Source organism: Anguilla rostrata, chromosome 6 (genome assembly GCF_018555375.3).
Source record: "Anguilla rostrata isolate EN2019 chromosome 6, ASM1855537v3, whole genome shotgun sequence".
Taxonomy (NCBI): Eukaryota; Metazoa; Chordata; class Actinopteri; order Anguilliformes; family Anguillidae; genus Anguilla; species Anguilla rostrata.
Window position 1 is genome coordinate 1596593 of NC_057938.1, and position 70003 is coordinate 1666595.

The following is a 70003-nucleotide window of genomic DNA, read 5'->3' on the forward strand; positions in this document are numbered from 1 at the left end:
ATAATTAGCTATTCACATGACAAGGAAGTAAATTCCAGCATATCTGCTTACCTTGGCCTTTATGGTAAATCATGTGTTTAGCAGGAACATGACACTACCTGTTATAGATATGCAGATTAGAGGAAGAGAAAGAGTGAGGAATTTTTTTTGGAAAGAAATGTCAATAATGCTGAAACATTATGTTGCCTTGTTTATAAGCATCAGTTTGCAGTTTTTGGGCAATGTGACTTTAGCCATTAGATCAGAGCCTCCTTCCCAAACATTTTCAGAAGCTCTTCCAACACTTTCTTCTCCTCCACTGTTTGAGTCCTCACTGGCAATGCTATAACTTAAAGCTTGATCCAGGCACTGAAGCTGGAAAGACTTTCTGAAGATAACCCTGAGGATGAGGGGAACAATCAGATGTTACATACGTGAATGATGTGCCTCCCGATGACTCCAGTCATGAGACCCACAGTGACTCAGAGGAAGAGCCTGTTTCTACCCGAGAAGAAAACAGAACACATCTGAGACATTAATCAGTCTCAAACTCAGCCTCAAAACAGAACAAATCTGAGACATGAATCAGTCTCAAACTCAGCCTCAAAACAGAACAAATCTGAGACATGAATCAGTCTCAAACTCAGCCTCAAAACAGAACAAATCTGAGACATGAATCAGTCTCAAACTCAGCCTCAAAACAGAACAAATCTGAGACATGAATCAGTCTCAAACTCAGCCTCAAAACAGAACAAATCTGAGACATGAATCAGTCTCAAAAAGAAAGGGGAAAACAGTCATCAGACCATTAGAGGGGGAGGATGTCGCGCTATAGAAAATTAATTGGTTTGTTACTATAATAATTTGTTAGCAGCTATGTTTAGTATAACGCATATGCTCAGTGATATGTAAAGGCTTAACTTTATCTACTATTTAACTTTCCTGAATACCATTGTGTGGAGCTGCAGTCTATCTTATAATGGGCCTCATTCACAAACCTTTTCAGAAATTATTCTTACATTTGTTCTTTAAAATGTTCCTAAGAAAAACCAATGTGGGATTCATGATATGTGCAGACCTTCATTTTAGTGCATATTCCAGGTGTATGACATAATCAGTGCTGACTGTTTGTAAATTTGTGCGCAATCTTGTTCGTGTGATTAGCATAAGCAAACAGCCATGAACCAATACCTGTTAGAAGAAAAAATGATGAATGCTGAACTGTTCCTGGAAACGTTCTTCTACACAGTTTACAAACAAACATGTCCATACACTGTCACACAACAGTGCAACGCCCCTGGGAGGGGATGCAGCAGTTCTGGGAAACAACTGAGTTCCGCACACCTCCCACCCCAGAATGCAACCAAAGGCTAATTCAGCTTACATCGAAACCGCTCCCTCCCGGTTTTTGGCACCAAAACTGTCACATTCCAGCGTGACACACCGGGGAGGGAGACACAGCAATTCCAGGAAACACGTTGGTTGCCGCATGGAGAGAAAGAGAGCGCACCCACACAGACACAAACATCTGCACCCTTCCCTCTCACGGGTTCAGGGCAAAAACAATAAACTAAAACAACAAACGAAAATAATAAAGAAAAAAGAAAGTAAAACAGAGCGACCATTTTTTGTCAGACAGAAAACATGCAGGAGAACCAGGTGTTCTGGCTGTAAAACAAGCTCTGCCACATTCAGACAAAGAAATACGAATGTTGTTGGATGTGTATGCCTGTAAATTATTTCATCCAAGAGCCACTCTTGACATTAATGCTTGAACAGAAGGTCTGATCAGAACTTTTCATTTTCAAGTTCTTCAGCTCTCAAGACAATTCCAGAAAAGTATAATGCCAGGTAAGTAATTCAGCAGCATTTTTGCCAACTTTGTTTTGTATTTTAGAGGAAAACTGATTTCTAGATAGTTATTAGAGTGCAGATAAAATATAACAATGACCCTATTTTTAAATGAAAGTCTAACAAAGACATAAAGATTATCTAAAGCTGGTTGCGAGCTGTGTAGCATAAAGGTGTAGTTCTGATTTCAGAAATTTGGGGGGTTTTCTGTCAGTGTGAAAGCCTTCTTTAAATTGGGCAGTATCAGACGTGGTGACCACCTGATTATACAGATATAATTCAGTGCTTCTGGTGTAAGTGCACCCGAGTATTTTATAAATATGACATTTCTTTTTCTATTTTTCTATTTAAATTCTATATAAATTTATATTTGTCAAAGGGTCAGTTGAACTGAGGATTGTCCTGTTGGGAAAGACAGGAGCGGGGAAGAGCAGCACAGGCAACACCATTCTGGGAGAGAACAAGTTCAAGACTTCGTGTCGTGCAGAATCTGATACGTCTACATGTGAGGCTAAAACAGCGACTGTTGATGGGAGGAAAATCACTGTGATCGACACACCAGGGTTGTGTTCAACTGACTGCACTGATGAAGCACTAAAACCTAAAATAGTCAAGTGCATCACAAAGTGTGCTCCTGGACCTCACGCCTTTGTCATAGTGTTGTCTGTGGGGAGGCAGACAGCAGAGGAGAATAAAGCAGTAGATGATATTCTGAAAATTTTTGGGGAGAAGGCTCTGAAGCACGCTGTTGTCCTGTTTACCAACGGAGACCAGCTTGACAACGACGTGACCATCCAGCAGTTTGTGGATGAAAATGACCGTCTGAAAAAAATTGTCCAAAAGTGTGGAAACCGGTTTCATGTCATCGATAACAAATACTGGAATAACCACACTGAAGGCGACGGTGAAGTCAGAAGCAACGCCGTTCAAATCAAAGAGCTGCTGAACACGATTGATCAGATGGTGGAACGGAACGGAGGGAAGTGCTACACCAACGAGATGCTCCAAGCTGTGGAACAAGCCATAAAAGAGGAAATGGCAAACGGAGAAACAAGAGAAGAGGCCACACAGAGCATATGGCAACGGTTGTTAAACCTGCTAGTAGGCGCAACAGTAGGGGCTCTGTGTGGTGCATTGCTGGGTCTTGTAAGACATGTAGCTCATATTCTGCAACTTATTACAGCACAAAAAATTGAACAACCTTTCACTGTAGCAACCAACATGCTGACCCAAGCAGCAGTAGAAGCAAGAGTAGAAACCACAGTACAGGCTGTAACAGCATCAATGGTAGCGGTGGGACCGGTAGGTGTAGCTGGAGCAGCAGCCCTTTTTGGTGTGGTTGTGGGGTTGGCAATTAGGGCATGAGCTGCGATGGAAGCGGAGACCATGAGTGAAGCCACCAAGAGAGCGGCAGCTGCTGTTAAAGACAGAGCAGGAGCTACAGCAAAATCTATTTGGAAATAAAATAGCCGATGCAAAAAAGCTCACATAAATTGACCAATTCTTATTTCAAATTTTGCAGTACTGTTTATTACAGGAAATGGCCAGGATTCAATCAACATTTGTTCTTAACTAACTGTTTAAAAATTAAAGCATGAATCACCCCCTCGCCCGTTCACAAACACACTTTCTCCAGCTCAGCTAAAACTAGCTAAATGTCAATTATGTATCAACATCGCTGAGATTTCTTTCTTAAAATGAAAGCCGTGTACTAGGGGTGTCCAGAGACACAATACTATGAGTTTCTGTTCAACCAACAAAATTAACTGTATGCGTGTAATCTTTCACATGATTGTGCTCCTTGATATGGTCTAATTGTATTTGATTCTCTAAAAGCCTATTTTCTTTTGCTGAACTAAAAGAATAAATAAGACATAATTTAAATGGTGATTAAAATTATAAGGTTGTCTGTGTATTGTGATTTTCGGAAATTCTGTGGAATGCTGTGACTGTTCTTGTAATGATTTAGTGTTAATCAGTTTAACCTTCAGGGTCCAAGTTGAACTATGCGGTTGTTCCCTGAACTTGGACCGGTACTTCTCTCTAGGGTTTTCGTCATACTTGTTCCTGGTTATGGTTATACACTTTGTTGTACGTCGCTCTGGATAAGAGCGTCTGCCAAATGCCTGTAATGTAATGTAATGATTTATTAGTAATCGATTTGTTAGTCTCTGTCATGTTTCTGTAGAGTGGTGAATTCCCTAGCCATCACCTCTTTTCTTCTGATACAAAATATATAATGGTATAATAAAATACTCCTGCTATTTTCATAATTGAGTGGGACCTTCTCCGCACATTTTTTTAACTATGCAAAAATGTATCTCTTAATGTGTTGGGAAATTAAAAAATAAAATAAAACAATGTTTTATTGTGCACAACAAATTACTGTTGGTTTATTGTCCCTTTCATACCCCTTTTCTACTTGCCACTTACTTAATCATCCAAAGATCTTTGGTGAACATCATACCTATTGGGTTGCGCCAAGTTACGCCTTGGCGGGGGCATGCCCCATACCTATACAGCACCGAGAGTTTGGCACTTTTCAGGGTTCTCCACAGAAATAACCACAACAGCCACAGACACTCAGCCCTTAAAAACATTAAATTCTGTACATTCTGACCCAATTTCAACAGACAGATTGCATAAACAACTTCACATGTCCACACAATAAATCCCCAAACTAAGGGGATTTTGCGTTTTCTCCTTCTTCTTCTTCTCTTTCTTCTTCTTCTTCTTCTCATTCTTATTGTTCCTGCCGTCTATCCCGCTAACAACATGTCTCCCCGTTGGACATTTTACCGACACCAGCCAAATCACCTACACGACCCAATCAAAAACTCACATACACACGCATTCTGCTAAAAACATAATGTTTCAACTACGCAATTTCATCATTTCTCCTAATCCTAATTTATCTCACACTGTTGTTATTTTCTCATATGCAAAGCCTGCTGGGACATATGCGTCTGCTCCTATTCTCCACTATCAAGTTTTCCGGTTCTAGTTTAGCAAAACAGCGAAGAGGATTCCTACCTGCAGATAAGCCTATCAAAATGCCTTATAAACCTTACAAACACCAAAAGTGCATGTGCACAAAATAACAGACAACGGAGCAGGACAGAAGGGTTCACAAGTTGCGACCTAGGGAGCTCTAATTCTACGTTCTTGCTGATTCCTTTGTCAATCAAGGCTCTTTGGATGGCCGTCAAATCTGTAAGTACATACACTGGCCAAATTTCACCTTTTCTGATGCTGCTTTACTTAACGCCACCGCACCCTTTGTCACTGCCACTGTTTTACATACATAGCAAACCAAAACTGCTAAACGGTACATGCTCATCAGACTGTACGAATTCACACAAGGATAGCCACACCCGTTTCTTGCAGGGTCACTTCGCATTTCTCACTCTCATAATAAAACGCTTTGTAAAAAGAAATGATATCTCATAAAAAAACACGTTTTCAACGTACAAAAATGCCAAGTTACTCAAACATACAAGACATACACCATCTATAACTCATTCATTCAGACTGCCAAAATCCAGGCCTGCCATTAAAAGTATTGATATCAAAATGACGCCAAGTTACGGTACTACAAACAATATAGGCTATCTTGCCTCACCGAAATTAAATAAAATGTGAGCAATGCTACCCAATATTTCCTCAGTTCTTTCAAATCACTTGGCCCTGTGTGTATAAGCATGCAGTACATGAACAGGCCAAACATATGTGTGGATGGCTTTCTCAGAGTCAAGACTGATTGAATAGGCGTCTATATGTCCAATTTGTATTGGTATGTATGTATTTCGGTGCCCAGCCTGTCTGTTGCGTGAATGATTGTATGTTTATTGGTATAAATGACTTTTCGTAAATGTGAATGTAACATACTGCGAGGGAAATGTCCCCATGGGGATAAAGAAGTTATCTATGTATGTATGTACAATATGTATTTTACGTGCAGCATTTATTGTACATAGCAAATATACAATCACTTGTACATTTACTCAAATTGAGTTCAGAAGCAAGTATAAACATATGTTCTCTGAAGAAATATGTCTCCTGTAGTTACTGACCAGCAGTTTTCTACATCAATTTCAATGTGTTCCATGAGGCAATTCGAAATATTTGACACTTTGATCTGACACAAAGTTTGCATGACATTATAAAATGGTAAGATTACAAAACACAGGGCCAAGTGACTTTCGTGTTTTTTATGAGATACCATATACAGTGCCCTCCAGCATTACTAGCAGCCACAGTTAGCATGAACAAAAAATTCTGGATAAAATGAAATTAGTTTATGGTAAATGGACTGCATTTATATAGCGCTTTTATCCAAAGCGCTTTACAATTGATACCTCTCATTCGTCAGAGCAGTTAGGGGTTAGGTGTCTTGCTCAAGGACACTTCGACATGCCCAGGGCGGGGTTTGAACCGACAACCCTCCGACTGCCAGATAATCGGTCTTACCTCCTGAGCTATATCGCCCCTAGTTTATGAATAGCATTGTAAGCACTGCTATGGAATGGAATGCAGAAGGAAGCGAATCGCGTGATTTCTTTCGTTAAACATGTACAAACAAGGGGCTATTTAAAGCGCAAGAACGTGTGCGATGAACAGAATTTGGGCGCCGTCTCATTCCTTTCGGTCGTCCGTGGGGGGTTGGGGGGGGGGCGGGGATTTTGGTGCGGGAAGACACGACAGCGAATCATTGAATTGCTAGCGTCCTGGTGTTGGCGGCTGCGCTGTGTGTGTGGCAGACCTTGCCTTCATTCTCTCCGCTGGCGAGAGTCGACAGAAAATAATTCAGGGATTTTTTTTCACCGTCTGTCTCACATTTACAGAGAAACAGATAAACGCAATGGCCCTGGTTCAGTTTTTTCTTTCATCGTGATTTTTTGCCCGGGGGTGTTGGGAGGGTGGGTGTTTTCAGAAAATTTTCGATCAACCTGCCTGATACTATTCACAGCAGTTTGGGTTGAGATCACTACATTTACTTTTGTCAGTTGCTTAATGAATAAATGCCTTATTTGTTTCATTTTTGAATTCCTTGAGGACTAATATGCACTTTAATCTTTCTGCCTTGTTTTTTTTCCCATGAATGTCAATGATTGAAAGTGCAATGAGACAAAGGAATGGTTTTTAGGTATCTGCATTTATGGAGAGATAAGTTTGCAGTATAATCAAATTATTAACTATAAACTGTGATTGGCTGTCTAAGGAGGCAAAAATAAGCGATTGGACTGCACCTGTCGACAACGCGCTGACAACGTGAGATTCCAGACGTCGAGTTCATGTATTTTTGATAGGTTTGGCCTTCCATACTAAGAAAGGCAGCAAGGAAAAGAAGCAAGAACGGATGAAAGGAGTGATTGGAACGCACCCCTGGTAGAGCTTAATGCTTAAGCACAGAATCTTTAAATTAAAAAAGTAAAAAATGGTCATCTCTGTCCTCTCTGCAGCTCACAAACTTGTCTTTAATAAACCCAAACCGGGTTTGTAGCAGGTGAGGCAGGAGCCCCATTGCTGTCTCACTCCACACATCTGGTAGAGCCAGGGCTTCATCCAACATCTCAGCACAGCTTCAGTCGCCCTCTGGTGGACAGAGTGAGTATGACCACAGACATTTCCTTTACTCTCAGTTCACAGCTCCACCTGGGGGCAGTGGGCTTATCCACTTCTCTCACTTGATCTGCTGAATTCAGTTTGAACTGAACCCAAACCCAGCGTATGAGGGGAATATTTGTCTCTGTCTGTGTTCACACTGCACTGGGGAGAGAGACTTACCTCATCACACACCTGGGAGACACACTGGTGACGGGTCAGGAAAAGAGCAGCACGCTGGAGTGATTCCACTGGTGCATTTATTACAATTCAACTTATTACACACAAACCAATTCCAATATTGACATCATGAGGTTACAAAGGGACATTCACCATGAACTGCTGCAAACATGGATCTTTATTTTTTAAATAATTAAAGAAAACATCGTAATAGATATTTTTATCTTATTAATCACAGTGAAAGAAGCAGTCTGTTCACCTGATCCTTGCCCACAAACCACAGCACTATTCCACTCTTACAGACACCTTCAGTGGACAGATCTGCAGAGAACAAGGCCAGAAGAATGGAAACACTCTCTCAGTGAAGGAGTGTTTAAAAGTGTAGAGAGGAGTGTTGGTACTGGGGTCAGAGAATGACACCTCCCCCCTGTTCCAGTCCAGCTGCACTCTGACCCTCTGGGGTTTCCTCCGCACAGTGAGGAGTGTAGGTGGGGAGGTCCAGGCTGCGTATTCCCCACTGAGCTGCTCTGTACTCCACACTCCTCCTGCTGGGCGCAGATCCCCTGTCCCTTTCCTGCTGATGGACTCTGTAGCCACACCCACCGTAAAGTAAGGTCCCTGATGTAACTGAAGCTTCCACCTGTAAGAAATTGCACTTCCCTCTTCCTGTTAGACACACCTGATCATCAGAGACAGCACTTCCTGCAGGGGGCAGCATTGTACTACTGAGGTTTGATTGGCTGATCTGCCAGCAGTTTTACACTAGCCCGGTTCTTACTGGTTCAGTCAGCTCTCTGTCTGGTTAATCCAAATGGAATCTAATTCTCCAGCTAATGGCAAGCACACGCCCTCCCTTATAAACATGATTCAAACAAAGATCCAGAGTTTGTGTACACAGTCCATTCCTCTTTATAAATCCTGACTCAAAGCAAAGAGAGAGTTGTGCTGTAGAACAGGTGATCTAGAGCACTGATGAAAGCATGTGACTGAAACGTTTGCTGCTGCGCTGGACAGGCGACGCCTCTTGTACTTTTGTATCATTGGCTGAGCAAATCCCAGACAAATCATACAAAGAAGAAAATACTAACTTTTCCAGAAACAATACACAGAAAGCCATTCCTTAAAGCAGCTCACTTGTCAATGTAAATTTCAGCATTGGGGTGGAAAAAGATACATCCTAACTGGTTTAAATCGAAGACAAATCACGCCTTCCTCGCACGATGGCACGATTGGGTTGAAGTGGTTTTTGCTATTTCTTGCACCCCAGCAAATGGGCACTGCTGATTTCTTTCACAAACCTTGGCAGTTTTGCAGCAGAAGTTTGGTATAGCAAGTACCACAATGGAAATAAGTCTTGTGACTTTTTGCGTTATCCTTGATACTCTTTTAATTGTGCATGTACATCGGTGTTTGCAACCATGTAATTGTCCTTTTAAAGTGAATCGTCAAATAAATAAACTAAACTAAAAAAAAGAAAAACTCTCTCACTGCACCTGGTAGAGCAAGGGGTTCATCTAACACCTCAGCACAGCCTCAGGCGCCCACTAGTGGACAGAGTGAGTATGACCACAGACATTTCCCTCACTCTCAGGCTAGAGCTTGTAACGGGCCCAAAAACTTCAGCCTGACCCTACATGAGCCCGCATTTTATTCAGCCTGAGTCTGACCAGAGCCCGCGTGTTGCAGTGTTTTGGGACCTGAACCTGGTTTGACCCTGACTTTTAATAAGTGCATCAGTGCAGTAGACACGCCGTGGTTTGGGGTATCGCTGATGTTCTGTTCAGAACAGGGGTGATTGATGTCTGGATCAGATCAGTTGATGGAGCACAGCGGCAGGCTTGTGCATTATACTGTCATAACGCTGATGCTCCTGTTTCACGGCTCCCATACTTAAGCAGGGCATCACAGAATTCACATTTTACGAACCCCACGCTTTCGTCTGCAGCTCGATCAAAAACCGTGTAAAAGTTCATCCAGACCTGGGATTCTCCATTCGATGGCTGCTGCCTCACTTAATTCTCCCCTGACTATAACTTCTTTCTCCCCGGCTCTGAGGCGTCCATTCTGTCACTCACAGAGCTCAGCTTAGACTCTCTGGCCTACAACTGCCATCCAGCTCAGACAGCGCTCTGTGATCAAAATATAAAGGCCCAGCTACAAAGAGTAAAACCCCACCCAGACCAATAGAAACAGGCAGAATTAGGACCCGAACCATCCCAAACCCTCGGGTACTGGTCAACCCAAACTCACTCTCCGAGCTCATAGCACTAGCAGGGTAGTTAGCTAAGCAGTATATCAGATCAGGTCATGTGAGTTTGAACTGAACCCAAACCCAGCGTATGAGTGGCGTGTTTGCCTCTGCCTGTGTTCATACTGCCCTAGAGGAGGAGACTTACCTCATCACACAGCTGGGAGACACACTGGTGACGGGTCAGGAAAAGAGCAGCACTCTGGAGTGATTCCACTGGTGTATTTATTACAATTAAACTGATTACACACAAACCCACACACTTACACCACCACCGTATAGCAAATATTTTAATTAATCCTGCTCAGATGTGATGGAATGCAGTTCTTTCAACCTGATTTTTACTGCATCATGAGATTTCAAAGATACATTCATCATGAACTGCTGCAGAAATGGATCTATATTTTGAAAATGATTCAATAAAATATTGTAAAAGATATTATCCGCAAATATGCTCATTAATCTTGTCAAAGCGAATCCTTGCCCACAAACCACAGCACTATTCCACTCTTAGAGACAACTTCAGTGGACAGATCCGCAGAGAATCAGGCCAGAAGTATGGAAACACTCTCTCAGTGAAGGAGTGTTTAAAAGTGTAGAGAGGAGTGTTGTCACTGGGGTCAGAGAATGACACCTCCCCCCTGTCCCAGTCCAGCTGCACTCTGATCCTCTGGGGTTTCCTCTGCACAGTGAGGGCTGTACGTGGGGAGGTCAGGGCTGTGTATGCCCCACTGCGCTGCAGTATACTCCACACTCCTCCTGCTCGGCTCCAATTCACAACCCCTTTCCTTCTGATGGACTCTTCAACCACACCCACCACCCAGTCATCATCCCCCACTTCTACATCCCAGCAGTGTCTCCCTGAGCTGAATCCCTCAGAGCCCAGCACACACCACAGCCCCCTATCAAATCTCTCTGGGTTATCAGGAACCTGCTGTCTCTCATCACTGCGTCTCACACTGGTCAGATCCTCAGACAGTGAGAGGTCGGGATGTGCTGTGTTTGGGTCCAGAGTCACAGGAGCTGAAGGGACAGAGAATGAGACGTCAGCACTGATCTGCACAAAGAGAAACCATCAGACACAATGGGCTCCTAATAATATAAACTGAGTTTCACAAAATCATTATACAGAATCATTATAGCCACTTAAATACTGTACAGGCCAAAAGTGTTAGGCCACCTGTACTTTTTTTTAAAACTAGGTAGCAAATAATGCATTTAATATATGCACATTTAATGAATAACAAACTATAGTAGTTTTCTTTTTCAATTTCTACCTACAATAACTCAAAAAGTTGACTTACTTAAAAATAATCTTAGACACGACTTTCCTCGAAACAGCCTCCTTTGGCTTTAACTACAATTAAATTAATAATTGGCAGTCTGTCCATTCAGTTTGCTGAAGGGAGGAGAGTTCTCTCTAGCATAACTATAAGTCTGTGCAACACTAAATTCCCAGGTCTTGCAGCAGGGCCCCCTCCGTCTCCAGGCACCAAACCTCCCAAGGATAAGAATAAGTTAGAAATATTTCATGTACGTTTGTCTGTGTGTGTGTATGTGCGTGCATTACATTACATTACAGGCATTTAGCAGACGCTCGTATCCAGAGCGACTTACACAACTTTTTTACATAGCACTTTACATTGTATCCATTTATACAGCTGGATATATACTGAAGCAATGCAGGTTAAGTACCTTGCTCAAGGGTACAACGGCAGTGTCCTTACCCGGGAATCGAACCTGCGACCTTTCGGTTACAAGCCCAGTTCCTTACCCACTGTGCCACACTCCGTCCTAACTCTGTGTGCGTGTGCGTGTGTGTGTCTTCTTTCTCTGTCGCTTATGCATTTCTAGAAGTCCAAACAGGTGAGCTTGGCCTTCCTCCTTATCCTCTCCCTGCTGTCCTGCCAGGGAGGAACCGGCTATGACACCATGCTGCCCAGGACCCTGAATGTAACTGATAGATTAAAGACTAAACTATTATTTCTGACTTGTTTAAGACTAAGTGGTCACCGTGTGCATATTCAGGAATCATGCTATATGACTAGACATAGCCAATCATTTACTTTGTTAAATCGTACTTTACGATTATGTATTAACCGCATACCAATTAGACACAGAATTATGTATGTTATCGTTAGAACACTTTTTTCTATGAAAAGTAGGGACCGTCCCTGTTTTCTTCAGTTCTGGCTTATCCATCTTGTTCTGTGTAGGTATCGGACTCTTTCTGTAGAAATAAATCCCATTTCTTATACGGATATACTTCATCATGCTGGTTATTCTAAGGGGAGAATTTACTCTGCTGAACATTGGGAAGCAGGTGGAGGGGTGGGAGAGCCTAACACCCTTAGCCTGTGGTGCCAGTAAGCCTAACTCCTTTGCCATATTTCTTGCAGCTTTACTGTTTATTTTACTTACACTCCAGCCCAATGGTTTTAGACTATCAGCGGTTTTAAAAAAGATAGATAAGATTTTGGCAGCACGTTGGTGCAGTGGGTAGCATTGTCGCCTCCGGGTACTCCGGTTTCCTCCCACAGTTCAAAGACATGCAGATAGGCCGATAAGAGACCCTAAATTGCCCATAGGTACGAGTGTGTGAGTGAATGGTGTGTGTGCCCTGTGATAGATTGGTGGCCTCTCCAGGGTGTATTCCTGCCTCTCACCCAATGCACGCTGGGATAGGCTCCAGCACCCCCCGCGACCCTGCTCAGGATAAGCAGGTATAGATAATGGGTGGATAGATAAGATTTCACTCAAATGAATTACCCAATGAGATTAAGGACTGGTGCTCAGTCTCATCACTCCAGGGCTCTTACATAGACAGAACCAATATGGAAAGGATGCTGAAGATTCCCCCTGTACAGTGACAATGTGGAGCTCCCTGTCCCCAGTACTCACTGTATTGAACAGTCCCCAGCATCTTCTTCCACACTCTGCACTTCAGATTGCCCAGGTGCTTGGCCACATCAATCAGCGCTCCTGAGACCTTCTCTGGATCCGCCAGTGTGCACTGGGCTCTGCAATAATATTCAGGAGTCACTTGTGCTGTGGGCGTGGCTTCATTACCATAGAAGATTATCAGCAGCAACATCAGATCATCATTCTATAAGAAAATGGCTCCATCCCTCCCAGCGTTCTGCCACACAGCCCCACTGGCTGCCAGATATGAAGCAGCCCGACCCCACTGAGGGACACACTCACAGGAGGGGGGCAATTTGTATTCTATCATTGATTACCTATTATCGTATGATGATTATAATGATGTTATAATTATTATTATGATTTTAATCATTGTTATTAATATAATAATTATATTATTAATATAATATAAATGTAATCATCATCTCATAACACATTTAGGCATGAATGTAACATTCTATTTTTTATTTTTTCCATCTGGTCCCATTTTACTCATCTTTGCTGAAATGCTGCAGTACTTGTAAACTACCCCCCACATTTAAACTGAAGAGAGAAAGGAAGAGGAGATTAAAAGATTGAATAGAGAGAAAGGCTGGAGTTTACATACCGTTTCTCCACATCTTCGTAGCTCTGAAATAAGTGAATAAGAGTTGATTTTAATCACTATAACCAATATTCAGACTATTAAAACTGCATCAATATAATATATTCCCATTTGAGTATTGATAAACATGATTTATGTGTGATTATGACACATGACTTACCTGCAGGAATGAGATGTCTTCAGCTCCCAGCTCCTGTTCTATGGCTCTGATTTGTTCTGAAAGGGATGATATCTCTTCTGTCATCTTCTCAATCTTCTCCTTCATCATCTGACTCTTCTGCTCCTCTTCCTCCCTCAGTGCAGTGATCCTGGCTGCCTCTTCATCTTTTAGGAACTGCTGAAGTTTCTCAAACTCCATCTTTATCTGTCTCTCTGTGTGCTGGGCCTGGCTCTGGAATAAACATTATTCACCATCATTTCAGCACAATCACAAGCTGAATTTTCAACACTGTGATTTAAAGGCCTCAGTACAATACCTTGATGTGCTCTGCTGTTTGGTCACAGACTAGTTTCATTGCATTAAAGGCATTTAGCTTCTCCTGCAGTGGAGCCAGTGCAGTCCTGAGTTTCTCCTGGAAAGAAATGACAGAGTCCACACTTTACTGAAAACACAGACTGACAGTAAACTTCACTGCCCACACAGACAGCACAAGAGCGCCTCATCAGACAGAGAGGAGCCAGAATGGAGACTTAGGGCACAGCTTGTGTAAAATCAATGTGTTCACTGAGACACGTATCAGTGCGTTGACAATTCTCTGTGACACGATATGCCAGGTAAACAGGTATTACTAGGATATTATAGTTACAAACTATTAATTTGCCTTATTGTCAGTCAGTTCATAAACATTATATTGTGTTCTTCCAAAAGTAAATTATTATCATTTAATTACTTATAGACCTGTCAGACATGTAATTCACCATTTGGCCATTCTCAGCCATAGGAAGCTTCAAAGTGTTCAGCCAGCATAACCTGGAGATAAGACAGAGCAGGACCTGGGGGGTTACTATCTGAGGTGTGGATCTGTGAGTCCATGCCCCTGCCCCCTCCTCTTTCTCACTGCTTAGAAATATTCTGGCTTTCTTTGAGTTAAGTCAGTTAGGATTGGGAAACTTGGAAGGAAGTAGTTGGTAACAGTTGGAAGTGGGCATCTAAGTCCTGCATCTAGGTCTGCCATTCTAAATTTAATCTCTGGTTCCTTTGGACTATTCTGATGTCTTTTGGTTTCAGCATTTTGGATTACTTTTGGACAAAAGCTGTGGTTTGGTATCTTCTCTCATTCATTTCTTATGTGATATCCATGTCTGTAGCCTTTGTTAATTGTTTTAAGGTAGTTGAACTTCATCTATAGATTGGGACGTGAATATTTGTTGTAATTTAATACATTTCTTAATTTTCATCTGGGTGTAAGTTGTACATTTTGATAAAGGTTAATCCAAACAGTTTGCTTTGCCTATCAATGAATTCAGAAATTTGATCATTATTTTCTTTGATAATAATTACCAAATTGAATCAAATGAATGTATTTTACATGTTGGGTAAGTGAGGTGTTTTAGCTGTTGATGCACTGTGTTCGGTATTCAGAAAGCCAGACGTCAAACAAGTATGTTAACGGTGAAAACTGCTGGGTTCAGAAAATTAAAAATATTACAATTAATCCTCACCTTGCTGACAAATAATTTGCTTTTAAATTTTAGGTTGTCAGTTAATTATTAGTGAATATATTGTTCTGTACTTTGCAGTTTTTAAAAAGAGAAGGATTTACTTACCTTATATTTCAGAGCAGCCTCCTCTATTGGACAGAAGTTGTGATTTCTGTGTTTTTCTCTTAAACAGTCAACACAAATGGGGTCATCATCATCCAAACAGAAGAGTCCGAGTTTCTCACTGTGCAGACTGCAGAGCACTTTAGATCCTGCTTTAGCTCTCTGACTTCTCTCCTTTAAGAAAGCCTCACAGGCATTTCTCAGAGACAGGTTACAGGGAGGTATATACTTAGAAGATCTTCTGCACACTGGGCACTCCCGAGATCCCTTCTGTGCCCAGTACTGCTGCAGACAGGCCTTACAGAAGCTGTGACTGCAACTCAGGACAACAGGATCCCTGAAGATTTCAGAGCACACAGGACAGGAGAGCTCCTCTTCCAGGGGAGAAGATCCAGACGCCATTCTGTCTTGGTCTGTTCAGAGCTCAGTAATGATTTCTGCTAAATCTGTAGTTTAGTTTCACTTTTACTTACTGCTGTCACAACAAACTGCAGCTAAGGACTATCTTTAAAATTAGACTCAAATCTCTCTTCTTCTTGGTATTTTTTCTTTGTTATCAGAAAATCCTGTATTTCTGAAAAATATAGATTGAAATCGTCTTAAAAGGTCCCTGATATAACTAAAGCATCTACCTGTGAGAAACAGCTCTTCCTGTTAGACACACCTTATTATCAGGGACAGAACTTCCTGCAGGGGCTGGCATCGTACCACTTAGGTTTGAGTGGCTGATCTGCCGGCAGTTCTACACCAGCCCTGTTCTTCAGGTTCTGTCAGTTCTCTCTCATGTGTGTTAATCCAAATGGAATCTCATTCCTCAGCTAATCTCAAACACACACCCTCCCTTAGGAACACGATTAAAGCTCAGATTCAGAGTTTAACTCCACAGTCCATTCCTCTTTATAATATCCTCACTGATCCAAGTAATGGAGAGGGCAGTGATTTAGAGTAGTTCATTATAGCACTGACGAAAACGTGACTGAAACGTTTGCTGCTACACTGGACAGAGGGTGAATGCCTCTTGAACTTTTTGAAACATTTTTTAAACAAGAAAAAAAACTTTTTCAGACACAATGTGTAGCCGTTTCTTAAAAACAGTTCACTTCTCAAGGTCAAAGTTCAGTTTTTTTTACATTGCATTACAGGCATTTAGCAGACGCTCTTATCCAGAGCGACTTACATTGTATCCATTTATACAGCTGGATATACACTAGAGCAATGCAGGTTAAGTACCTTGCTCAAGGGTACAATGACAGTTTCCTAGCGGGGAATCGAACCTGCGACCTTTAGGTTACAAGACCAACTCCTTACCCATACTACACTTTTGCGGGGAGTACGATGTGATATGTGATCATTAACCTTGATTACCATGTAATGGAGAGACCTGTGGTTTAGAATAGGTTCAGAATGTGTGTGCCATGCAGACCGAAGGGTCTGCAGCACTTCCGTAAATGACAGACCTCTTATTTAGGAACGCAGCACAGTGCTCGGAGTGTGACTGGAGAACTGCTCATGCAGCGCTTACTCTACAGAAACACAGACACAGGCACCAAAAGTCAGAGGTTATGCACACTTTATTGTTACTCACAGAGAAGAGGAGAAAAAGAAAATTCCAATGCAGGGCAGCTCCTAATAAAACTGCCAACCATTCCTCTCTGAGGACAACAGCCAGCCATAAATAAAGGACAAACGGACAGACAGACGGCCGGACGCCGGCGCTCCCTCTCACTTGCGGTACCAGATCTTCATTCTCTTCTCCCGCTTGATCTTCTTCTGCAGCTGCAGGGTGCCGTAGAGCAGGGCCTCTGCTGTGGGCGGGCAGCCTGCAGGAGCCACAGCCAGGGGTCAGGGGTCAGAGGTCACGGCAGAGCCAACACATACCAGCTCACAGCCAGTGATCAAAGGTCAGAGGTCACAGCAGAGCCAAAGCACATTGGCTCACAGTGAGGGGTCAGAGGTCACGGCACAGCCAAACCACATCAGCTCACAGTGAGGGGTCAAAGGTCACGAAGAGCCAAAGCCACACCAGACAAAGTACTTCACATGAACTGCCTCAGCAAATATTCCATGGCAAAAAATAACGTGTGGGATAAATTTTTACCATTATTAACAGGCAATCAGAATAATATATATTTGTAACAGTTACATTATAAACAAAAAATGTAATTAAACATAATGCTATAAAATGTATGGCTATTTTAACCATCTGATAATTAACCTTCTATATCCTGGGCTCAAGAGATTACTCACACTGCCACCCACGGGCAGAATGTAAACAGTGTTTCGCATTTCAGCCAATCGGCAGCGCAGCCGTTTCGTGGACTCCCAATCAGAAACAAACTTGCTGTGAGTGTCCATTACAGAACCGACACGTAGCGTCAGAACCATAGATGTGCATATTTAACCAGACAGGCGGAAATGAAAGCTGGCCTTTTGTTTGTTTGTTTAATTAGCGATACTTATGATGAGCAGAGAATGAGCGCGGTGTTACCTGGAACGTATATGTCCACCGGAACGATGCGGTCACAGCCTCGCACCACAGAATAAGAGTAGTGGTAATATCCCCCTCCGTTAGCGCAGCTGAGGGAAGCAGTACATCACATGACCACCAGGGGGCGAACAGGCAACACTCACACACGCAGTAAACCAGTGCGTTCTCAGCCCTGTACCTGGAGATCTGAACTGCCAATTAGTGCAATCAGGAGCGCCAAATTAGGGTTGAAATGAACACCTACAGGACGGCAGATCTCCAGGAACAGGGGCAGAGAGCCACTCCGGTAAACCAGCAAAGCCAGTTTCCAATCAGATCAATTCAACATGGAAAGGAAATTAACTGCAGAAATAAATAACGGAAATAAAAGGATTTATGAAACAAAATAGTGACAAGACCGATCTGAAAACACCCACACGGATCAAAACGTTACTCAGTAAAAACTTTGTTTTGATCCTCCAGATCATAATTATAACAAATTGGATTATTTATATTAAAAAGCCATTTTGAAAAGAATGAAGACCTGAGACATACCTCCCCATTGAAATGACGTATCTGGGCTCTGGCATCTGGTCATACACCTAGAAACAAAGAAGAAGAACGGAAAAAGCAGGTCATACATCTGAACACCAAGGCCAGGTCACACACCTGAACACAAAGAGCAGGTCACACACCTGAACACAAAGACCAGGTCACACACCTGAACACAAAGACCAGGTCACACCCTGAACACAGAATGAAAGAATGGAATAAGCAGGTTGCTGTGAAAGCGGCCAGATAGCACAGCTAATCTGCATCCATCACAATACCAGTCTGTTCCTCATATACACCTGTCTCTCAACCGAAAAAATGGCATACAGAGGAAATATCTGGACCCACATTGTAAATGCATTGAGAACGCGAAAACTGATAACATAAAAAATGCGACCACTTGCGCTTCAAAATGTAACATGTCTGTTTGTTTGTTCGATTGTTTTGCCGGAAATAAACAACAAGTAACGTTATGGCTTTGGGCCTACATCAAGTGTGTTACTATGGCAACGGAACGTAAACAATTCATTCACAAGAGTTGAGTTCCACTGTGTGTGAAAGGTAAAGACGGCTCGAATACCAAATTACAAATTCTGTGGGAAAGGGAACCTGTTACCATATCAGAGGCGGCTCAGATGCGGTGTTAGCTGTGTGAAAGGCGCTATAGGTACTGAGATGGAGGTAAAGCGGGACGGGGGGCGGGGGGGGGAGGTTCCGTGGGGCGGGGGGGGGGGGGGGTAAAGCCCTCGGCTGAGCAGCAGAGGAACGCTGGGACAGGGAGACGCTACCTTTCGGAGGGCGGGGGCCATCTTGTTGGTGAGGGTCCCGGCGACGATCATGACGTCCGCCTGGCGGGGGCTGGCGCGGAACACCACGCCGAAGCGGTCCATGTCGTAGCGCGGAGCCGCCATGTGCATCATCTCCACCGCGCAGCACGCCAGGCCGAACGTCATGGGCCACAGAGAGCTCTGCGGGTTAAACACGCACACGCGTGAACACACACACGCCAATACACTCACACACACATACACACACGCCAATATACACACGCATGCACAAACACACACACACACACACGCAAATACACATGCACGCACACACACACACACACACACAAGCAATCACACAAAAAACCACAGATATAGGAACATGAACAAACACCGTTAAGAGGCAAACAGAAACTGGAGGAGTTTCTGATAAACATGCTACTGGTTCCATGTTCACAGCATGCAGTTCTGTTCTTAAGCATCTCTTTTACAGAGACGCTGTCACAAAGACATTTCCTTCGAAAACAGGAAATAGGGGAAATGCTGATATAACCGCCTGACAGCCGGTGAGATATATTTTTCCGCATGGCTGAATTGCCCTGGTGGTATTCTGCGCTGCTGGTGCTAAGGTCTTACCCGGCGGGCCCAGTTGACCAGGTCGTCCAGTTTGGTGATCACATATTCCCCCTTATTGCTCGGAACGGCGGAAGCCTTGGCAGCAACAGCGGTGCTCTTCTCCCGAAGCGGAACCACACTACAACGACAGGAAACAGAGTTACTATCTCAGGCACGCGCCCATAGAGACACAGCGTTACGGAGCGGTCCGGTCTAATCAGACACGCAAGTGAACAGGACAGAGTCCTCACCTGCTGGAATTCGCATTTGTTGCGCTCTGATGAAGACCCTGCGTCTGCAAGCAGTACGCAGACGTAGGTCTGCGTGGAAAGAAGCAAGGGACAAGTCAATTAATTATTTTATCTTTTAAGTGAAGCTCTCAACAATATATTAAAACAGAAGATTTACATATTAGATGACTCTTTAGTGGGAAAACAGCTGGTTCGCCCATAATGCATTATAAACATCGGAACGACTGTGCAACGGTATTGCGTCGGGGGCCACATTAAAGTATTATTATTATTATTATTTAAGTAAGCCTTGTTTCCCGTCATCAAATATCTCAGCAAGTCACTAACTGTACGACGTGCCAGACTATTCTCCAATTAAAGCATCGTGGCACAGTTCCAATTTAGATACTGTGAAAAGTAGCTCCCTGTTTCAGAAGCTTAACAACACACATACAGCCCGGGCTGTAGTGACTCACCCCCTTCAGTCTTCAATAAAACGATTTACTAACGGAATGATGCTGCGTCGTGTGCAGACGAGGCGTTTTATAAGGAGCGTAAACATTTCATAACGTTAACTCACCTCAAAGAAAACGACCCAAAACGGATTAGGCGAGGAGCTGTGTGAAATAAACAAAACAAGGAAAATATATGCTAAACCGTTTAATTCCATAGTAAAACGTGATTTCCCCAAGACTGCCAACTAACCAACAAAAAGCTAGCGGGCAAGCGTCCAGTCTCACACTGGGCGCTAGCAACGCAATACACAAGGTCACCAGCGTCGATCCAAGCCCTAGACAACTATGAATAATAAGCTTAAGGTTCGTAAGTTAACCCCAAAAACACGGCTTAATGTTTTTACTCAATTTACTTATAGCCTGACTAGTTTAAACACCGGCAATTTAAAACGATTATAAAACAACATTTCAGTGAACATTACGTACCGACCACCGCCGCCATCTTGAAAAATACTTAAAAACTTCCGACAGGCGCTCGGAATTCACCTTTGTTCTTCCGGGTTATTCGAGACTAGCCCGAGAGCTGATCCATCTTCTTCTTCCGTGTTTGTTTAACGGCAGCTTGCATCCTTGAAAGTTGCATTACTGCCACCTTTCGGAGTAAGTTAACTCCTACAGCTTATTGCCTGTCACACTTTTATTATCAGTCCCGTTCCCCGAAGGTAGTTGATAAAACATCTCCTCCCCTGCCCACTAGCACCACACTCCAGTACATCCCTCAATCCTGCTCCTGTTATCCCCAATCTTCCCATTTCCTCCATCATATCCTTCCTTTCCGACCTATATTTACTGCAGTTAATGATAATGTGTTCTGAGGTTTCTGGTACCCGACAGATTTCACAAAGACCGGTTGGATGTTTACCTATAAGATGAAGCGTGCTGCGTAAATTGCTGTGTCCTATTCTTAATCTTGATATTACAACCTCCTCTCTTCTGTTTCCTCCCCTCTTTCTTACACTGCCTACTCTATTTTGTATCCGATGTAAATGTCTCCCCCTTCTCTCCTGATCCCAGTGCTGCTGCCATTCTTTATTGATATTTCCCCACACAATGCCCTTTCCCTCTGACTTTGATAACTTAATATTAATTTCAACACTTCCCTTTTTGACTGCTTCTTTTGCCAACATATCTGCTCTCTCGTTTCCCGGGATATCTGAATGTGCTGGGACCCACATGAATGTAACATTTTTCCCTTGCCTAACCACTCTTGAATTGGCGAACAAGATTTCATACAGCAGATCCTGGTGATTTCTGGCTGTACCCGTCTTAATACTCGCAATGGCCGACACAGAATCACTACATATTACTATTTTGTTAACCCTACCCCGTTCAGCCCATTCTAATGCCATCAATATGGCAAACAATTCAACAGCATACACACTTAAACAATCCGATGTTCTCTTGCTAATTCCCACTTGACAACTAGGCACAGCAACTGCAGCCCTGTCGCATCTGTCTGCGGATCCTTTGATCCATCTGTAAAAATCTGAACACTGCCTTTATACTTACAGTCCCTATAGTTATAATATTCACTAACTAAGTCAGCATTCTTATTACTATGCTTAATCTTAAGTAATTCTAGATCTACCCCCACACTTTCTAATTCCCAGACAGGTCTAACAGGCCACACCACAGTTTCGCCAAATTCTTTATCATATACTCCCATATCTCTTGCCACTTGATCTCCTGCCCATCCAAAACTTGATTTTCCATCCTGTCCTTCTCCCAGCTTGTCTGCAGTACCCTTTTTGTTGGATGACTATCTCCATGCCCCCTTAAATTAATCCAGTAGTTAGCCATCAGCTGCTTCCGACGCAACCACAGTGGCATTTCACCTGCTTCCACTTGGAGTGCACACACTGGGGAAGTTTTAACCGCTCCTAAACACACTCGTAAGGCCCGAGCTTGTATAACATCTAGGTCCGCCAGCACAGATTTTGCTGCTGATCCATATACAATACTTCCATAGTCTAATCTTGATCTAATTAAGGCTACATAAATATATTTCAGAGATGCTATATCAGCTCCCCACTCCAATCCTGCAAGACACCTCATGACATTTATCACTTTCTTACATCTACTAACAACATATCTAATATGCTCCCTCCATGTTAACCTCATATCAAAATATACTCCCAAAAAACGAAAACTCACAACTTTCTCTAAATTATTCCCATACAATTTCAAATTGCATTCCCTGAGTTTCTTTCTTGTAAAGAGCATAGATTTTGTTTTTTCAACCGAAAATTTAACTCCCCACTTTGTTCCCCACTTTTCAACTTGATTAATTCCATCTTGCACTTTCTTCACTATGTGTTCAACATTTCTCCCTCTTTTCCACAAAGCCCCATCATCTGCAAACAATGACTTCCCCATATCCATAGGGATATTCATAAATATGTCGTTTATCATGATGGAAAATAAAGTTGGACTTACTACACTTCCCTGAGGTGTCCCGTTTTCCACAACATATTTGGTTGATAAATCTGACCCTATCTTCACCTGAATAGTCCTTCCATCTAAAAAGTCCATTACCCAATTAAACATTTTCCCTCCGACTCCCATTACGTGCAGTTTGATTAGAAGTCCCTCTCTCCATAGCATATCATACGCTTTCTCAACATCAAAAAACACTGCAGCCACTGTCTCTTTATTTACTTGCGCTTTCCTTATTTCATTCTCCAGACACAACATTGGATCCATAGTATTCCTTCCTCTCCTGAATCCACTTTGATAGGACGCCACCATACCTCCTTTTTCCAAAAAATACATTAACCTCTCATTTATCATACGTTCCATTAACTTACAAATGTGAGATGTCAAGGCAATTGGTCTATAGTTTCCAGGCCTGCTGGCATCTTTTCCAGGTTTCCTTATTGGAATAATTATCGCCTCCTTCCAGCTCCTTGGCATTCTCCCCTCTTCCCACACTTTATTATACAGAGAGAGCTGATCCAGGATCAGTTTAGACCACATAACTCAGCTTTACACGCACCTGAACTAAACACGTCGGTAGCTCAACTGCGGGTTTTGGTACAACTAAACGCAGGTTAATCGTGAACACGGGAGTTTAAATATCCACGACCAGGTTTAGCGGTGAGTTCGGAGACAACTCAAGGATTCTGAAATGCGCTATTTAAGACAGACGTTTAGATATTTATGCAATGACACGTACAATTCTAGTTAACAGTAATCAGTCAGATCCAAACATAACCCGAGTGCTACAAAATGACTGCTTGAAAATAGGTCGTACACAATGAATTTAATGATATGCAAACTATTATTTTACAATCCAAAGCTTTCACATTTGGTTAAATAACATTTAATGGTGCCAATGGTTCCACATGCACTACGCACTCAAATAATACAAACTGGCTTGGGAAAGTTTTTCATTCACTCTCCTCCACCAATAAAAGACAAAAATGCTTCATTACAAAAACGTATTTCATACGGGTTTATTTTAGCGTTAAAACCGGCAGCAATAACACAAATACACATAGATCAAGAAAAATATCAAATTAATAAATTAGGGAAAACAATGAAAAACGGGACGAAAGCTTCCAACATTTTCCAGCAGGGCACGACTTGAGCTATTGATTTCCTGCTGTAGTTTGCTCCAATTTCCTGCTTACAGAAAACAGGCGTTTTGGAACTTTTCGCACATTTTTTTAATCAAGTCTTTTCTTAAAAAACAACAACAAAAATTCAAGCTCAAAGGCTTTCAACTGGTTCAACTGGTGTGAAATCCGTTCTGAAATATAGCGCACAAGGGCTGCACTTTCTCCTGCGAGCAGCAGGTGTCGCCATTCCACATCGGATTGTTACAGGGAGCCTCTCACGGCGTCTCGAGCCGGAGCGTATCGCTGGCAGAGGCCGCGCCTCCACACCTCAGTCTTCAGAGAGCAGCCGGTGCAAATGATCTGTCCTTCTCTTCAGCACCTGCCGGAAATCCTCCTGAAGAGACACGAGATGGTTAAACGCCTTTCCCTCACAATGAACATCGGTCGGTCTCGGTGGAACATTGCCGGGGTCCGGGGCTATTTTGGTGCCACCAAGGTCGCACATTAGCAGGTTACACGGAGCGTTTCAACGCGACCTAGATTTGACATTGCCTGACAGTTAACGGGACCAGAGGCGTTTGTGCTGGTAAGCACACAGAAATTATATTTTACTTATCCCTTCTTTCTCACTTTATAATTCCTAATCACCATTGTAGAAATCAGTCACGTTATTATTTGAACTTGGGAGTTACATATCTGTCAAACAATAAGATTTGACCATATAAAATACTTTTTTGAATACATTTTTTAGCTGCAGTGTGTATTTTGGTAATAATCTAGCCCAATACAATTATTGGGTGAAAACGAACTTGCCATAAGTATTTTAAACAAAATTTTCATTGATTTTATTTGCACAAATAATTTTTTTTATTTTTAATCAGTGAAAGCATGCACATGGTGTATTATTCCTGTTAAGAACAGCCTCTCTGAATAATTACAGGAGTGTTTAGGTGCATTGGGCTATCCTGCCTAAACTGCAGGGGAAACCCTTCTGTGTATTCAATATCCATAAGATTTATGATGTATTATAAGAGTCAGGGAGCTCTGAAATGAGGGCGTGTCCTACAGGTGTGGCAGACACGGACTTCCAGAATGTTCCAGTCTGGCAGTTTTTGGCACGCGTGCGTCGGACGGCCAGCTCACCGCTTCAGACAGCTTCTCCAGGTACGGAATGAGCTTCAGCAGCTCCCTGTCGCTCTTATCCCCCACCCAGCTGGGAATGGGGAGCGTGTTCATCACCTGAAACAGAAACCAGCACCCATTACACCTTTACCTGCCTCCCAGCACACGTCTACACCTTTACCTGCCTCCCAGCACACGTCTACACCTTTACCTGCCTCCCTGCACCTTTTACACCTTTACCTGCCTCCCAGCACCTTTTACACCTTTACCTGCCTCCCAGCACCTTTTACACCTTTACCTGCCTCCCAGCACCTTATTACCTTTCCTGCCTCCAGCACCTCCCTTACCGCTCCTGGAAATGACCGCAGAGCCGATCAAGACTCACGTGATAAGGGAAGGCGTGGGGGGCGTCGTCCAGCACCACGGTTTTGGCCAGGTCCCTCTGCAGCAGGCCCAGGTCCTTAACGTAGTGGCCCAGGACGCAGAAACAGTCGTCCTGGTACAGGCGGTGTCTGCGGAGGGAAAGGAAGGGCGTTGGAGCTCCACAGGTGAGCACACCTTTGAGCCTGAGCACAGACGGGCCGGGGCAAAGCCACGCCCTGCTCTCGATGCAAACTTTCACTCTGCTCTTTTTCTGCTGCGTTTCTGGATCTGGTCTACTGCGTTTTAATTACATTTAGACCTGACCTGGGTCAAAGGTCAAATATGCATTTAAAATCTTCAGATGCTGGTGAAAATGACCACTGGACAACCTCCTGTGGATTCCATTCGATTCGCAAAAAAAAATCATTACTACCAAAAACAAGCAGTCCTGTGAAAGACCATTTTTTTTCTGAAAATTGTAAAATGGATACATCTTTTAGAATAGCCTGTAATCTACAGAGACTTTACTGGCGTCAAGGGTTAAATAACTCTAGTTCAGACCAGCAAGGGCAGTTTTCCTAGACTGAGATGGTCTCAGTCTTGGAGCTAGTCTCCATCGCTGGTGTTTGTAATCGAAGCGGATACTGAGACCGTCTTACCGGAATAGCTTTTTCTGTGGGTCCAGGACATCCAGAATCTTTTCCGCATACTGTCTTTTCGCTGACGTGTAGACAAACATCTGTTAAAGAAAACACACACAGTTGAGCCACAATGAAAACATGGCTCTTGTAGAAAGATGGAAATCTGTAAAAAAAAAAAAAAAGTTTTAATTTTAAAAGACAAAGATGATTAACGGCAAGTCATGAGGGTGGGCTGTGGGGTGTAGGGTGTGGGATGTGGGGTATGGGGGGGAATTGTCCCAGATGGATCACAGGAAGAACGTGCACACAGCACATGCAGGGCTTACCTCAAATATCTTTGACATTTTCTGCAGAAACTTCTGGACGTGGGGTCTTAGGATGACGTACACCTGTGAGAGGAACCGTGTGTGAGTGAAATCAGGCAGGAAAAAAAGCATTCCAAAGAACCAACTCTTCAAGTACCTCCCTGAGAGTGCATACCCCTGAGCACACAGTGGGCTACGCACAGTGCACAAAGTGATGACAGAATGCACTGACACCCAGTGGATGTAGTGCATCAGTTTTTACAGACAGCTTGAGGACAGAGCCTGACATCACATCGCTGGTCAGATAGATCCACGCAGGCTCTAGATACACTGCTGTGCTGGATGCAGGAGGTGGGAGGAGTGGAATGTCTCGCTTCACTTACTTTGTACTTGTGATTCTGAAAGGAAGTGTGGAAAGTGTACTCTGCGTTATCGAGGTGACTGAGCGTGCTGAACACCAGGGTCTCATCCTGCAGTACAAACACACAGGGGGGGAAAAAGAAACTACATTACCCACAAATCTGCATTGGCAAAATGGACATTACACAAGGGAGGAGTACAATCTGAAAAACGATCCAAATACTTTTTTAATTTGGGGGAGGGAAATATTGGAATCCACAATCAAATCCAGGCAGACAGAAAAGACTGACGTTTTAACCAAGTGGGCAAATTGGGAGTATGAGGATAATGCAGACCCAGAACCTAATGGACGCTGAAGTGTAGTTCAGATCAACAGCAGGGGGACCAGAATGATTAATATCCTTAGAATGACACAGAGCGAGGAGGACACCACTCAGTTAAATTAAGAGTGGTTCCATAACAAGCGAGGACTCGGTTAAGCAGATCAATCTAGGAGGTTTTTCAGGAAACAGATTTTTTTTTTTTTTTTTTTTACTTCAGTCCATGTTCCAAATTTTGGAGGGTTCCGGGTTTTACTCAGCGCAGTTATCCAGCTAAACTCCGTAATCCCACTTCATGAAACAGGGCCCTGATCGTCAGCTCCAGGCTCAGGGTTTGACGAGCTGAGCCACACGGGATTCCCCACAGGAGCGTCTTTTCTGAAAACACCTTTCCTCCAGAGCAGGGTCACAGCAGAGGGAGAACGGGACACTCACCAGGTCCAAGACCAGCGTGGCCTCCGGGACGCTCCGGGTCTTAATCGGAATGTCCCTCACGCAGGGCCGGGACTGCTGGGAGTGTGACGGAATGTTCTTGATGAAGGCGTACCTGCGGGGCGACAGAAGAGCACCTTCAGAGTACCTGGCCGCCAGGCATCTCCATGGAAACGTCACCTGCGCGCAGCAGCATCATCAAGCAACATTCCTAATTCTGAGGGGAATTTGTATTTATGCATTTTTTTACACTCATAACACTTTTTTCAGAGTGTCTTACAATGCAACAGAGGGTTTCCACATGAGTCATATGATCAAAACTTTTTGGCAGTCCAGGAAGTGGGGTTTATTTGTGCCTGCTCTCCCGGGGGAAGAGCAGAAGTTTCAGCGAGCAGCAGGGGACTCACGGGTTGAACACCTCGTCGTTGGTTTCGTCGTCTGACAGAGGGCTGAGGGCGTCGAAGCCGAACACACACTGCTCCGGACTCATCAGCCCACAGGCGGGAGACTGTACACCTGCAGCCCACACACACACGTCAGAACACCAGAGACCCAGAGACCCAAAGACACACACACACACACACCACTCCGGACTCATCAGCTCAGGGACAGGAGACTGTACACCTGCAGCCCACAGACACACACCTGTCAGCACACCTGTGACTCACACACACACACACACTTGTCAGCACACCTGCGCTCCACACACACTTGTATTATACCTGTAGTATTATACATGGTGAAAGCCCTCAGTCTGGGGTCATTTCAGTATCACACACAGTGAAAGCTCTCAGCCTGGGGCCATTTCAGTATCACACACAGTGAAAGCTCTCAGCCTGGGGCCATTTCAGTATCACACACAGTGAAAGCTCTCAGCCTGGGGCCATTTCAGTATCACACACAGTGAAAGCCCTCAGTCTGGGGCCATTTCAGTATCACACACAGTGAAAGCTCTCACCCATCTTTATGATTTAAGTGTCCCATAGCTTAACAAATTAACATGTGATTCTTCCATAATGTTGTGTTGGTAAATGGGAAGATGAAAGGGATTTGAGATATAAGGGCTTGGCAGGACACTGGCAAGAAGTAACACCGTGTGAAACACACATTCTGCAGACTCAGGCCCTGTCCACACGTATACGGATTTTTCTGAAAACTTAGTTTTTTCCCCCTCCATTAAACAAAAAAAAACCCTATCCACACGACCGGCGTTTTAAAAAATATCTCCGTCCACAGGAGAACGCTAGAACGATTGCCGCATGCGCAATACATCAATTGCCATGGTAACAGATGCGCGAGTTGATGTCATGACGTTAGCGTTTTCATAAAGCTCCGTTTTTCTTGTCTACGCAAAGACAGAGAAACCGGAGTTTTGAAAAATCTCCACCTTGGAGGGCGTTTTCAAAAAGCTTTGCTTAGTGAGCTAAAAACGCAGTTTTCATGTGGACGGGAGGCCAAAACGGAGGGAAAAAAAACTACGTTTTCAGAAAAATCCGTGTACGTGTGGACGGGGCCTGAGATTGGGGATCTGCACCCGCTCGTAGCACGCAAAGGAGAACACTGGCAGCGAAAGGCGGAAACGCGCGCGTGCACGTGAAGGGAGATGGCGGTGCGTGCAAGACCCGCCGCCGAGCCCGTGCACGAGCGAGGCCTTCGGGCGCACTCACCGTTCTTAACTGGCGTCAGGAATCGAACGATGGGCGAGTAGATGTTCCGCACGGCGGGGTTAGGGGTCGAAGGGTTAGGGGACAGGCTGTCCTCCTGAAAATGCACCCGCAGCTGCCGCCCGCGGACGGGGGTCTTAAAGTCCACATCTAAGAGGGAGAAGACCAGAGGCACCGTCAGGCCCTCGCAGAAGGCCTGTCCACACCTAGCCATAATGTGTGCGTGTATTTTATTTACCCTTTATTTTACCAGGCAGGTCAATTAAAATCAGAATCTTATTTACAATGAAGAGAACCTGGCAAGAGTCAAAAGAGCTCTTGACGTGTGTGTGTGTGTGTGTGTGAAATGCAGTCCAAAATGCACAGCAACTCTCAACAGTAGGTAGGTTCTCCTCAGGATTCGACCCAGTCACCCTCTGGTGAAATGCACAGTTCACCCAGCAGTGTTCAGCTCCACTGGCCGAGCCTGTATACCTTCGCTGTCCTGTGCAGCGGCCGCCCTCCTTCGAGCTCGAGCCGGGATTTTGGGACGCTTGGCAACAGTGGGGATGCTTTCCTCATCAGAGAACTGCAGTTCGCACTCGATGACCGCCTCTTCTCGGCTCTGCGTGGCCACAAGGATACATACGCAAGTCAGCCATCTTTCCAGCTAAAACATAAACACAACCCAGACACAAACTGGCACCTGGAGCAGCATCTGCATCAGAGCTTGAAAGTCCAGTGGTCAGAAAAAAAGTCCTGCCATGGATTTCGTCTAGCTCCTGGCTGAGGCCTTGTGGTTGGAACGAAATACTGGGGGGTTTCTACTTCCTGGACCTGGATTTTCCACATCTGATCCGTTTTGAAAGTTGGAGAAAATTTAAACTCTGGACTAAAAAGCACAGCTCGTTCACGTCACTGAATTCTACCAACCAATCAAGTTGAACCAGGGGCGGGACCATCACAAACAGAAAGGAAGCGGAAGTGTTCACTGTGTGAACTAAACTGTGTTCTTGGCTAGAAATAGCTGTACAAAATAAGTATTGTACCTTACTGAACCTGTGTTTAGCAGTTGTCTATGACCATGAAATGCACTTTTTGTACGTCGCTTTGGATAAAAGCGTCTGCCAAATAAATGTAATGTACGGAAGTACGAGTTGCATATCAGAAATAAAGTCGGGACTTCCTAGCTAGCTTGGTAGCTTCGGGAAAAGGTCACCTGCTAATACAAACATTTACTGAAGATTACACACAAAACTCAAGCAAAACCCTTGCAAACAGTCATCACAATCGACATGTAGCATTGCTGACTAAATAGCCAATTAGCTACCACAGACTCAAACCAAGAAACACGGTTTAATGTTAACCAACGTTAAAAACACTGATTGGTCAGCGTTGGCTACGTCTGATTAGTTAGTAACATGGTTAGTTATTGCTAACGCTGGCTATTGCTTAGCAACAGCATTGATAACGCTAAGCTTAGTTATAAATATTGCTAGTTTACAGATTAAAAAAAACTATTGTTGCCATTTACGTTATACGTTGTTTCCGGTTTAATCTCTAGGTTTTATGCTAGCAATAGCATGTTAGCATTGTTTTGCTCCCGCGAGCCAGCCTTCTCTTTAGTTTAAAACCAAACAGTCATAACAAGTTCGTAAATGTTAACGTCCCCCATGATGTGTATTTTTCACATAACTGTTCTCAGAGTCAAACCTAGTCCATGCAACCAAGTCCTTACCGCTGCTCTTGTTCGTATTGCCGAGCGGGGACGAAGGCTGCGCCGAGTGGAAGTGGGGGTAACGACGGCCTCCTTCGATGGACGAGCGGGTGTTCTTCTAGATCGAAGTATCATTTTACTTTAAACAAGCAAACCTTAAGTATACAACTATTTCACGATGACTAAAATGGTTTAGATACCAAAACGCGAGTGGTAGCAGAACAAGCTATAAAACGTCGATGTTTAATCTCGTTGACCACCGCTTGCGCAACCTGTTCGTTGTAATGGATATTTTGGTTTAATAATTTAAATCTGCCGCTAGGACTACGGCCTTGTTGCTGGTTGGGCGTCGCTTCGAAGTGACGTCGTGAACGTCATGTGAAAGCGCCTGCACAAAACAAACAGTTATGTGGCAAAACAGTTACGAGGCAAAGTACAGACAAGAGAATTATTAAAAATATGTAATATTCGTTTGGTAGCCTAACTAGCAGCCTACCTAGCTTGTGTATTTAAGTGGGATATCTACATAGGCAATGTCCCACCGTCTAAATCAAATGTACTGCATTACTGAACAAATGTATTCGTGAGAGAGACGAATTACAGCGGTAGAATTAGACAAACATATTCTTCCACAATGACCACCTGTAAATCTAAATTCGGTTATTACGATTTGGAGGGCAATTCCTATCCTGACGTTGTAAGCACGGTAAAGCCAGCACTAAATTTGCTTATCTTTGACGGAGCATCAGATATAATTAAACGTAAGGTACAAGCGCCCCACTATTTCTGTAAGAAGAAACAACGAATCTGTCATTATTCCCCCATTGGAGCCATTGTTGTGTGTAGACAACAAGCACAAAGACAAAAAAACAACAAAAAAAACCCCCCAGAACTATGCTTTTTTTTTTCTTTTTTTTTTTTTTACTTATAATAAATACTAAGAGACCATTAATAAGTCGAAACACTCCATGTCTGTTTTTAATACCCCTGGGCTGAATGAAGTACGTAGAAAAACATTCCAACTGTAAACTTTCAAAATGTTTTATTAATTACAAACCAATAATGCCTTAATATTTACTTAATTTTTTTACAAACCCAAGAGCCACGTATGTACGTGGCAGGACAAAAACCCAAAACAAGATTAACTCACATTACCAAAAATGAGGAGATTTGTCATCAGTCATTTCTGTGGTTTTTGGGGGAAAAGCCTTCCTGTGTATCAAGTCAAACATCTGACTAACTTCCTGTGGGTCTAAGGGAAACATAACGTTTTTTTTTTTTTTTTTTAAAGGAGATAAATTTTAACTGCGTCATTATGGTACTTTGACTATAAAGAGACACGATATCCTTCCCTTTCAAATCAATCACATTCTCCGTCTTTTTTTTTTTTTTTTTTGTGGTTTGTAGCAATTTTCCCAATTTCCTTCTCTATTGGAGGAATAAGATGGTTTTAAGTAGGTGTTTTATGCAGTCAAGTTGTGTAATTACAGCAACCAATTCTGATAACCATGCTGTGCCTTGCTGGCCAGACCTCTCTGACCGCTGCAATACTGGAGAGAGGTGCAATTATCATTATAATTATCATGCATTCTTTTATCAAATGCACAGAATGTGTGGTCCTGTGGTGTCAATGTCTGGCACAAACCTAGCATCCAGTCATGCAATACAGGCCAGCCAGTGTTCAACAAGCAAAGCACAGCACAACACAGTCCCCTTTTCTCTGCAAGCAGCCTCCTGTTAGGTCACATGACACTGTTACCATGGGAACCTTTCAAATTATCACACCAACACAGAACAAAGTGCAAGCAAAATAAACTTCTGTTCAAAGCTTTGTTTTGGGTGTACTGCAGGTGGCGCTTTGCTGTTTCACCAAAACTGTAAAAATGAAGTGCTACACTCAACAAAACCCTCCTTAACACACAAACTGACCGCTCCCCCACCAGGACAGACAAACAGTAGCCTGCACTTTATGTTGAGTGACACAGTAAAATTGGAGGTAGAAGTGCATTTCCTGAGAAGTCAATCACGAAAGCCTCACCGGTGTGCTGAATCGGTTTCACATAAAAATGTGCACATAAAGAAGAGCCAAGACATTAAACCAGCTCCTCCTATTTACAGTTTAGCACTGATTTAAAAAAGGTCACTTAAATAATTTTCTGTGTGAAGACAGAGTGTTACAGATAAAGGGAATACATTTTTGTTTAAAAAGCACAATATTAAACTCCACAAGGGAGACAGACATACACACACAGCATGCTGGGACACGGAAGTCTAACCTCGTCTAAAGAAAGTGTTTCTCCTTCACAGAAGCGTGGGTCTCGAACCCGGGACAGTCGGACCCTGTGCCAGAGCACAGCACAGAAAGCCTGGCGTCTGCAGTTCAAGCAGCAGCCGCTGAGAAAAGCCTCCATACCTCAAACCTCCGGCGCAGCGGCACGCATTTCAACACACACTGTGCGCATACGACTTAAGGCCTCTTATTACACGAGTGACGAAGGCCACTGTGTGAAGACGAGAGGTAACGCATTTCCTTTTGTGCGTCTTCACAGGAGATACTGAACATCTGAGCAAGTCACAACACACCTGGTCCCCGAGGATTTCGGCCTTCATGTGAAAGCCCTGCAGTGGGCACCCCTGAATGAATCACACACAGCGGTGGCGATTAAAATGAACACGTGTACACTGCTGCGTACTGGTGCCCACGCGTTTGCAGGAAACCTTTTCATTTTTTTGTGGGTGGGAGGGGGATGTTCCGTTAAAAATATAATAAAAATGATAAAACAGAAAGGACACACCTTTACATCTCTTCTCCCACCCAATGGCTAGATTGCTGCTGTCACAGCAGCGGCTGATCCTCTGGAGACCATGTTATATACAGCAAGTTTCAAATACACCACGTGAACACAACGTCCAAGGTCAGTCTCTGAGAAAGCTCTGCAGAAGGTTTTGACTGGAGACTGGATCCAAGATGAAGGTTCCCATCGGAGCGGTCTCCAGCATAAACCACAAACGTTCTCAGGCCCAGATCCTTGCCCGGAAAAATGATTGTAACTCCGCCTAGCCAGGCCGTGCCCCACCCCTCCCTGCAAAGTCCCGCCCACTCCCCCATTCCAGATAATCATCCCAGTGTGTTTGGCTTCATCGGTATCTGATTGTCAGCTGTCTGCACGCTTTGTCAACCAAGGGCATCAAACAGCAAGTTTAAAAAAATAAAATAATAATAATAAAGACGATGTCCCCATCCCACCACCAGCCCAAAACATGAAAAAAACTGTCAAGTTTAAATGCAGCAATCAACTTTTCTTCCCCAGCTTCACCTGACTTACAGGAGGTGCAAGTCAGAGATGATAAAATAACTGAAGGAACAGGCACAGGAAAGCGGTTTCCACATGACGAGTCCACCTCTGCCTGCCACCAAACGCTGAAAGCAGTCAGTCAGCACAATCAAAACGCATGTTACGCACCAGCATGTCCTGGAGCACTGACACCCAAGATTACACCCACCAAAAACCCCAGTCTGAGCTCGCTTGTGAACTGTAGTCCATAAGTGAAATAAATCAGGTTCTTGCAAAGCTTTCACCACCGCAAAGGTCACACTGTACATTTAGTGAGGTAGGAAAAAAGTCTTGCTTCAGAAGCAAAAAGTCTGCCGGAAATAAGGCGTTCTCTGTGAGGTATATACGGTGCTGCAAAATCTTCCAAGTCATGCAACCGTCCCTGAGTGCGCTAACAATCCACTGTGCTGGACTGAGAACCTGAGGAATGGGATTAGGCCACACCCTTTCCCCACTAAAAACCTAGTCCGAATTCATCAGAATTCATAAATGCATTTGAGAAGAGCGACCAGAGGTTAATAATAAATACCCTTTCACACGCCACCACAACCCCCTCCTGGGTTTTCACACAATTCCTCCAGTGCAATACATCATCGGAAGAAAGGAGCTGACCTTGCGTTCCAATACAGCAGACTAACGGGACATGTCCCGCGAGAACATGCTTCCGAACCAGAACGGCCCAAACTGGAAGTGTGCCTGCCTGTTTCGCACCCACGCTCTGAGGCACTTGGGTCCAGAAGTGGCTCCTTCCAGGTAATCGCGAAGATGTCGCCCCCTGGTGGTTGTCAGCAGTGTTGCGCTTGATGCAGAGGAAGTTACTGACCGAAGTAAAATCCACATGCACCTCATTGTCCACTGAAGTGGGAAAAAGGCAGCAGAAAACCCCACAGCAATAAATAAACCCAGAAGTCATTCTTTATCCCCAGTGACTGCTGTGGGAAAATTTCACATCCCTGATAAATCAAAAGCCTTGTTGTTAGACAACAAAAAAATCTGCACCTCCGCCTTAACCACAGCAGAAGCAATGGTAAACCAAAAAAAAAAAAAAATATTTCAGAAAGTGTCTTATTTTGACACACACGACAAGCTGAAAGTAATACACTAACAAACACCAGATATGAAAAAACCCAACTAAATAAGCCTTGCATCTTTGGCTTGTAAAAAAAAAAAAAAAAAAAAGAAAGACAATAAAATAACATGCATACTCAAACTCAAACCTCCAGTTTGGCTTTCTGATCCTCAGCCACCATTTTGAATATTATGTCCATTTAAAAATAATAAAACTATAATGTGAGCAACTGGATGGATTTGCATAGTTAATTACAGTCATGCCCCAATAAGAAAAGCAGGTGGTTATGCCTGCACGAGAGACGAGCAAGCGATAATGTCATGGCAACCATATCCATGGAAACCCCAAGCTGCCCCAATCAGGGAGTGTTTTTAACAACCAGTGAAACAACTCTGATGGCGATTGGCAGATACTTTCTGCTGAACATGCAGGAATAGATTTAGAGTAGACCTTAAATCACTGCTCTGAGGTATACGGACGGAATCTCGTAGTAAAAGCGCGGCGGTCTGTAGGCATAGCACTCCTGTGGAGAGAGCGGGGGAGGGGGTGAACCCCCAAATCCCCCAATTGCGACGTTGGCAGGACAGCAGCAGCACAGCCATTGGCTGAGGCCACAGGGTGCGACACCTTTCCAGAAACCCGTTAGCGACGTCAGTGGAACACCAGGACGTCCCGGGACGACACCACAGCTGGCACGCAGACGTTCCGAGTCAGTGCGTCGCCGTGGCGACCCTGCACTGAAGTGGACACGACTGCGTGAAAGGCTCGATCGCTTTCCCAGGACCAGCGAGCGGCCCCACAGGACCCCCAAAATCAGCAAGAAACTTTCAGTACTCATCTCAAAAAAGGCACACCACTCGCACAAACAAAAGGCACGTATGCGTGTACACGCGCATGTACGCACACACACGCTCTCCCCATGAGACAGTCTGTGGCTCCTCCCCCTCCAGTCCCCACAGCGCTAGACAGACCACAGAACAGCCACCAGGGGGCGTCGTGAGGCTTTACGGTCTGTGCTGGGGCCTCCCAGGAACCTTCCCAGTCAGGCAGCGGCGGTGAGAAGCAGCGATCTCAAACTGCCGTTTCACAAGGTCGCAACACCTGCCCGGTGTACTTCCATTCCCTTCTCTCAGCAGCCAATGAAAGCCTCAGAAACAGCCAGGTTTGCGTGCCAATCGAAGAATCAAGAGCGCACAGAAAAGTGGGGTCTGCTGCCTCTCAGGACGGGAGTACGACATCCCTACTTCTCAGGGTTTGGGGTGCTCCGCTGTTTTTGCGGAAAAGGCCAGTGAGGAGAGCGAGATGGGAAATCGGAGATCTGAGTTCACTCTGAGGTCAAAGGTCAATCCCAACAGCTGAGAGGAGTCAGGCCGATCCTGTGGGAGTCCAGTGGAGGTGGGGAGAAAGCTCAGTTTCACAAACAGCTGAATCTGAAGGTCACAAGGTCACAGGAGAGGGTTTGGGCTACGCAAGGCCTGTGTTCAGAGCAGAACACTTTACTGTACTGTACTGTAGTTTACTGTACTGTACTGTAGTTTACTGTACTTTACTGTACTGTAGTTTACTGTACTTTACTGTACTGAAGTTTACTGTACTTTACTGTACTGTACTGTAGTTTACTGTACTGTACTGTACTGTACTGTAGTTTACTGTACTGTACTTTACTGTACTGAAGTTTACTGTACTTTACTTTACTGTACTGTACTTTACTGTACTGTACTTTACTGTACTGTACTGTAGTTTACTGTACTGAAGTTTACTGTACTTTACTGTACTGAAGTTTACTGTACTTTACTGTACTGTACTGTAGTTTACTGTACTGTACTGAAGTTTACTGTACTGTACTGTAGTTTACTGTACTTTACTGTACTGTACCAACACAAGCTTAAGAGGTTAGGCTCCATAGCCATGAGGTCACAACAGTGCTTTCTTATGCCACTACGAATAAAATAGAGAATGTATTTACAAATGTCTTCTTTTTTGAAACCCTAAATATATATATTTTTTTACCAACGGGTAATAATATCTGTACGAAACAAAATGAATAAAAAATTAAACTCTTTTTTTCCTCTGTTGGGAGAGGCTGCATTGTCTGACAGCAGGTGTGTGTAAACAGTGCATTTAAAATAAACAGCCTCTTCTTTTTTTTTCTTTTTGTTCTCATGTGAATCCGCCCTTTTGTGCAGGAAATGAATTAAATTTCTCACAGGCTTTGAAAATGATAAACCGCCTCTGATATCTCAAATCAACCTGGCTGCTAAAAAGTGGAGAAAAACAGGAGGAGGACAAAGAAGTGGAGAAAAACGGGAGGAAAAAGAAGTGGAGAAAAACAGGGGAGGGAAAAGAGGCCTGAGCGGGAGTATCCAGGCGGCCTGCGGTTTCCGCTCCCTGATTGGCCCGAGTTTGGAGGCCGGGCTAGGTTCCTGGCTGTGGTTGGCTGTGAGGTTGCTGTGGCGACGAGTCGCCGGAGCAGGATGAGGTAGGTGTGTGGGCGGCGGGCCGGGATTCGGGGTGCCCGCTGGGCGCCTCGCTCTCACCAGAGCCGGACGATCCGGTAGGCTGGCACGGGACGGGCCCCACCACCTGGGCGAAAAGCACACCTGGGGGGGGGGGGAACCAGACACACGTTAAACAGATTAAACAGGATATCTTCACATGTGAATCCTGAGTGAATCCTGAGTGAATCCTGTTTGAATCCTGTTTGAATCCTGAGTGAATCCTGAGTGAATCCTGTCTGAATCCTGTCTGAATCCTGTCTGAATCCTGTCTGAATCCTGAGTGAATCCTGTCTGAATCCTGTCTGAATCCTGAGTGAATCCTGTCTGAATCCTGTCTGAATCCTGTCTGAATCCTGTCTGAATCCTGTCTGAATCCTGTCTGAATCCTGTCTGAATCCTGACTGATTCCTGTCTGAATGCTTGCATGTGAGTCAGTATGAGAGTGCCTTACCGGTGTAGACCACCCCATTGAGCTCCAGCGACATGCTGATGCTGCCGGTGCCGTTGGTGGTGAGGTTTAAGGCGGAGTCCCGTCCGCCCTCTGCTGGGAAGACACAGGCCACGCCCTGTTACCCAGGCAACAATGAAACGCCAGTCTAGTCTTATCAGAAAACCCTTGTCGGTTAAAACCCACAGACTCTAAGCGAAGAGCGGCCAGTCATACCTGTGAGAACAGCCTGCTGACTGACCCCCTCTGCGTCCGCCTGGGGGACACTCACACACACCATGCACACCACATGCTCCCACTCATACATATCATCTCACACTCACATACTCACACTCACTCACACTCACTCACACTCACTCACACTCACTCACACTCACTCACACTCACTCACACTCACTCACTCACCATGCAAACCACATGCTCTCACTCATGCATATCTACTCACACTCACTCACACTCACACTCACTCACTCACACTCACTCACACTCACTCACACTCACACTCACTCACACTCACTCACACTCACTCACACTCACCATGCAAACCACATGCTCTCACTCATGCATATCGTCTCTCACCTTCTCACTCACACACTCACACTCACTCACACACACCATGCAAACCACATGCTGCCACTCACACATGATCTCTCATGCACACTCGATCACTCGCGCTCTCTCTCTCTCGCTCACTCACCCTGTGTGCTGACGCGGACGCTCATGGGCACGTGCGCGGCGGTCATGGCGAGCAGGTTGTGCTGCAGCGCCCTCTGCAGGAGGCGATGGTGCTCCTCAGCCTGCAGGAGGCGCTGGTGCTCCTCGGCCTGCAGGAGGCGCTGGTGTTCCTCGCCCGGCAGAGCCATCTTCTTCTCCGCCGGCTCGCCCGACTCCAGCCTCTCCCTCAGCTGCTCCAGAGCCGCCATCTGAGCCGCCATGGCCGCCTGCACCGCCGCCGCCGATGACCCTGCCAGCGCCAAGGGCAGCCGGCTCGCCCCCGGCACCGCCATGCCCCCGGCGTCCTCTGGGGGGCAGCACACAACACCGTCACCATGGGAACGAGCCGGAGCGCCATTCCATTCCACCAGACACTGCAAATCCTCAGAGCCGTAGAGCTCTTGCAGTGGATATGGGGAACCCTGATCCTGGAGGGCCCTGATCCATTCCTGGATTTTGTGTTGACCGATCAGTCCTGGCTCAGTTAGCTACAGCAGTTTTCTCTCCAACCCTAACAAAGCACACCTCATTCAACAGCGAGAGCAGGGCTGCCCAACCCTGTTCCTGGAGATCTACCATCCTGTAGGTTTTCATTAGCACCCTAATTCGGCCCCCATGACTGTATTAATTAGCAGCTGAAGATCAGTAGCTGTTGAATGAGGTGTGCTTTGTTAGGCAAAAAGAGTTAGGTACAGAGTTGTTACCACTGAGCTACAGGTACAAATGTTGACCACACCCCCTTACTCACCGACCACACCCCCTTCCTTGCCGACCACACCCCCTTTCTCACCAACCACACCCTCTTCCTCACCAGCCACACCCCTTTACTCACCGACCACACACCCCCTTCCTCACCTTTCTTGATACGCTGCATTGGGGCGAGGGTGGCCCCATTGGTGCCCAAAGCCACTCCCAGACTGGGGGCGGAGAGCTTAGGGGATGACAGCATGGTGGGCGTGCCATTGGGCGAGTAGGTGAAGAGGGCAGAGCCGAAGCTCTGGCGACGCCCTTCCCGCCGGTTGCTGTCGATGGCGGCCTGCAGCTCTCCGGGGTTGCTGAGGCCCCTCTTGTCACATTCGTAGGGGTACAGGTACTTCATGTATCTGCCACAAGGGTCAGAGGTCACAGATCCAAAAATTACGATAAAAACGTAATGGGCTAACTCTCTGGCTTAAAGAGTTATGAAACGTTACACAAACATTTAAGTTGAAATGCTTTCAATAGGCTATTCTATCGATCAAACGTATACCTTTTTTAAAATTTATTTTTCTTGCAAATGCTTTAAAAAAAGTTAAGAGAATTCTGGAATTTTTGAGAAACTGTAATATTATCCTCTATTCTCTGTGTGACTGGTTAGAAAGCTCCGGCCGTTCTCATAAAGAGCAAGCGAGAGCACTGCTGTGACACTACAGGCTTTACAGCAGGGAGCTACACAGCCAGGCGATGTGAGGTGAGCGGGATTCAAACCCGCGACCCCCAGGTGCCGAGGCGGCGGCGGCGCTCACTGGGTCCGGAGCGTGAACGCGGCGCTGGTGATGGAGGTGGGCAGGCTCAGGCCCTTGGTGATTTCCCGCCACAGCTTCTTGTTGATGACCTCCACAAGACCCCCCTTCTCCGTCACCAGCTGGTACAGCATGAACAGGTCCAGCACCTGCTTGGCCATGATGGGGATCCTGTTCACAGGGGACCCTAAGGTGGGGTACAGAGGCCATATAATATTACTACTGCCATTACTGCTACTGCTGCTGCTGCTGCTACTACTGCTAGCACTGCTACTGCTGCAGCTACTGCTACCACTGCTACTGCTGCAGCTACTACTACTACTGCTACCACTACTGCTGCAGCTACTACAGTGGCTGCTGCTACTGCATTTTTTCCCCCCCATTGCTACCACCTACTGCCCCTAGGTGGCAGTGCTGATTCATTTATAAGACAGCATTACAGAGCTCAGCAGCGAAAGATCAGGCCTGCATTCACGGTCGATATTGAGGTAAGACACTTACAAACGCGCACGCACGCGCACACACACATACGTGTGCACACACGCGCACACGCGCACACACACACACACACACATGCACACACGCGCGCGCACACACACACATGCACACACGTGTGCACACACACACACTTGCCCTGCCTACCTCTTCGCTGCATAAAGCCGAACAGGTCGTCCAGAAACTCCTTCCGCTGCGGGTTGCTGTCCAGTTCATACAACTGCAGGAGACAAACACTGTGAGCACATCTACAGTCACATTCACTGACCGTCAAACACTGACCTCTCACTGTGAGCACGTTTACAGTCACATTCACTGACCGTTAAACACTGACCTCTCACTGTGAGCACATCTACAGTCACATTCACTGACCGTCAAACACTGACCTCTCACTGTGAGCACATTTACAGTCACATTCACTGACCGTCAAACACTGACCTCTCACTGTGAGCACATCTACAGTCACATTCACTGACCGTCAAACACCAACCTCTCACTGTGAGCACATTTACAGTCACATTCACTGACCGTTAAACACTTTTTGACTACAGTTTGTGCTTTTTCTCATATTTTGGGGGGGGGTTAAAAATGTATGTACCAAAAGAAAACGGTTAGTTCACAGGCCACAAGCAAGCTGTGAAACCTCAGCCCTGCTCATTTGGGAGCGGAGCTGGAAGTACGGCAGTTAGACGGTCTTAATCACAGGAGAGCACAGGGAGGAGGATTACACTGAATCATTCAACAGCTCTCTTTCCCCCCGCCTCCCTCTGTCTGAACCAGACGCAGTAGGAAGCGGTCTGTGTGCCACGGGTTATTGTTTCATGTGTGTGTTTGTGAACCAACAGATCCACATTGGGTACTATTAATGACACTCAGCATGTACATCATCGCACGCACGCAGGCTCACTCTCTCACACACGTTTCCTGCCTGTTAACCCCAAACGTCCCACTCAGTGTTTCTACGGGGTCAGAGTAAGTGCATGGCGATGTGTTTCCAGTCTCGCACGGTTAGCCAGCTCAGCTCAGAGTTCTGTAGACTCTGTGCAACACGAAACAGCAGCACACACACTCAAGACTCTAAAAAACTCCTCGTTCCGTGGGACGTGAATACGTACACGCAGCGTGCATCTGAACTGCTGTGCGCGGAGATAGCCTTTAGCCACGCTAGGAGCCGAACACAGCGTGCATCTGAACTGACGCACCTACACCGCACACACGGCCTGTCCCGGTCACCCCGTGCAACCTGCACCACCCAGCCCTCCATCTGTGACCTACTACCACCAGTCAGGCTGTCTCATACAAAACAAAACATTTGTCCCCTCCTCTACGCAACTGACCAGCTGCAGTGTTACAGTTACCTTGTGAACTCTGCCCTACACACACGCGCGCACACAGGAACTTACACCCCCTACAGGCAGCTCCATCTTCCTGGAACGATCAGACATGCAGGCCTGCATGTCACCGCAAGGAGAAGCTACAGGGCCCATCACCCCCGGAAACCTACACCGCACACACGGCCTGTCCCCGTCACCCCTGGCAACCTACACCGCACACACGGCCTGTCCCGGTCACCCCCAGCAACCACTGCAACCCACCCAAGCCCTCCATTCTTTGTGTCTGTACTTTGACACCAAGTTTCCAGGAAGAATACTCGTTTAAAAAAAAAAACAACATTTTTCCCCCTCTCTCTAAACAAAACTGAAATGCTGCAGTGTTTTACAGTTTCCATTTTAACCTCTCTCGCTCTCTCACAACACACACGCGCACATGCACACAGTGAATTTACATAACCCCTCTCTATTCAGGCAGCTCATTTGTTTGTGTAAGATCATGACTGCAGGCCTGCATGTTTCAGACGGAGGAATGCTGACAGGGACTGAAGACTCAAGTCACATGATCACACCTCCACATCAGCGCTAAACCCCCCCTTTAGTCTACCAGTGCCAAGGGGCAAACAGAGTTCACCTACGAAATACACCAACTCCACAAATGCCCAAGCCTGGATTTAGTAAGCACTCAAACTTATGAATGCGTTCAAATCATTTGGTGGAACTAACACCGTCACGATGTGTAGCAGGGTTATAATGAGCCAGCCTGGTTCCAGCTCTACAGTGGGAAAGGGCTATAATGAGCCAGCCTGGTTCCAGCTCTACAGTGGGAAAGGGCTATAATGAGCTAGCCTGGTTCAGCTCTACGGTGGGAAAGGGCTATAATGAGCTAGCCTGGTTCAGCTCTACAGTGGGAAAGGGCTATAATGAGCCAGCCTGGTTCCAGCTCTACAGTGGGAAAGGGCTATAATGAGCCAGCCTGGTTCCAGCTCTACAGTGGGAAAGGGCTATAATGAGCCAGCCTGGTTCCAGCTCTACAGTGGGAAAGGGCTATAATGAGCCAGCCTGGTTCCAGCTCTACAGTGGGAAAGGGCTATAATGAGCCAGCCTGGTTCCAGCTCTACAGTGGGAAAGGGCTATAATGAGCCAGCCTGGTTCCAGCTCTACAGTGGGAAAGGGCTATAATGAGCCAGCCTGGTTCCAGCTCTACAGTGGGAAAGGGCTATAATGAGCCAGCCTGGTTCCAGCTCTACAGTGGGAAAGGGCTATAATGAGCCAGCCTGGTTCCAGCTCTACAGTGGGAAAGGGCTATAATGAGCCAGCCTGGTTCCAGCTCTACAGTGGGAAAGGGCTATAATGAGCCAGCCTGGTTCCAGCTCTACAGTGGGAAAGGGCTATAATGAGCCAGCCTGGTTCCAGCTCTACAGTGGGAAAGGGCTATAATGAGCCAGCCTGGTTCTAGCTCTACAGTGGGAAAGGGCTATAATGAGCCAGCCTGGTTCCAGCTCTACAGTGGGAAAGGGCTATAATGAGCCAGCCTGGTTCAGCTCTACAGTGGGAAAGGGCTATAATGAGCCAGCCTGGTTCCAGCTCTACAGTGGGAAAGGGCTATAATGAGCCAGCCTGGTTCCAGCTCTACAGTGGGAAAGGGCTATAATGAGCCAGCCTGGTTCCAGCTCTACAGTGGGAAAGGGCTATAATGAGCCAGCCTGGTTCCAGCTCTACAGTGGGAAAGGGCTATAATGAGCCAGCCTGGTTCTAGCTCTACAGTGGGAAAGGGCTATAATGAGCCAGCCTGGTTCAGCTCTACAGTGAGAAAGGGCTATAATGAGCCAGCCTGGTTCCAGCTCTACAGTGGGAAAGGGCTATAATGAGCCAGCCTGGTTCCAGCTCTACAGTGGGAAAGGGCGATAATGAGCCAGCCTGGTTCCAGCTCTACAGTGGAAAGGGCTATAATGAGCCAGCCTGGTTCAGCTCTACAGTGGGAAAGGGCTATAATGAGCCAGCCTGGTTCCAGCTCTACAGTGGGAAAGGGCTATAATGAGCCAGCCTGGTTCCAGCTCTATAGTGGGAAAGGGCGATAATGAGCCAGCCTGGTTCAGCTCTACAGTGGTAAAGGGCTATAATGAGCCAGCCTGGTTCCAGCTCTACAGTGGGAAAGGGCTATAATGAGCCAGCCTGGTTCCAGCTCTACAGTGGGAAAGGGCGATAATGAGCCAGCCTGGTTCCAGCTCTACAGTGGGAAAGGGCTATAATGAGCCAGCCTGGTTCCAGCTCTACAGTGGGAAAGGGCTATAATGAGCCAGCCTGGTTCAGCTCTACAGTGGGAAAGGGCTATATTGAGCCAGCCTGGTTCAGCTCTACAGTGGGAAAGGGCTATATTGAGCCAGCCTGGTTCAGCTCTACAGTGGGAAAGGGCTATAATGAGCCAGCCTGGTTCAGCTCTACAGTGGGAAAGGGCTATAATGAGCCTCCCTGGTTCAGCTCTAAAGTGGGAAAGGGGTTTAACAGTCCAACTCTATCTTCTGGATTAGAGAGGACCAAGTAGCTCACAGCCAACAACACATGCCTAAACTGCCTTTGTGTCACAGCACTCTAACCTTCCAACACAACCTCCCACCATACATACTTCAGCCCCCCCCCCCCCGAATTATAACATCCCTACACCCCACCCTGTCCTGTACTGAGAACTACACCCCCCACACATTCCAGTATAACTGTGACATGCATGCCTCTTCCATGTATTCAGTGATCCCGGTTTGTAATTTATGGGGTGGGGGGGGAGGCAAAGATAGCATAGCATTGCGGCTACAAAATATCGTAGCATAGTGGCTATACGGTAACATAACGTAGCAGCTGCAAGATAGCGTAGCAGCTATACGGTAGCATTGCCCAGCGGCCATAAGGCAGTGCAGCGTATCGGCGATATGAAGTCAGGGATTGGCCGGCAGAATCATACGCTGATGGCCGAGTGAACTTTGTGACTTTCAATTCTGTAAAGACATCATAACAAATAAATGAAATGTTTTCAGTTTTCAGCTTCTTCTCCATCGGGTCCTTTTTTTTAAAATCAGTGCCAGTACGGTGCCTCGACACACACGGGGACCATCTGAAAGCTGATAAACAGGTTTGTGATAAAAACCCAACAGTAAACGGGGGGGGGGGGGGGGCTTTGCGCCATAGCAACCAGCTGTCCCTCACAACAGTATTAAAGAGCAAGAATACTCTTTTTTTTTTAAAGTAAAGAACAACAACTGCAACCAGCTTTTGATTTAACAAATCACTCCACAGACAGGGGGGCTCACACAGACAGACCCTCATTCTCTCTCACATCCCCGTTTCACTCAGAGATTACTTAAACCATCACCCCTCCCCCAGGCCCAAAAAACAACCCCCTCAAACTTAACCCTTTCCTCGCCGCGTCACTCACAATCCAAGCCACACCCCCTTTACCAACGGTCTGTTTCTAATGCCCAGATAAAAACTATTTAACAAAAACAGTACTATGTATTACTAATGAAAATGAGCATTAATAATAACAACACTAAAAACGCAGAGGCTTCCGCACGGCTTTTAACAGCCGCCCAATCCAAAGCCTCTCTTTCTGCGGAACTGGTATTTCTGACGCTTTTTGTGCGTTGATTACCCAGCTCACGTTACAGCAGGTCCGAGCGCCACAGCGATGCGCTTAGGATCCCCCTCTGTACGGGCCCCGCACACGTGCGGCCGTCTGCACGCGGAGAGCTGGCAGAGTAACGTTATCCCAGCACGCACGCTACGGGCCCCACACCGCCACTCGGCTTCCTGCCACAGCAACTGCGAGCGACGCGTTTCTCCTCCTCTATGACAGCTGCACGCGAGAGCGCGAGGAACCCCAAAGCTTCCCCCAACAGCTGAAGAGCACACTACAGTACACTGCTGTGTGTGTGTGTGTGTGTGTGTGTGTGTGAGCTATTTGAGTGTGTGCACACGCATGTATCTTGGAGTGTGCACGTGCGTGTACATGCAACGCAAGCCCAGCGACGTCCATACTTTACTAGTAATCTTACGCAATTATCATTAAAAATGTCTTCATCCTAGTCTAGGATTCCTAGAACAGTGAGAACATATTAAGAGTGTGGGCGTGGTACAGTCTGCCGAGTAAGACAGAATAAGCAGCTCAGGCATACACAGCGCTTAACGTCATGCGTTTTTTTTTTTTTGTTTTTTTTTAAAGTTTCGTTCGGCTCGTGTTAAAGTGCGCAGACGGTAGTAAAAAAAAAAACCTGCGTTCGTTCAAAATAAATTGAATTGACTTTTATACGTTTTCTGACGGGGTGGTGTGGTGCGGTGGTGTACGATAAGCCACTTCAAACACCAGGGAAAGGCCCGGTTTTCAGTAAGAAATAGCAACGGTAGGAGAGTACTGACACGTCGCTATTGTGATTAGCCCACACACTGTCGCGTGCGTCTGACAGGAAAGGCAATAGCAGCCCCTGTCAGCGCGCCCCCCCGCCCCGCATTTATTGTTCAAACTGGACGAGCGGCGCTTTCTGTCTAACCGCATTTCTCCGAGCGCGGAGGGTTACCAAGCAACAAACACAACCGCGAGATCCGTCAGTCAAGAGCTGCTCTGAAGGCTGTACATAACCGCCACTCCCCTGTTTACGATAAGCAGCTGCTCTTTTTCATTCTGTTTTAAACGACTCGGATTACGGACCCGATAGACAAAAGGAGCGATTGTGCCGTTGTTCAAAGCCTTTCTCCTTGAAAGTCTGGAACGAAAAGTCTTAAAGACAAACGCGACCGTTTTATTGCCACGTTAGTTATCCATGTAACGCAGCCTACACATTGCGCTCAGCCCGCATTTTAGGAAGATCTATGACAGGGGCGGAGGGGGTTGAGGGGCGGTAAAAAGTATTAGCAGAACAGCACGTCCATAAATTGCCACCACAGGAGAGTCCACCTCTTGTACCACAGTTACGTAACGTCAGTTCAGTTCAGAGGTAAAGTCCCGGCAGTGACTAAATATAAGCTCATTTGTCTTGTTAAACCCCCTCCCCCCCTCAACCCGTCTGTGCCAAAGTGCATATGTTCCGTTCATCCAGCTCCATTCACGTGTGTGCGTGTAATTCAACCAGCAACTGCATCTCAAACAAACATCTCAGGGCTACCTAATCACAGCCTCAGAAAAACTGCTAAACTGGCATCAGAGACGCAACAACACGGGGGGTGGGAAATCCACATTTCACCGTTTAACTTTACGCTCAGACACTCAGGTATCCTTTCTCCATATTACACTAGCTATTATCAAAGTCGGGTAAATCAATGAAGTCAATTTTTCATCTTGCCTACATGCGGTCAGGGCAGAGCACGTTAGGCCGAAAATGAAACGGCAAAATGCAGTTCCTCAAGAACAACCCCTGACCTGGACTCGCTGAAATCTATGCTGCAGTTAAAAGCAGCACCAGTGGCTGAATCTCATGCAGTGCACAGGTAGAATAGAAAGGTGTTGAATGTACCTTGCTGAGCTGCACAGAAATGGTTACCAGTGTTATATAAATGACAAATGCAAGAGATGTTTTAAGGCGCTAAGGTGATTCCATATCTGAACTACAGATATAGAATCACCTGTGTTCACCTGACAGGGGCTTACCTGTGTTAAAGCTCACCTGACAGTCAGGCTTACCTGTGTTAAAGCTCACCTGACATAGGCTTACCTGTGTTAAAGCTCACCTGACAGACAGGCCTACCTGTGTTAAAGCTCACCTGACAGTCAGGCTTACCTGTGTTAAAGCTCACCTGACATAGGCTTATCAGTGTTAAAGCTCACCTGAGGCTTACCTGTGTTAAAGCACACCTGACAGACAGGCCTACCTGTGTTAAAGCTCACCTGAGGCTTACCTGTGTTAAAGCTCACCTGACAGACAGGCTTACCTGTGTGAAAGCTCACCTGACAGACAGGCCTACCTGTGTTAAAGCTCACCTGAGGCTTACCTGTCTGAACTGCTCCTGAGGTCCGTTCCATGGCCTGTGCTTGTGAGGTCCCAGAGGCGGGCTGATGTGGGGCGGCTCCCGCAGCCCCGCCCTCAGGGCTTGAGATTGGGGGAGCAGGTGGCGGTGTGGCAGCAGCAGGATCCCCCGCCCCGGGGTCAGCGGCCCCCGGCCCGTGGGAGACCCCTCCTCCCCCAGCTCGTCTTCAAAGTCCTCCTCCAACCCCTCCTCGTCCCATTTCTGCTTCCTGCAGCAGGGAAAACACTTTAAAATATTCTCTAAAAAAGGCATAAGCAGGAGAAAACTGACCCCAGATCAGCACTCCTACCCCCGACAGCGGCCTGCCTCTACTCACCTGAGTTCTTCATCCGAGCCCATCATGCCCTTGTAATCCTCTTCTTCTTCTTCCTCCTCCTCCTCCTCCTGCTCCCCCTCCTCCGCGCTGCTGTGATTGGACGAGGGAAGGTCGCAGTTCCTCTGTAGCCCGGTGGCCACCGCCCTCATGGCCGCCAGGGCCGCCATCTGAGCGCGCTCGGGGGCGGGGCTTCCGCTCGGCTGCTCCCCGGCATTGGCTGGGAGGGAGCCGTCTGGCTGCTGCGATTGGCCGGCCTGCTGCTGCTCCAGTTCCATCTGCAGTTTGGCTCTCTGCTGCCTGTGCAGGTTCTCCATGACAGCCCTCAGCTTCATCTCTGGGCCGACAGACTTGTCCGCCCACCTTAGATCCACCACTGCCACTGAGGCTCCGCCCACAGACCACAGCTCCCCCACAGACCCTGACCACGCTCCACCCACAGACCACCTGACCACGGCTCCGCCCACAGACCGCCTGACCGCAGCTCCGCCCACAGACCCCCTGACCACGGCTCCGCCCACAGACCCCCTGACCACAGCTCCGCCCACAGACCACCTGAGCACACCTATGCGCGCACGATCTAAGGCCTAGTTTCGGGGAGGGGGGGGGCTTGGTTTTTGAATGTGCTCAGTTATTTTGACACGCACCTTACACCAGAGGGCTGACTTTCACATTCAGAAGATGAATATATAAGCCCCGGCCTTTGACCTTCCTCCCTGGCCGCCAGTGTGGTTTTCCTGTGCTGAGGGCTGGTTTCCTGGTGACCGTGCGTGTGGGCGGAGCCTGACAGAGGAGATGGGCGGAGCCAGCAGCGGTGTCTGGGTCTGGCACAGTGCCATGCAGCACCCGTCCCTGCTGGGCCGTGGTGCAGAAGTGCACTCTGGGTAATGCCGCTTGGCAAGCCTCCGTCAGCTGCTGTGAGAGAGAGAGAGAGAGAGAGAGAGAGTGTGTCACAGTGAGATGGGTAGGTGGAAGCAGAGGTGCACTGTGCACTGGTTACCTCTGTCAACTTCATTCAGGCAAAATTTCATTTTCATACATTTAATACAATAAACAGATGAATAAAAGAAAGAAAAGAAAGTAAATATGCGCTTCTCCATCATACTCAAACACAGTGTAGGTAAAAGCAGTGGCAGCTTTGGGGAGGGGGTGGTGGGGGGACAGAAAAGCGTGCTTAGGTACACTGGTCGACGTGAGGGTGGAACTCTAGGGAAAGATTAACCAGGACCATGACTGTGCAGCCCCCGTTCCCATGGCTACCCTGCAGAGGGCTCAGGCTTCACACTCACACTCACACACACAAACACTCACACGCCCACTTGTTCTTGTGGAAATTGTTTTTCACTGGATGAGACCTTGGCCATGGTTTGAGAAGAGAGAGGTGTTTAAACAACAAAAATAATAACATCATACAGCACCAATAGAGCCATTAGAACACACTAGAAACTGTCACCGCTTCAGTTCCCATAGACACAGATCTGACCAATGTGATCCTGTGCAGTGGCAACTGTCACCTTTTGCATTAGCGATACAACGGTCACATAAAAGCCAAATAACCTTCAGCCTGCTTCAGAAAGAACAGCTTTGTGTCGTTTCACAACAACAATTCAGCGTCACTCAGAACACTCCATACAGAGTAGCACCAGTTAGAATGATGAACACACCTAAGCACCACCTACTAATTTAAAATGAATGAGCCACGGTGTGCATGTGACCCCGCCCACCCGGGGCCTGCATTTCCAGACGGGCAGCGTGCCAGCCGCCCGTGTTTCTCATCTTGTACAGTCAGCGTGGAGCGATAAGGTCCAACAGAAAGTAGCATCATCAAATCAAGTGGACAGTTAAAACGTAGGCACACGAGCCCACGTCACCTTCAAAAACCAAAGCCAGTCCACACTACATCAAGCGCTATAAAACGCATGAATAAATGCATTAAATCGGCTTGCGTGTCTGCAACCTTTCAGGCTAAAGGCACAGAGCAGAGACTCACAGTCTCAATGGGGTCATTAGACTGACTCTGGGGCCGTCTAATAATTAACCAGCACAATCTTAATCGAGAGGCCTCCTTATTGGACGCTTTTTTTAAATGGAATGCCGCAAGACCCAATGTTGTGAACCTTTGAATGTGTATATATGTCTGCCTGTAGTGGGTGTGTGTGTGTGTGTGTGTGTGTGTGTGTGTGCGTGTGCCTGTAGTGCGTGCGTGTGTGTGTCTGTAGTGTGTGTGTGTGCCTGTAGTGTGCGTGTATGTGTGTGTGTGCGCGTGTGAAGACACAGGGCGGGGGCGGAGACACAGGGAGGGGGCGGAGACACAGGGCGGGGGCGGAGACACAGGGAGGGGGCGGAGACACAGGGCGGGGGCGGAGACACAGGGAGGGGGCGGAGACACAGGGAGGGGGGCGGGCTAATTTGCATGAGTCTCAGGCAGCGGTCCAGTATGGCGCCGGCCCAAAGCGTGACATCACAGCGGCACGCTCCCCCAGAGCCCGTTCTGGCCGGGGGAGGGGCGAGCGCTTTTATCAAACGGGTTTGGCAAGAGACCAGCTGACATCGGGCCAAGCCCTTTACACATTCTCTCTCTCTCTCTCTCTCTCTCTCACATTTTCTTTTTGCGATCCCTTGGCTCCCGTAACGGCACTGAAAATCACACTGCAGCCGACTCCAAACGGTTTCAGACCTTCATGTGTGTCAGCCAGAGCCCAGTCCAGCCCAGTCCAGCCCAGCCCAGCCCAGCCCAGTCCAGCCCAGCCCAGCCCAGCCCAGTCCAGCCCAGCCCAGCCCAGCCCAGCACCAACTGCAGCTGTTTGCAGCAGTTTCATTTCAATCCGCTGCTCACTGAGGCTCTGGGAATAAGGCGTGTGGACTGCTTAACCAAACAGCGTCTCTGAATAAGCACCTGCGTTCAGAAAGGCACAGAAAGAGGTGCAGGCGCTGAGGCCCTCCTGGGCTTGAGTTTGAGATCCCTGCTCCAGTGCAATCCCAGCCTTTCCCTTTCGGCTCTGTTGACAGATATTTTTGAGAGAAAACCTTTTGGTGTGTTGCACACCCGCACACCTGTCACCCAGCGGCACACGTACGTCTGGCTGCAAAATCTCCTCCTCGTGTGTCAGAAGACGTTCAGAAACCATAGAAACACCAGAGAAATCAGCAGCTTGCAGGAGCTATACCAGTGAAATGTAAACCCAAACTTGTCAAAGTTACACATACACCAAAGAGATTCAATCATTGCTGGCACACAGTCTACACACAGAGACACACACACACACACACACACACACACAAATATAATCTGAGGGGGCCTGTTCATCTGTTCCCACCATTGGCTCTACAGCTCACAAATAACCAGCATCACCATGCAAGCTGGTTCCAAACGATAATGCAAGAGATAGCTTTCAACACACAAGCCAGGGGGGAAAAAAACTAATTCAACCAATCCTACAATGAATCCCCTTCTTCCAGCTGACATGGATAAAGACCACTCTAAACCACTGGGCATCGAGAGCCTTCTGACTGGGTCTTTAAAGCATCCCTCTGGTTAGCCCAGAGGTCAGAGGTAAGGTCACACGCCTGCCCTCCGCCATATTCAAAGGTTTCTTGTCAACCAACCAAACAGCAAAAAAAAAGCACTACTGACAGCCTCGTCCCCAAGGAAACGGGAGGAAATAAGTGATTGTTTGCTTTTGCGCATTTTTGCAGTTGCAGGGGAACCGCGGGGTTTGGACCGCAGCTGGGTTCCAGAGTACCGATCGGCGATGGAAAATCTATACAGTCGATGCCACGTCGATAGCTGACACTGACTGGCACGTGCCAAGCTTCTGGAAAATTACGCTATTTTCCGTCCCCCTAACCGCGTCACTCCGCCATTTTCAAAGGAGTTTTCGTGGCCTAAAGAGCAACAAAACATCTCCATTTCGGTTTTTTTTTTCGGCTGAACTTTGAGTCCTAAGTATATCTATATCCTGTTACAGCTTCCTGCCACGCAATGTAATGAATCGTACCACGTAGAGCTCCCTAAACATTAAACAGGGGCAGGATCATTCGAAATGTGGATTAATGTATCGAATCATAATTTGTTATATACAAACAGTGCATGCGTGCTCGTGAATTAATGCAAACAAATTTGACAAATGTATCGTAAAACACAAATTTCTCTTTATAATATCTTTTAAAACACTGCACATGAACTACATAAATGTATTACTTCGTTATTTATACTAGGCCTACTGTAAGTAAGCTACTGAAGATTTCTTGTTTAGACTAGGCCTAAATTGTTTTCCTACGTGTCCCCACTCACCAGATTGCCTTCTGAAACGCCAATCAAAGGATACGTTCAAATGAATTTAAAACGAAATTTTTATCTCAAAGACAGACGTGTTACAGGCTAAATTTGAATGTTAAATTTCTAATTAAATGTCGCTTTCAGAGTTCAGAAATGTCCAAACACATCAAATATGAAATGAAAACGTAGTGCTAGAGAAGGCTGAATATAGGTCGCAGTGTTTAGACGCAAAGTAGCCTACAGAAGCAGAGAAAACAAGTAACAAGTAGCTAACTCCCATAAAAGATGACAGCCATGTCTTCCATAATTATTTCCATCTAAAACAGGTTAAGCGAAGTCAAGAACGTGTCCGTTTTTACGTGCATTATGTGGTGCGAAAGGGGGTCCAAATACCACCGACTGTCCTCGTAATTTCCAATTTAATTATTTGGTAAATACAGTGAACGGGAGGTAGCTTACATTTCGTGAGGTATAACGGTGGATAAAATCTTTGTACGGCAAATAATCCGTTTCTGGAAGCTGCAAACAAAACTGACATTGATTTTGACTGTTATTCAAATACACACACGGCACTACTGGGGGAAACACCGAAACGAAGACTCGTAAGGAAAATGCGTGCGATAACGCGTTCTCGCAGTTTCCTCTGCAAATGAGTTGGCAACCACGAAAAAGAAAGAAATCTTACCAAATTCGCTTCCGTTTTGTTTTTGTACTCTTGACAATCGAAAGAAACATTCCTGACGCCCCTGTGAATACAACTCGTTCCTGGTGTTAATGATACGCTTCACAGGAAATGTGCTTGATGTGGAACGTTATTAGTTATATTAGCATTCGATCGCATTGCTACATCTAATTCGATTGCGAAGTATGGCTTGATTTAAAAGTAACATTGTATCTTCGGTAAAGATAAGGCGTGCTCGCGGTCTTGGAGTAATATCATTGGTTGACAAACAGCAATTAGATGCAAATTCCTAACCTCTGAGTAAGGGGCGGGGTCAGCCTATCCTGGTTAAATAAAGGGATTGTCAGCAAACACGTTGAAATAACTCAGCCAAAACATATACTCGCAAAATGAAAATTATTAAGAGGATATTTTCGTTAGCATGTGCACTTTTGAACTTTGAAGGTTATTGTCTTGGTCCTTTAGTAGCGCACACAGTGTATAATAATGAAGTTATTTTCGTGTCCTAATGCCACGGCCCTTTCGGCGATTAACCCTAACCCTATTACACAATTTCACATTTGGCAGATTGCCTGGAGGTCGTGTGTGTGTGCGCACCACATGCTGAGGCTTTGGCGACGTTCCCTAAAGTAGTGAAACCTGACAGCGGGTGCGCGCGCTCTCTCTCTCTCCCCCTCTCCCTCTCTCTCTCTCATTACCTGCTCATATTGCAGTTTTGAGATCGTTCGACCTCCTTAGTCGCAGGAGGAGGGAAATGATCTAGCTGAATTTCGCCCATCGCATGTAGGCTATACGCAATACAGAGCTCCAACCAAACTTCCCAATCCGCTCCTTGTAACATCCAATGCACATATAGCTGCGGGAATACGGCAGATTAATTGTGAAATGTCTGAGCCTTAAATAGCAGCAGTGCACAAAGCCTTTACATTACCACATGTATGACGCTGATGGCTCAGCTGTGTGTAGATTTTCTCTTTCATTAAAGCCAAAGAACCAATGGAAAGCCAATTATAAAACTCCACCACGCGTGAAAAAAAACTCACCCTCCTCGTTCGGGTAAAAACATTCCTATTGAATACGTATAAAGCTATAAGCAGTGACCTTCACTCGGATTGCCCGAGAAGCATGATGGTTAGAAAACTGGCAATCTGGGTTTGAATCCGCGGTGGGTATGTGGTGCAATCTATGCACCTACTCAGGGCTGCAATTAGAAATACTTAATTCATCTTTGCATAGTTTTACATCCATCCATCCATCCATCCATCCATCCATTATCTATACCCGCTTATCCCGAGCAGGGTTGCGGGGGGTGCTGGAGCCTATCCCAGTGCGCACTGGGCGAGAGGCAGGAATACACCCTATGCAACTGTATGCTATTGCTTGATGGAATTTCATAATAATAATCATAATGATTTTCATTTATATAGCGTTTATATCACAATCACGCAACCACCATCAATGTGTAGCACCCACCTGGATTGTGCAGGGCAACCATTCTGCACCGGAATGCTCACCACACGTCAGCTGAGCTGGAGAGGAAGAGCATTTGCAATTTAAACCAGGGGCCGATTCGGTGGAAGTAGAGACAGCGAAGTTGGGGCCCTCGATTTAACATCTCACCTGGAGGATTGCATCTCCTACAACCCCATTCACTGCACAGAAAAAGGTCTCGCACCAAATATGAACCAGACCCACACCTGCTTAGCTTCAGCCATTCAGTTCAATGTTATACAACCATGTGTATGGTCTTTACTAAAATCTTCAAAATAGCTCGGATTTTCTCAAAGAAAAAGCCTTGTAAATTTCGTTCGACAGATGAAGCTGGATTCGCACATGTGGTTTATTTGAACTACTGTAGCGGCCTCTAGTGGACAGCATTTGTTATGCAAAATCAGTCGTTCTTTACAAATTAAATTAGTACCCCACATTTTTTTTACCGTTTTTTATAACTTGTATTTCATGCAGAATTTTTTCTAATCAGCGTCACAGCAGAAAAAATATACTCTGTACCGTGAAAACCCTATAAGAAAATATTTAAACCATCTGGTGCGCTGATGTGCTACAAAAATCACACGGCAAAAATCACGTTCACCTTTTAAGAAAAAACTATTTCTGATTAGATTTTAAATTATTTTATAAATTCTTAAAATGTTGGACTTTCAGTAAAGATAAGCCTTGACTCGATTACATACCCCAGGAAACATGTTGACCATTGTATTTGTTGTGCAACAGGCCTTGAGACACACATCTATAATACGCTGACCTCCTGATTTAGCCACGTTATCCGTTTTGCGCGAGTGTTGAGCTGATGTCATGGATGATGATGTCATGGATGATGTCATGGACTCACACTCCACACCAGGTCTATGCATCCTGCGCAAGGCCTTTATTACGGGCACGTCTGCCCACATCCACACTCAGGCCTGTGTCATTTACACCGATGCATGCTCACCGTCTTATCTCAGAAAAACATAAAATACATTTTTTTTTTTTTTTAAAAAGGATCTGAAATACATTAACAGGTAGCGGGAAGAAGCCACAGGAAAAAAAGCTGTTCAAAGAACTTTCCGGAATGATTTCCCCTTTGGGAGAGTCTGGGCCAATGACAAGCGCTTGTGACAAAAGCTGAAATACCTGAGTCAACAGATGAAGCAGGGAGCGTGATGGAGGTGTTCACATGATCAGGTTTTGCCAAGCCCACATGCGTCTGCGTTGAGTTTGATCCCTTTTGAGTCCACGTGCGGTGCAGACGACTTTTGACGGAATGAAATCAGCCCGGTTCCAGTTCTGAGTTCGGAATGCTGTTTTTTTCCTGATACCCCCCCCCCCCGACCCCTACCCCCCACCCCACCCCCAGTCCATCCACCTTGCCTGTGGTTACAGCAGCAAAGCTTCCATGCAAGTTACTGATTACACAAATATTTAAAACAAGCCCACAACAAATGAATTCTCTGAGATACATTGGTAGGTTAAATAATCAGAGTATGTGGGAGCATGCTTGGCCATTGAGAGTATGCATGTTTAGTCACCAAGGTTCCTTGGATGTGGTCTAAAACAGAATTCTGTTGCTCACAACCATCAACTTCTGGGGACTGGAACAGGTTGCCTATCTAAATGACAGGTCGTAGTTGCAGCTGTATTTTAAAATGCTTACGTTTCTGACATTGTTTTTCTTGGGAATGTTATGTAGCATATGTAGGGTAGGATTACATATGCATAAGCTTCCAATAGCATGCAATGCATAAATAAGTCTGCAGCATGACTGACAGCTGATGTGTGTGCAGTCGGTCGCTTCCTTCAGATTGAATCCTTGAAAAGCAGCGTGTGGTCCAGCATTAAGGAGAGGTATATTTCTGTGAGTCTGCCGCTGTCTGGACATTCAGAGGCTCTGATTGGCTTGTTTTCATCTGTGCAGCCATCTGGAGGAGAGAAATATTCTCATCACAGTTTCTTGTGTGCAAAAAAATAATCAAATAAAACAAGGCAGAGGGTATGGGAGAAAGATTTCCTGTTTGGTTCTTTTTTTTTTTTTGGTCATCATTCTTTCGGGGGCACTCCATCAATTATACAAAATAAAACCAGAAGGAAGAAATCTTATTTGAAGCGAGAGGCGGGCTGACTCTAGTCATCTTTGTCCTCTTCGGTGTTTCCATCAGGTTCCTGGTCCGGCTCCTGTTCCCGTTCCAGCCCCTCTTCCACTTCCTGTTCCAGCCCCTGTTCCAGCCCCTGTTCCAGCCCCTGTTCCTGTTCTTGTTCGGGTTCCGGTTCCGGTTCCGGTTCTTGTTCCCGGTCCTCTTGCGGTTCCACCTCCTCATAATCCTGGTTCTGGTTGTCGTGGTACCCCAGGTTCTCATCCCCGTGGTACTCTGGGTCCTGCTCGTGGCAGTGCTCAGGGTTCTCTTCATACGGATGCTCCTGGTGCCCGTTCCCCGGGTACGCCTGCTGTTCGTCATCCTGGTAACCCTGGTAACCGTCGTCCCGGTACTGTTCCAGGACGAGGCCGCCTGACTCCGCCCCGTTGAGCTCCTGCTCCTCCTCGCTCCTGGGGCAGTACTTGGAGTTGTAGATCTGGCGACCCAGGCCGAAGTTCTGGCCGCTCTGATTGGCTCCCTGCGCGTAGCCCATCTGCAGGGACATGGTGCTGTTGTCGCACTTGTCGGTGCCCAGCTTCTGGTCGTAGATGGCACGGCGGGTCCCCGGGGCAGTCATGCCAGCCTGCGGGAGAGGAGGCAGCGTTTCAGCAGCTGTGCTGGGTGTGGGGGGGAGGTGTTGAGTGTAGGTAGAGGTGTTGAGTGTCGAGGGTGGTGATGACTGTAGGGTTTGCTGTGTTGAGTGTGCCAGGTAGTTTTGAGGGGGGCGGAGCCACAGGACTCACCTGGCTGGCACCCTTGTTGGTGCCCATCTGCAGGCTGATGGTGGAGTTGTCCATGGGGGGGAGGATGTGGGCTTTGGGGTCATACAGGTGCCTCCTGGTGCCATAAGCATTCATACCAGCCTGGCTGGCACACTTATTAGTGCCCATCTGGAGAGAGATGGGGGGTGGGGGAGAGAGAGAGGGGTGAGGGGGGGAGAGAGAGAGAGACAGAGAGAGAGAGAGGAGTCAGAACAGAGCACTCACCAGCACTTCCACACTCAACGGAGAGCAGCCCCAACCCTGCAGCCCGATGCCCCTCCCTCCTCTGTAACCCCACCCTCTTCTGACCTGCAGCCTGATGCCCCTCCCCCCTCTGTAACCCCACCCTCTTCTGACCTGCAGCCTGATGCCCCTCCCCCCTCTGTAGCCCCGCCCTCTCCTGACCTGCAGCCTGATGCCCCTCCCCCCTCTGTAGCCCCGCCCTCTCCTGACCTGCAGCCTGATGCCCCTCCCCCCTCTGTAGCCCCGCCCTCTCCTGACCTGTAGCCCGATGCCCCTCCCCACTCTGTAGCCCCGCCCCTCCTGACCTGCAGCCCAATGACACACTGTCCAGCCTTCATCTTCTCCTCGTTGAATGATCGCTCCTGCCGGTCGGCGTACTTCACCCCGATGTCCACACAGGACTGCAGGCCCTTGGTCTTTGCCTGGGGGCAAAAAATACAGCGGATCACCTCTCTGGAGATGCAAAAACCACACCGCAGTTCAGCGAAATCTCAGCCGTATACTAGACACCACAGTGTGGTAGAACTTGTCTGGCCTGCACAGAGACCTGACCTTAACTCCATCCAACATCTTAGGGATCAACTGGAAAGCCAACTGCTCACTAATGCTCTCCTGGCTTAATGGCAGCAAATCCCTGCAGCAATGTGTCAACATCTAGCATAAAGCCTTCCCAGAAGAGTGGAGGTAGTTCTAGCAGCAATGGGTGGACCAACTCCATATTAATGTCCATAATTTTGGATGGGATGTTGGATGTGTCCACACATTTTGGCCGTGTAGTGTACGTGTTCTGGGGGCCGTACCATGCCGGCGAGAGCCAGAAGGGTGGTCTGCACTTGTGTCATGTTCCCGCTCTCGAACAGGTCGTTGGCCTCGAAGATGTCGTGGGGCTTGAGCCCGTAGGCTGTGATGGCTTTGATGAAGTTGGACAGGTTCTCCAGCTGAGGTCAGAAAGGCAAAGTCAGGCATGAGAGAGACAGCAAGAGAGAGAGTATAACAGCAATAATAGCAACAGCAGCAACAGCAGCAACAGCAGCAGCAGCAAAACAGCAACAGCAACAACAACAGCAACAGCAACAACAGCAACAACAACAGCAACATCAACAGCAGCAGTAGCATCAACATCAACATCAACAGCAACATCAAGGGCCCTCCAGCCCCCCAGCCCCCCAGCCACCCAGCCCCCCAGCCCCCAACCCCCCAGCCCCGGGGTGCGACCGCTTCACCTGGTGCCAGTTTTGGGAGGAACGGCTGATCTTCCTCACCGATCCCGGCTGCAGCTTGTTGATGAGCCTGTGGGGCCAAACAGAGAGGGGTGTGGTCAGCTGAGGTCCTCACTACGGTCAACCACGCAGAGAACAGCCCGGCTGTGGGGAGCAGCCGCACGGCCAGCAGTTCAGCATGTGAAGGCTGCGGGTTCAAATCCGCTCTCTCCCCGTCGGGGCACTGCTACACGTGATGACTGGTTAAAGTCAGTGTCAAAGACGCCACATGATGGGTCCACCCATTTGAGTTTCATGGAGCCTCACTGCTGCCATTTAACTCTTGAGAGAGGTGATGTGGAAATAGAAGAAAATGTTTTTTTTGTTTTTGTTTTTGTGTTTGTTTTTTTTCACAGCTGTTCTTTTGAAAAATATTCTTCCAGGGGGGGCATGCAGAGGGTTGCAGCCCCCCCCCCCCAATATTCGAACTAGTTACACCGTTGGCTGCCAGTCATTGTACTAGCGAATAACAGCCGAACACACACAAAGATTGTATTATTTATGTACGCATGCGATGAAAAGACGCGCGACGGATAAACGGCTCGTCGCTAAACGGAGGGACGCGGAGTCGCTCTCACTCGCAGAGGATGGTCCCGTTCTTCAGCCCCTTCTGGAAGTCCTCGCCGACGGCGCTGCCCGTCACCTCCTCGATCCACAGCCGAAGCTCCTCCTCCCGCCGCGCGTCGTACTTCTGAGCGATCTGCGGAACACGGCGGGGATAAATGGCGCACGGGGGCGTGACTGCGAGGAACCGCTCTGATGAACCGTGACGCAGTTATACACACTTACAGAGCAGTGATAACACAGTTATAGTAATGAATTTATTTATTTATGTATTTAGGATCCCCATTAGCAATGCACAGTGTGCAGCTAATTTTGGGCGGGCTCAGTCCTGGGGCGATGGCGACCCGCCGCAGGCCAGGGCCCGCCACGCAGGTTACTGTCGCTCGGAGCGTTGAAAACGTCAGAAGCAGCGAAAGTTCTGCGACCTGCCCGGTCTCTGCGGGGAGAAGGTCCGGCAGCACCGGAACCGGGCCGCCCCAGTCACACCGGGGGCCACTTCCTCTTCAGGAAACAAGAACATCCTGCACGCCCTCTCTGGCACAGGAAGTGGAGGGTGGTGGGGGGGGGGGGAGGTTTGACAGGAGGGGGCCTGGCTGACGCAGCACAGAGACGCAGGTGGGCAGGTACTGGTCTGATCCAGTCTAAACTGGAGGCTCATTACAGGCTCTACAGCAGCTCTCCAGCACTCACTGCACACACTCTTCCCACGAACACACAAGCAGCCAGCAGCATCTGAACCAGTCGTTCCCACAACTGAACACTGTGTACAGTAAACCGTCAGCTTTGTGCATAACAGTCAGGTGGGTTCTCTCAGGAACTCACTTGTTTTTTGTTTTTTTTGTTTCCTTTTCTGTTTCTAAAAACGATAATTATAGTTTTGAAAATGACACACCCAAATCTAAACAAATTAAAATATAAAAGGATTCTCAGTGCACTGAGCACAATAGACACTCAAACACACACACACACGCGCACACATAAGCACACAATGCCACCCAGTTCCAAAAAGAGTTCCAAAGGATGCAAGAACGACTGCAGAAGAAGAAGCACCACGCAACACGCAGCTTTCAAAGCTGTGCGCCGTGGAAACACAGGGGGGCTGTCTTCACGGCCAAGTGTGAGGGGGCATTTTACCTGCAGCAGCCCCGCCCATCGCTGTCAGCCGCACACCTGAACGCACAGGAGGCCTGATGCACAGGAGACGCCAAATTCACACGTCGCAAATTCATACGCCAAACCGGAGGCGTCCACGCCGACTGACAGCCATGCTACGAACAGTCCCAGGATATGAAAACAGCCATTTACCCGACTGCATTAACAAACACGCAGAGTGTGGAATGCTAGTTCCACCACCAGTTCACCACAAATGCTTTGGCACCAGAAGAAATGAGAGCAAAGAACCCTGGAACATCTGTTAAGAATTAAACCTTTTTCCCCATATGAGAAGGCATTTCCAAAAGGGCCGAATTAAGAGACTTTCTCTGCATTCTTTCTTTTTTTTCTTTTTTTTTCTTTTCTTTTTGAGAATCACATGAGGTTGGAGGCTTATCGGGAGTTCAGAAATTTTGTAAAAGAAAATTTCACCAAAAAAATCTGCAGTTTGTCAAAGGAAAAAAAAAAAATAGAAGAATCCCCCCAAAATCCAAGCACATTCACAGAAGGTGTCTAAACTAAATATTTTATCGTTGTCTTTGACAGGAAATACCATCTGCCGTTCATTCCCCCCCGAACCCAACCCAACCCCCTCTGCAGAGGACACTACACTCTGCACCATACGCAGTGTTACAGCTACAGAGCGGACCCGAAATGGCTAACATGGAGAACAATGTGTTCTGGGAGCCTGGGGTCTTGGTTCGAGGGTGGGGGTTAGGGCAGCGGTGGGGGCCCTGACAACAGTCTTCCCCGAGCCCCATAAATCATGCGATGGAGGAGAGAAAGTTCTGGAATGTTCCTGAACGGAGACGGATCCAGCCGGGGTGGGGGCTTAAATAACCGGGGTGGGGGCTTAAATAAACGCTGGGCGTCCCGCATGAGCCACTCAGGCTGGGGGGGGGAGTGGGGTGGAGTTTGGGGGGGGGGGGCTCTTTTGTCTTAGCACAGCCAGGAATTCAGAGTGACAGAGCCCTTTTTCAGTTTACTTATAGCAGGAAGGAACAGGGAACTTGAGGAATGTCTGGTACACACATCACTTTACGCCTCGTAAAACATTTTTTAAATTACATTAAAATTCCATGTTTTGGGGTGTGGTGTGCCCCCCCACCCCCCCCTCCACACACACACACACACACACACACACACACAAACACACACCTTCTGCTGTTCGGACAAGGTGAACCAGTGAGGAGACTCAGGGGGGTGGATCGACACCCAATCAGGTCGATGTGCAAAACGCTGTTGCTACAGCCAGAGGGTCACTGTTTCTTGTTCCCATGGTAACTCACCATGCAGCTATCGTAGGCTCACAGGAAGTCACATGGAATTTCCTCGAGCAGACTGGGCAACCCCCCCCCCCCCCCCCCCCCCCACCCCCAGCCTCCGCACACCCCAATCCAACGCGTAAAAGGAAGAAGGTCTTGTTTCCAAACTGTAAACAGATTTACAAACTGTAAACAGCCCCAATCTGATTGGTTAAGCACGGCTGTCCTCCAGCAACATTCAGACATTAACCTTCTCCGAACAGCAGCCCACCATCTAGAAAAAAAATGTTCAAACAAAAATACTGATTTCTTGTTATTTATGATAAACACTTACTCAAAATGAAGCAACTAAGAACAAATATTTAACTTGTGATTTAGCCCAGGTAAATTCGCAGATAATGGTCTAAAATTTACCCAGATCTTCATCTGTAATTTTAACTTACGAACACTGACGATGAGGAGGGGCTGTGTAAATAGGGCCTTGCGTCACCAGCCAGCTGTAAAATGGCTGATAAGACCGGCAGATTTGGGAGTACCCTTCTGGAATTTGACCAGGTCACCAGAGTTAACCCTCAGCGAGTCAGAGATTCTGTTCCGCGTCTCGTCAGAAAGTCGGAAAGAGCCTCGCTGATGGGCGCTAGCGCTGTCCGGCCGCGCGTTCCCACCCCGTGAAGAGAGGGTCAAACATTTTGGGGTTTTCCCCCAAAGGACCCACACCTATGCCCACAGGCGGGGCCCAGCTTATGTCCTACAGACGTAGGCGGTGACTGAGTCAGCACACTCGCCCACTGTTGAGTACACAAGTCGTATACAACTCGTATGCCACTAGTATACTCAATAGTAGGCAAGTGCGCTGACTATAACTCCGGTTGCACAGAAGGACCAGACAAGCCCCCCCCACCCCCCCCCCACAGTCAAAGAGACACGAGACACTAGAGGCCTTGAGAGGAAAATAGTTATCTGATTAAAAAAGGGTAATAATGTTTTTTTTTTTTTTTTTAAAGCACTGTCTTCAAAGCTTTTCAACAAAAGGAAGGTAATTTGTAAATATACTTCTGGGTTTGTGTGGGTATTTTGTGGAACCGGGACAATATTTGGGGTGTTGTACTTTGGGGGCGTGGTGGGGGGTGAGGGGGGTGGAGTTCACACATCATGTCAACACGGACAGGGTCCTGTACTGACGTCTGTCTGAGGATTATTTTACAGACTCGCATGAACTGGCAAACGACATCGAAACATTGAATTCAGGAGCTACAGGTACTAATCGGTCACCTGCAACCTTCTTTAATCCCAGACATCCAATGACCACACCCTCGCTCCATCTTCCTGTTCAGAGCCTGTAGATTTACATTTTACATCTTTCCCCCTCACTATGACACACCCACCGTCGTGAATGTCTTAGTTTGTCTTACTGTAAGTTCGATCATTTTTCAGTGGAGGTAGATCTCTCTATTTCTGCCGAGTCTTCTACAAATCAGCTGATCTTGCCATACCTAGGGGTCAGGTGAACTGACAACGGAGCTCTGTCTATCTACTGGTCAACGCTGAAGCTCCTCCTGTGGACCCCAAACCTGTCCTCCCTGAAGCTCCTCCTGTGGACCCTGGAATATAGAGTCTACCTGAAGCTTCACCTGTTTACCCTGAACCTGTCTACCCTGAAGCTTTACCTGTATGCACAAGAGCTCCACCTGTTTACACTGAAGCTCAATCAACTCTAAAGATTAATTCACAGATAATCCACAGCACCAAAAGGAGCGAAACACATATTAAACTATACTTATGAATTTAAGAAAACTAAACAGGGGCATGAACCCTTTTTTATTAATAGAGATGGCATTGATTTTATTTTCCTAGAATGAATAAATTAACAACAGAGACAGAAATCATAGGCTAAATTACGTAACAGTTTAAAAAGAAATATTGTTTCTCAAGAAACCCCCGCCCGGCCCCCGAATACCAGGCTCCATACCTCCGCTGCCTGCACCCCCCAACCCCCCTTCCCTGCCCCCCAGACACCAGTACGCAGGAGTCGAGGAATTAATGGTTCAACCCAATTAGCCTTTGCGTAATCTAAAACATTGGATATCGATCAAATTTAAAGATAAAGATAAGGACTTTTGACCTTCTTAAGCGATTCACCGGGACGATGACCACTGAGTCCCCTTCTACATCCAAACGAATGGGCGACGCCCCCAATTCCAAAAATGAGTTAATTTTTTACCGTGTTGCATCAAAGTTTTAGCAATTAATTAATATATAGCCTGCGCAACTATACATAAAACCGCAGCCTGAACAGTAGACCATTCTAATAAAAATGACAGCAGTAGCACTTTTTGATCGTAAAAACATAAGCCTTAAAACATGACAATGTGATAACTATGTAGAAGGCAAGATGCGCGACTTGCAAACTCGCAAACAGTGTCATTTAGGTTACGTTACTTAGCCATAATCTAAGACATTATGCAATTTCTATTTTGATTTGCTTAGTCCCCTAAATGTTCTATTTTAAATTCACATAAATGTTCAGAAACTTACTTTGCTTCTGACTTCGGCAGACAAGCCGTAGGTCGGTCCTTTGTTAAATTGCGTGCCGGACATTGTTCTGAGGCTGGCTGACCACTCTGGCGCGTGTTCTTCTCCGCAGTTAAATGAACGCAGCGCGCTCGTATTTTCTTAATGGTATAACTGACACCCAAGCGATCGGCTCCTGCGGTAAACTACTTCCTTTTCGATTTTTTTTCCCACCACCAAAACTTCGTTCATTGGTCTTAAGCTCCTCCTTCCTTTTTTTCCCAGTAAAGTTGATTGATATCGAAAAGCCCTTATATGGACAGAAAGTCCCTAATTCCTCAGTTCAGGGGAGTTTCCTGCCTTCCCACCCCGGGCGCGAGATGTGTAGTACCAGAAGAATCTCGAGTCACAATTTGGCTACCGAATAACGTCACTCGCACAGAATTTTTCAGCGATAACGTAATGTGCATTTATGGAAGTCGTGTTCCAAGTCAGTGAGAATCGCCTAATGTTGCGATATTTATAATTTATGACGTCTATCATGTAGCAGGTAGCGATGACAGACATCACCTGTATAATACATAAATCCTCATTTAGAATGAAAATGAAAATTCCAGAAAGAAAAAATAAAACATATAAATGAAAAACAACAGTCGCAAACAGCTGTTTAAATGGCTAAACCATGAAGATGTTAGGGCCTCATTTAATAATTCAGCCAATTTCTTTATTCACATTCATATACCACATCTGCGACTCCATCTTAACCTGCTGTTATCACTACTGATATAAAACAAACGAATGGTCACTTTCTACTGCCTCAGAAGACCCCCTGTCTGGCGCCTACACAGGGCTATAATTTGAGGTCAGGTTTTTTTCTTTCTTTTTTTCTTTTCTTTCTTAATTGTGCCTTCAAAAGTCTATTATGAAAAGCAAATTTACCAGATAAAAAGGCGATGACTATGAGCATTTGCAAAGTAACTTCAGCCTAATCAAAGTTTGTCACATGCAGGGTCGGTTCTAGCGCCGGGCGCAATCGGCCATCCAGGACGTCAACACTTTGTCCCCCGGTCCACAGTCTCGCCCAGGACAGCCAAAGGGACACAGCCATGGCTGGTAGCATACAGTAAAAATGTAAAAATGCAAGTAACCCGTAATGTAGCATTCAGCCCAATAATACTGCTGGGCAGGACGTTGACATGGTAGCAACTCGACGCTGGATATATGCCGCTACACGCTGGGTCAGGTATTTTCTACTTTTCCTGAAAGATTGATTACACTCTTGGGGAGATTTGAACTGGCCTTGCCTTGTTCGTATCTTTGGCGAAAGGTCACAACGAACAATAACACCTACTGTGAACAATGGCGACACCTATACGCGCGCACGAAGGTGTGAAATCAGCTGTGGCCAGCCGCATCCTGCTCCGGCGCGGGCCGCCCCCGGTTCTTCTCACCGCGCGCCGCGACAGCACTACAGCCGCGGGGCAGAGGGAAAAGTGAAAACAGCTGGAAATGTTTAGGTAGACAGCGTCCCATTCCTTATTAGGCTAACTGCCAGAGCGAACGGATGTCTGGGCGGGAAGGCATGCTATGCATTCGCCATATAGAGCGTGCCTGTCGGATGGAGGAGGTATTTTGTATAGAAAGCGCATATTTTTAGCGCTCGCGCAGCGCAAGTCCCTCAGTTTCCAGTAACAACGGAAAAAAAATATATCTCAATTGTGTGGTGTTTGTTTAGGGGGGGGGGGGGGGGTAGTGTTAAGCAAATAACAAATTTGCAGTAATCATTTTAGGAGCCATCGTCGATTCGTTATCGATGCGGCACATTGATCCAGTGCCGAAATTTGCCGAGTCTCCTCTGCATTCGCGCGAGCCGGTGACGGAGCACATTCCTGGCGTTTTTTTCTTCTTCAGGTTTTAGCTTTCAGCTCCCAGAGCAATACCCTGCAGTGGAGGACTCGCGTTCCTGCGCTGCTGTGAGAGGAAACGCGTTCAGACTGAGAGAGGGGGGGGGGACACAAACATTAAATGAACATCAGGTTCTGATACAAGAAAACAAAATCCACCTCTAATTAGGTGTTAAACCTAAGTGCTAAAGAGGCTGAGTTTTAACTGTTGGCAGACAGCTGCCGGTTACTGGCAATACGCTGGTAACGCTTTCTACAAAACATTGAGCGCAGCACCTTCAAAAGCACTACATAAAGAAGCAATAATTAGATCTGCTGTTTACACGGATGTAAACAACGTGCCAGCTGACAATGACAGTCATAACATATAATATCTGCTTCATATGTATCACTGCCATGTATTGCCAAGACACAAAGCACCCCCCCATGGCAAGCAATTCAGTTGAGATACATAATCATAAATGTTCAAAAAGCTCTTATGAAAGTCTTAAGTGAGGCCTATGAAGTCTTTGTGTGATGCTTGTATGGGGCCAGAATAATTCAGCCTGAGAGCTGAAACACTGACTAGCTTTAGTACGAGGTCACCCCCATAGTCATTAAGCCTAAAAATGTACTGAAGTTGTGTAGTTACATGTTTAGATGGAGCTCAAATCTGGACCTTCTCTAGCAGGATTTCTACCCTTGATTTAGAAGGGGGGTGGGGGGGGGGGGGGGGCGTTCTTCGTTCTTCCATTCCAAATAACGAAAGGAAGAGAGAACCCTAAAATTCCCGAAGTTTCTCCAGACTCCCTGCGTTCCATTCGCGGTGGAAGGGTCACGGTTTGGAACGTTCACAGATGAAGAAAAATAAATTAATTTTTAAATTGTTCGTCTGTCATTCGGCCTTCGTCGCCGCTGAGCACCAAGATGGACGCCGGAGACGAGACAGCGTGAGGACTCTGCGGCGCGCGCGACGGACTGGACGGACGGACGGACGGAGATTCGTGGAAGAAAACAGAGAGGGGGGCCCCATATTGGGGAAGGAACATGCAGTGCCTTGGAGTTATGAGTCTACACTGAACTCTGTGCGAGGCGAAGGAGGCCTTTTTAGGCAGGCTTAGCACGGCAGAGAAAACTGCACATACATGGCGAGGCCAGGCTTAGCGCGGTGCGTTCAGCTGGCTGTTTATGAGCACAGATGGGCTGAACGGCGCCGCTCTCATCGTTAATCTCTTTAAAGTGTCATAATGCATGCAAGACCGTTTGCTGTTGTCACTGCCAACACATGCAGCACATGGCCAAAAATATGTGGACACCTGACCTCCAACATTGGGCATTGATACGGAGCTGGTCCACCCTTTGCTGCTACAACAACCTCCACGTTTCTGGGAAGGCTTCATACTAGATGTAGGAGCGTTACTGCAGGGATTTGCTTCCATTCAGCCAGAAGAACACTAGTGAGTAAGACGATGAGAGATGAGTGTGCAAGCCTGTCTCAACCTGCCCCTCTTTCCTTTTGATTAAAGTAATTATGACATTTAGGCAGTTAAACACGGTTTCCGACACCCTTGGCAATTTGTCGCGATCACGCCGAGGCTTGTACACTTTGACGTGCAGTCAATCTTCTGGCCCACCACTCAGAATCAGTCAAAACTCAGATTGAAAAATACAGGACCATTCAACCTTTGACCTTTAACCTTTGAATAAACCATGTTTTTAATTCTAATGATGCTGTACAGATTGTAGACTACACCTCCCTACCGTATACATCAGCTTTCGAAGGGCTTTTATTACGTTGTCCAGATACAACTATGGTGAACAAGACTGGCAGGCTCTTAATCTTCACAACTAAATAAATTGTGGAATTTCTTATTTGTGCAGGAATGTACAGTTACAACAAAGGATACAAGTTGTTACATTTATGAAATATAAAATCTAGGCCTATTTGATATTCAGTGTTTGTCACTATTGGTGAATAAACTAATTTCTTGATCAGTGAAGGGGGGCAAGAGACAAACCGAGAGCTTGGTTTTTTAATCGTTCATCGTTTAAAAAAAATGATTTTACTCAGGGTGAGCTTGTTTCAGATTCTTCCGTACGCCTCCTCACCTTGTTAAATAAAACCCAGGAACACAGCTTAAGGTAAAAATCTCTTTACTTTTTCATCGAATGAAACGGTCGCATTCAGCACAACAAGATCCTCCCCCCCCCCACAAAAATAAAATGCACAACAGAAAAAAACATCTTTTAAGGCAGAGACATGCTACCCGTTAGCGCTCGTTAGCGCAGGTGCTCTGGTCCGTTACGAGACGATCAGAGTCAGCCTTTTAGGGCCCCGACCATCCCTGGGCCACACATTCAAGTTTTTTTAAATCATTTCATTTTTTTTCTTTTTGTTTTGGAACACAGAACCGTGACTGTTCAGGGTCTCTAAAACCGGACTCTGGAGACGGGACGTATTAGGTGGCCTCATTGGTTTATTTGTTATTTCCATTGTACGGGAGTCACAAAGGTCTCCACATCCCCAAATGCTGGCAAACAACCAAGTAGCAGATTTAATAAATTACATTTTAATAAACGTTATTGAAAACATTAATAAAACATGAAGTCATCAAAAAGGAAAACTGAAATGAGAAATGTACTGCAATATGGCATGTGGTTTGAGTACGCTTTTCCTACTAGGCTGAATTTAACTTAAAATATTTACAAACTGTAAATATTATCATAATTACATCAGTAGGACAAAATTAGCTACACAAATCCAGCTTACACAAAACTCTGTATGTGTCTGCAGTTCATGGAAATTTGCTTTTTCTCTGAAATTTGTTGATGCAAATAAATTTCTGCAAATAAGATCAAATAAGATTAATTTATGAGATAATTTGTATTGTAATTAGTGTCCAATGAGATGAACAGAAATGTTTTAAAAAAAAAGAGGTTGCCTGACGAAGCATTACCATAGCAACAGTTTTTAGTATTGAATCCATAATCTACACAGGTACACCCCTAGAAACATTTAGGGATTCCATTGACCAACAACTTTGGGGGGAAAAAATTACAGAGTGATGCATTTATGACACAAGCAGTAAAAGGGCAGCTTCCCTGTAGACTTTCCCACAACTCCAACACCTCAACGATGTTAACAGCTGGCTTACAGTGTCTCTCAAGTTACACAGCGACGTGCAATCGTGTGTTACAGTCACCGTACCTTGTACTCGGTACACTCTCTGACCTCTCTGTGTTTTAACCACAGCTCGTCTACGTTCCGCTTTCCCTTCCTTCGAACAGCTCGCGCAC

The 70003-nt window shown here is 46.3% G+C and overlaps 6 protein-coding genes across 9 annotated transcripts; 1 reads left to right on the forward strand and 5 right to left on the reverse strand.

Moving 5' to 3' along the window:
• The first annotated feature begins 1823 nt into the window (after positions 1-1823).
• Positions 1824-3769, forward strand: LOC135257918 (GTPase IMAP family member 4-like). The gene is made up of 2 exons (XM_064341135.1): positions 1824-1830; positions 2210-3769. Exons 1-2 carry the CDS (start codon positions 1824-1826, stop codon positions 3193-3195), a joined length of 993 nt encoding a protein of 330 aa, XP_064197205.1. The 3' UTR covers positions 3196-3769.
• A 6199-nt stretch (positions 3770-9968) lies between these two features.
• On the reverse strand, positions 9969-16612 carry LOC135257835 (E3 ubiquitin-protein ligase TRIM35-like). Its single transcript, XM_064340999.1, has 5 exons — positions 15156-16612; positions 13865-13960; positions 13545-13779; positions 12764-12910; positions 9969-10885 (listed from the first exon to the last, which is right to left on the reverse strand). Exons 1-5 carry the CDS (start codon positions 15552-15554, stop codon positions 10362-10364), a joined length of 1401 nt encoding a protein of 466 aa, XP_064197069.1. The 5' UTR covers positions 15555-16612; the 3' UTR covers positions 9969-10361.
• Positions 16613-16705: 93 nt separating this feature from the next.
• LOC135257825 (NADH dehydrogenase [ubiquinone] iron-sulfur protein 7, mitochondrial-like) lies at positions 16706-20829 on the reverse strand. Its single transcript, XM_064340981.1, has 8 exons — positions 20725-20829; positions 20364-20400; positions 19805-19873; positions 19575-19692; positions 18960-19139; positions 18175-18221; positions 17641-17729; positions 16706-16972 (listed from the first exon to the last, which is right to left on the reverse strand). Exons 1-8 carry the CDS (start codon positions 20738-20740, stop codon positions 16875-16877), a joined length of 654 nt encoding a protein of 217 aa, XP_064197051.1. The 5' UTR covers positions 20741-20829; the 3' UTR covers positions 16706-16874.
• A 2910-nt stretch (positions 20830-23739) lies between these two features.
• On the reverse strand, positions 23740-31469 carry LOC135257842 (CTD small phosphatase-like protein 3). The gene is made up of 11 exons (XM_064341007.1): positions 30783-31469; positions 29540-29669; positions 29069-29215; positions 27809-27917; positions 27405-27516; positions 26673-26759; positions 26311-26373; positions 26003-26082; positions 25366-25492; positions 25002-25097; positions 23740-24252 (listed from the first exon to the last, which is right to left on the reverse strand). Exons 1-11 carry the CDS (start codon positions 30894-30896, stop codon positions 24187-24189), a joined length of 1131 nt encoding a protein of 376 aa, XP_064197077.1. The 5' UTR covers positions 30897-31469; the 3' UTR covers positions 23740-24186.
• Positions 31470-31786: 317 nt separating this feature from the next.
• On the reverse strand, positions 31787-53679 carry LOC135257841 (AT-rich interactive domain-containing protein 3A-like). Of its 4 annotated transcripts, none has more exons than XM_064341004.1 (10): positions 53440-53679; positions 48923-49387; positions 48479-48812; positions 48127-48370; positions 40970-41042; positions 40331-40514; positions 39681-39928; positions 38809-39132; positions 38115-38207; positions 31787-37765 (listed from the first exon to the last, which is right to left on the reverse strand). In XM_064341004.1, the coding sequence occupies exons 3-10, from the start codon at positions 48808-48810 to the stop codon at positions 37581-37583; spliced, it is 1683 nt and encodes a 560-aa protein (XP_064197074.1). In that variant the 5' UTR covers positions 48811-48812; positions 48923-49387; positions 53440-53679; the 3' UTR covers positions 31787-37580. The 4 variants fall into 4 exon arrangements, with proteins under 4 accessions (XP_064197074.1, XP_064197076.1, XP_064197073.1 ...); XM_064341006.1 differs by having other exon boundaries at positions 38115-38204; positions 48923-49390; XM_064341003.1 differs by having other exon boundaries at positions 48923-49390.
• Positions 53680-56896: 3217 nt separating this feature from the next.
• Positions 56897-65069, reverse strand: LOC135258131 (calponin-2-like). Its single transcript, XM_064341397.1, has 7 exons — positions 64848-65069; positions 59910-60031; positions 59296-59362; positions 58873-59010; positions 58378-58494; positions 57812-57958; positions 56897-57651 (listed from the first exon to the last, which is right to left on the reverse strand). The coding sequence occupies exons 1-7, from the start codon at positions 64908-64910 to the stop codon at positions 57058-57060; spliced, it is 1248 nt and encodes a 415-aa protein (XP_064197467.1). The 5' UTR covers positions 64911-65069; the 3' UTR covers positions 56897-57057.
• Between the last annotated feature and the right edge of the window lie 4934 nt (positions 65070-70003).

Excerpts from the sequence above, each read along its gene's own strand:
- LOC135257835 (XM_064340999.1), bottom strand. The coding sequence starts at position 15,554 with ATGGCGTCTGGATCTTCTCCCCTGGAAGAGGAGCTCTCCTGTCCTGTG. Across the intron at positions 13,961-15,155 it reads AGGCTGCTCTGAAATATAAG|GAGAAACTCAGGACTGCACT; the intron begins GTAAGTAAATCC and ends ATTTCTTTCCAG. Across the intron at positions 10,886-12,763 it reads GCTGGGGACTGTTCAATACA|CTCCTGTGACTCTGGACCCA; the intron begins GTGAGTACTGGG and ends CTGTCCCTTCAG.
- LOC135257825 (XM_064340981.1), bottom strand. Across the intron at positions 17,730-18,174 it reads TACGTCATTTCAATGGGGAG|CTGCGCTAACGGAGGGGGAT; the intron begins GTATGTCTCAGG and ends TGCTTCCCTCAG. Across the intron at positions 16,973-17,640 it reads GGTGGACATATACGTTCCAG|GCTGCCCGCCCACAGCAGAG; the intron begins GTAACACCGCGC and ends TGGCTCCTGCAG.
- LOC135257842 (XM_064341007.1), bottom strand. The coding sequence starts at position 30,896 with ATGATACTTCGATCTAGAAGAACACCCGCTCGTCCATCGAAGGAGGCC. Across the intron at positions 25,098-25,365 it reads CCCACGCCTTCCCTTATCAC|GTGATGAACACGCTCCCCAT; the intron begins GTGAGTCTTGAT and ends TTTCTGTTTCAG. Across the intron at positions 24,253-25,001 it reads TGGAGAAGCTGTCTGAAGCG|GAGGATTTCCGGCAGGTGCT; the intron begins GTGAGCTGGCCG and ends GTGTCTCTTCAG.
- LOC135257841 (XM_064341004.1), bottom strand. The coding sequence starts at position 48,810 with ATGAAGCTGAGGGCTGTCATGGAGAACCTGCACAGGCAGCAGAGAGCC. Across the intron at positions 38,208-38,808 it reads CGTCCGCGTCAGCACACAGG|CAGAGGGCGGACGGGACTCC; the intron begins GTGAGTGAGCGA and ends GTGTCTTCCCAG. Across the intron at positions 37,766-38,114 it reads CAATGGGGTGGTCTACACCG|GTGTGCTTTTCGCCCAGGTG; the intron begins GTAAGGCACTCT and ends CCCCCCCCCCAG.
- LOC135258131 (XM_064341397.1), bottom strand. The coding sequence starts at position 64,910 with ATGTCCGGCACGCAATTTAACAAAGGACCGACCTACGGCTTGTCTGCC. Across the intron at positions 60,032-64,847 it reads CTGCCGAAGTCAGAAGCAAA|ATCGCTCAGAAGTACGACGC; the intron begins GTAAGTTTCTGA and ends CGTGTTCCGCAG. Across the intron at positions 59,363-59,909 it reads AACGGGACCATCCTCTGCGA|GCTCATCAACAAGCTGCAGC; the intron begins GTGAGAGCGACT and ends TTGGCCCCACAG.